Source organism: Pinus tabuliformis, chromosome 1_1 (genome assembly GCF_031772625.1).
Source record: "Pinus tabuliformis cultivar Carrire ecotype Pingquan chromosome 1_1, CPIR1, whole genome shotgun sequence".
Lineage (NCBI taxonomy): Eukaryota > Viridiplantae > Streptophyta > Pinopsida > Pinales > Pinaceae > Pinus > Pinus tabuliformis.
Window position 1 is genome coordinate 288,545,344 of NC_142297.1, and position 72,089 is coordinate 288,617,432.

General features: G+C 37.7%; 1 protein-coding gene across 1 annotated transcript; it reads right to left on the reverse strand.

The window, feature by feature from the left end:
• Window positions 1-4,643: 4,643 nt before the first annotated feature.
• FUT13 (fucosyltransferase 13) lies at window positions 4,644-55,433 on the reverse strand. Its single transcript, XM_089391886.1, has 3 exons — window positions 54,862-55,433; window positions 5,777-5,950; window positions 4,644-5,359 (listed from the first exon to the last, which is right to left on the reverse strand). Exons 1-3 carry the CDS (start codon window positions 55,336-55,338, stop codon window positions 4,805-4,807), a joined length of 1,206 nt encoding a protein of 401 aa, XP_089248012.1. The 5' UTR covers window positions 55,339-55,433; the 3' UTR covers window positions 4,644-4,804.
• Window positions 55,434-72,089: the final 16,656 nt, after the last annotated feature.

A 72,089-nucleotide genomic window follows, 5' to 3' on the forward strand; every position in this document is an offset into this window, starting at 1 on the left:
ATATTCCGCTGTAAATGGAAACATATACATAGGTATATGTAGACTAGAGAAATATACGCAGGTATATGTAGACACCTATTCCATTGTTCAATGAAACATACATACGCAGGTCAATGAGAAATAGATACGTTGTTCATATATACGCTGGTCAATGAGACAGTGATACGCTGTGTATACGCTGGTCAATGAGACATAGATACGCTCTTCATGGAAACATATATATGTTGGTCAATGAGACAGTAATACGTTGTTTATGAAGACACTTATACGCTGTTATATGCAGTCAATAGGAACAGCCCTTAACACAGTGATAAATGGAGGCATAATACACTATCCAAGCAGCCCTAAACTCTGTCAATGAAGGCACCTTATACGTAGCCCTGATTCGTTATACAAGGAGAACAGCAAACCCTATACGCAACAAATAATGGGACTGTGTGAAGGATTCTAGAACTATAGTCTAGCTGCTTTGCTAGGCTACAAGCCATAGCAAGCAGCTAAGGTTGATATGCATATGGCTATATAATGAAACAACAGAAGGACTATGTTGCAACATGATGAAGTAACAGAAGGACAACGGCATGATGGGCACATTAGCAAGGGCAGAATGATGATAAATGGGGCAGCATGATGTATGAAATCATGGGCAGCATGATATATGGGCAGCATAGTGATCATGAGCAGCATGATGATGCATGATGCAGCATGATGATGCATGATGGTGCTACTCGACAAGGTGTAGCAAATGGACGAGATGCAGCACTATGATAGTTGAAGAAGTCACCTTAGAGAATCAGATGAAGCAATATGTCTTGAACTGATCTCATGATATCAAAAGTCAAAGTGTTGACTTCTATTGTAAATGCACTATCTCTCTCTTTCTCTCTCTTTCTCTGCTGAACTTTGAAGAACATAAAAGAGGAATTGATCAAGGGTTTCCCCACATTATGGGGTTTGTCCGTCGCTGATGCCACATCTTGTGTCCTCTTGTCTTGGCTTGTCTTCTGCGATTTATATTTATGTTCTATCTGCAGTTTATTTTGCGTTGATGTGATTGCTAATGTGGAAAGAAATTGAAATAAATTGCTCTAGCATAGAACATACCTAAAATTAACACACTATGTTGCATCGTGTTGTACCCATCATCACTATGCTAGACCTCATTACCACATTGCACACATCATACTGTTGCACCTTCCGGTACTGCAACATCTTGTTGTACCTTATCGTCTTGCTACACATACCAGTGTTGCCTCATCCTGTACCTTACTGTGCCCATCATGTTGCATCTCATTGTAGCATTTAATATCACTGTACTATGCTAGCAAGTGTTGCACACAACATGCTACCCTTCACATTGTCATGATGTCCATCATTGTGTTGTAGCACTTCACATCATACTACTCATACTGCTGCACCATGATTGCTTGTTGTCCTTGTTGTCCTTGTTGTTGTTGTTGTTGTCCCATTGTGTCATCATAGCATTATGCCATTATACTACTAGCACTGTTGTCCCAATGTTAGTGATATTGCTATTCCATGTTTGCCATACTGTTGTCATACTATTTCGTGTATTCTGGACAGTCTTTATCATCAATAGTCTTCATACTTTGGCATGTTGCTCCAACCCTGTTTGTTACTGCACATTATTGTTGTCCCATCATTGTTGTTATCCCATCATACTGTTGTCCCATTGTTGTTGTTGTGACTGCACCCAACACATAGCAATACTAGCCCTCTAGCGGCCAGCGTTGAAGAGGCTCCTCCCATGCCACATTATCCTTTCAACACAGCCATGGAATAACTCCAACAGCATGTTATGGCCTGCAGCCTAGCTTGCTATAGCTTTCAGCCTCCTCAATGTGCCCAAACAGCCACAGAAATTCCAGCTTTTAGCTTCCCACTACATCTAGGTCTCATACTAGGGCTCCTTACCTTCTGCGTTTAGGGCTTCCTCTCTTAGATTTCTCTTCCACTAAAACCCAAAACAAGCGGAGAGAAATCAAGAGTTAAGTATGTGTAGAAATGACTATCAAGTCACCTCTTTTCATACTAAAACGTTGAGCACGTGTGGGTTATTTGGTTGCTGGCCGACCTTGATGAATTGTCTTATAACACAAATAAATTCATAACTCCATGAATACTTATCGGAATTGAATGATCTTTAGATTAATCCTACACCTCTCGATGAGAGGAGTCCAAGAAAAATATCAGTGACCATAAATAAGATGACCCACATGGAGTTTGGCCCTAGTTGCCAATTCTAACAGGTACCTTAACAGTTGCATGTCCTAATGATTAATTGAAGTAGAGAAGTGATCTCCTCATGGCACAACCAAGTGGATGGCATAATTGGATGTTACTCCACCTTGTTTCAAATCTCACAGTGGGTCATCTTTGGCCCATTGTGATAAGGCTCAAGGAGTAGGCTCCCCCACCCTCACCTAGTATATCCAGCATTGTTGGCTATACTCTTGGTGTTAGAGTGGCACTCACTAGATTTGATTTTGGTCCTCCCCCAAATTACTCCAAGGAGTAACTGATTCACTGTGGTCAAAAATAAATAAATAAATAAAATAAAAATTATAGAGAAAGGTAATATTATTTGAATTAATAACAATCCACCAATAGCACCGCTATATGATGTTGACTGCAGTGGGTTTTTGTATTCTTCAGCGGATATACTACTTGCAAGCAGTCTTAGCAGTGCATTCTGTGGCGATGAACAATGGTCTCCAGCAATGCCTCTTTGGGTGTTTTCCTCATCGTGATTTTGACACACAAGGAATTTCTAAGTCATTGAAACTCTGTTTTCTTCCCTCTTTCTTTCTTTATTGTTTATGCATAACAGAAAGGTTGATTCAGTGTCAAATAGAGGTGGATATGGTGCTTGTGTAGATGGTGGCAGAGGAGTGTTCATAAAATTGGAGTGAAAGTGACTGGCCTCCTGGCCTAAAGTTTTATTGCCAACCCACTAAATGGAATGAAACCCTACTCCAACATCACTTGATTGTTCCTTTTGCTTCAACATCCAGATCCTATAAAGACAAGAACAAAGCAATTGTCATAATGTTCAGAGCACTGAATGTACAAGATGTATGTTACACCACCCAGAACATTGGCATATTGACTTGTGCCAATAGACAACTATAATGAGAAGATGCGACCGAACCTAGTAATGATTACAAATAGTCCTACTCTTAACTGCGTAAATAGATAAACCTAGTACAGCTTCAATGGGCCATGAAGTATTTATTATTTTTATATAAACCCATTTCTCAATACGCATTGACTTGGACAGTTCCCTCAATTCAATTTTCGATACGGTTCATGATACATGCTATTTAGTGACAATATTACTAGTTCACATCTAACCAACCATTTAACAATATGTAGTAGCCAACTTCTTGTACCCAGTAAAACAATTCCTACTTGTGATTTATATGTCAGTATAAGTTGAGATCCATTGCTAGGTTTTCATAGAAGAAACAATAAACCCATAAAATGTGCACAGAACTTCTCATGTTTGTATATTTTAAAATCAGAGGGCCATGGTTCACATAAACACATTTCTCAACGTGCATTGAGTTGGACAGCTCACTAAATTCACTCTCCAGTATGGTTCATGATACATGACACTTTGGTGACAATATGGTTCTACTATTTCACGACTAACCAACAATTTAATGATATGCAAGCAAAGCAGCTAAGCCAACTTCTTCTAAATAAAATTGTAATTTAAACATCAATACACATCGAGACACATGGTAAATTTTCACGAAGGAAACAATAAACCCAAAAAGCATGCATGTGCCTTCTTAAGATTAAACTGCACGCTTTAAAGATCATACGACCATGGCTCTTTGCAAATGCATATTTCCCAATACAAAACAAAAAACCAATAAAGAGCAATATGAATGAGTAACCATTAACTGCTCATGACAAGCCAACTACAGTCCTCAAAATGCCCATTTCCCATCATCTCAGCCTCTGACCCAATTTTATACTATGTTTTCTTCAAAGATTTCACCTATGACGACAAACTGCAAACCAGATATAATCCTAGTGTTCATTTTAAAAACATTTTTTAAAGGTATTTCTAGGCTGATCCCACACTCATTCTATTTGATCTCACTAGTTCACCACCCTTTTCCCATCTTCACACAAATTATAGTTATAAACCACACAGGTCCCTAATCTCTATTTTGATAGTATCTTTGAACCCAAAGAGATCCTCCAAACCCATGTTGCCAAAGGGCAATGATATGCCTATCCAATAACGACACTGATTACATATGACAGTGCATTGCTTAAATTTATATATGATGGAGATTCCCATAAGCTTTTCAGAATAGAAGGTACATTTGTGGTGATTGAATTTTCATCTTACAAATTCTCATGCTGTGCCAATAAAATGCATTCCAAGTATCCAACCAGTTTTACGCATTCTCCAGAATGAAAGAATTTAGTACAAGAAGCTGTAATAAGATTAATAGTCAAAGAATTACGTTGTCACATGAAATAATGCATCTTGCACGGTTATAAAGGCTCACTTGCTGGTTCTTCCTGTGATTGCCTTGTTTGTTACCCACTAACCCCCTTGGTATGAAGTATAACCCACCGCAGACTACTTAGAAAATGCATTCATGAAAAGATGATTTTTATTTCAAGGCTCAAACCACATCCAAGCAGCCAAAATTTAATGCACTGTTCTCTGGAACACATTCCCAAATGAACACCAGTGCCATTTTAATAACACCACGTTAAAAAATGAAGCTACCATTCAGATTATGTTTCACTGAGTTCATGCATGTTTCCCTCCAAGTTTGCTTATCAACCCACAAAGGCGACAAGGTAAGGAATCAAGGCTGACTGCCCGAGTCCTGTGATAGTTCCCCATGACACCACAACGCCGCCAAGCATGATATTCACTGTAAGCTACAGGATCATTTGCAACTTGCTTTACATATGAAGCTAAATTTTCTAAGGAACTAAATTTGGACCCATCAATTATAGATTTTGGAGGCACAAAATCCAGAACATTTGGAGCACCAAAATAAATTGGTACTGCCCCAGCATCCAAAGCATAGAACAATTTCTCTGTAACATAGCTTTCAGTCATAGTGTTTTCAATAGCTAAGACAAATTTGTAATGTGACATTGCACAATGAAGATGATCAGACCAACTACCCACATGATTTGGTCGGCATTCTGGATACAGGCGTAATGCCATGTCTTTTCCATTAACATTGTTCAGGCACTTTCCAAATGAGTGGTGAGGAAGCATAGAAAGCAGCCTTCCAGCAAGTTCATTCCTGTCTTTCAGACATCTTGAGGAAGACCAATATACAAGTATATCCTGAACAAAATGAGGAAACATTCAGGAATAGGCATTTCAAAAATTATTAATTTTTATGGCTTAGCTGCTTCACATGAAGGGAAGCACTCCAGGGGTAAGTACAATGAAGTAGAATTTTAAGAAATACAAAGTTTTAATCCTTAGCATGCTCTGCACAAAAGGCAGTTTTTCCAAGGATAAAGACACCGAAGTAGACTAAAAAAAATTGAGACTTGCTACTATCAACCATACATTAAACAAATGAAGAAATCCAATGAATCCTAAATTATAGAAGTCCAGAAATTTTCAAATGCATTTAGTTCTATCCACAGGTGACAGGATTACCAACCACAAGGGAAGAAAGATATTCAAGGCACCGCATAACTTTGCTTTCATAAACAAAAGAAAATCATAGGAAGAGATGTAGAGTGTGCTTACATTGTTCTTATTAGGAGACACATAATAGTTACGATTATTATGAAATAGGGCTCCTGCATATGTTGCTTGCACATCATCTCCAGCATGGTAACTGACAAAAATATCTGCAAAAGAGCTAGATCTCCTTCCAGCCTCCAGATCCAAATACACTCTTAATGGTTCTCCTTTACGCCTCTGAAAACTCATCCATGCCATAATTTAGTCCGGATGCTTTTATGTCTTTGCATTCAAGAGTCACGTTTTTTGCATATTCAATTGACTAGTAAACTTTTTCATAGTTTAAACATTAAAACAGAAATAGTATTTTAAACTTTTTAATACGGAAATAGTTTAAACATTTTCTTAGTTCAGTGACCAGTGCAGGGAAAACAGTAAAAGGCAGAAATATAGCCAACAGATTTGCCTTAACATTCATTTAACTAGTCTGGATGCTTTTATGTCTTTGCGTTCAAGACTCACATTTTTGCATATTCAACTGACCTAGGAAGATTCAAGACTCACATTTTTGTATAATAACTCTGGGAATAAAGAAAAAATGCTTGCCTACTATTTCTCTCTAGCACATTCTTTCTCGTGTAATGTTTCATATTTTCTGAAGGGGATAAATTTACCTTTAGTCTCTGGAAGTGGTCAACGTTGTGGCAAGGGAAAAAAAATGCTCAAGCAATATGATTTTCTCTATTTCTTTGCATTTCCTAGCTTTCTTAAGATGAATTTGTGATTGTATTTAGGAGGAATATCATTTATATTTTGTCCTAGGAAAACCTTGCTAGACACTGGTTATTTACTTTAACTAGATGTAAACTCCTTTGGGAGCTAGTAGCTTTGATTTCAGGTTTGATCGTTTTCTCCCAACCCTACATCGAAGAGAACTTCAAAACATCAACAAAAACATCCTCAAGGAGAGAAAGGATTATGTGGACCAATAGTAGGTTGATTCTCTCTTCTTCAATCAGATCATTCCATTTCCTCAACTTATTTTTTTGAAGCAAGTTAGAGCTTTCGAGTCTTAATTCATCGATAACTTGGTTTCTCAAGTTAAGAGTTTTAAATAGCCCCCAAGGGGCAATGCAATTGGCGATTGCCGTGTTATAAAGTATTATGTAAACTATGTGACCCAAGGTTCAAAGCCCCCAGATTTAGCCCATGAGCCATGTGTTGGGGCGAATGTGGTTTCACCTAGAGGTTATAGTGGTAGAGGTCGATATCAGCCCCATGACACATGAGTACAAGACCAGACCAGCTGTTGATTCCTCTAGTCACAAAAAAAAAGAGTTAAGAGTTATAAATTATTGAAAATATTTAATTTAACTTGAGGTCTGAAGGGTCAATCTAGGGTTTTCAGCGGAGATACTGTGAAGAATGTCGATTTAATTTAATGTGCCTTGGGTTTCCTTTAAGGTTCAAAATTTTATTATTAGCACTTAAACGAACCCTAAGTCATTGCTAACTCAAGAATTCTTCTAAATCTGCTTATTCAATTTGAATGCCAGAAATGTATGATATTAGATATTCCTCCTACAAATTCACTTACTTAGGTTTTATGTCAAGGATTACATCTTTTACAATCTGCACATGTAATAGGGTGAATCGATGCCTAAATCTGATGAATGATTTGCATGTTGAGTGTCCATTTGTCTTTTTCAGCCCTCTCAATTTGACATCGAAGGTTTGGTGATCACTTTTTGTTTCAGTTGAGTATTTATGATATGATTGGCATAGTGAAATTGCAGTTTGGTCTTGCAGTTTCGTTTTTGGGCATATGTTTTGGGCACTTTTGTAATTTGTAAAAGCAATCGATGACATAAGAGAAGAACATCTTAATTTTAGAATGAATTGCATAACAATGCCTGAAGTATACTTAATTTCCTGTTTCTAATGGAATGGCATTCAAATCTTCAGAATTCTCTTCTAAAGAAGCATGGGTATAATAGTACTGTTGTAAAAAAACTGGAAGTCTGAAAAGCCGTGTTATGGATATGTGCCCTCATTTTCCTTGCAACGTTTGGATTTATAATATATATGTGGTTCAAAATGCTTTCTAAAGTAAATCAATGCCAAAGGAAACCAAACGACCTTAAATGATGATAATGACCAATAAATCCATCATCGTTTTCACTAGTTTATTTGATTAATCCACACAGTCAAGTATTCGGGATATTTCAGTTTCAAGAACAAATCTGTGTATGCTCCTTACTTTTGATCTTAGAGGCAACTTGATTGAACAATGGTACAGTTATCCAATTTGTGGACTAATGCTCATGAATTACCTAAGAGTATAGTGCAAACCGTGATTCATTATATCACAGTCTGCGCTGCACATATTATATCTATCCTTTGAAAGATATGTTCCTATGATGTATGATATAGGCTCAAATAATTTTTTATAAGAACGAGGTAAGATTGCCCACTATTTCACAACTTTGCGCTCATGGTTTTACTTCTTTGTTGACACTCTGTTCCGAGCATGTGTTGGAATTGTAACTAGGTTCGGTCTTCATAAATATCATTATGTACTTCATGTAAAATCAAGAAGAAGAAAAATTATTATTATTATTTTTATTGTAAAGCATGTTCTTCATGCTTTGTTTTGATCAAAAGAAAATGTAAAAGGGCATGTTCTTTGTGACCCTTGTGAAAAGAAGAAAAATTGAATTTCTGTAAGTGTCATTCGTCCCTCCAAGTTGCCAAGTCGGCCTGCTCAAAAGATGTCTCCTTTCAGATGAAGGAACAACTATATATTGGCACCTATCCTCCATTTGGCAGGCAAGTTTGGATATCATCTGTGGAAGACAATTTGGATCTGTGGCATGAAATCTGAGGATACATATACGAAGGATTTGAGGCTCCTAATGTCTGAAATATACTAAGGATCTAAGGCTACTTATCTCTGTGACAATACAAATTTCCTGAGGATAATTTTCTGTGATAATGTGAATTTCCTGAGGATGTAAGGGTCTTTGATGATGCGAGTTTTGCAGAAGTACATTCTCTTAAAATGATGCGAGTTTCAGAAGTATATTCTCTCATGAGAATGCGAGTTCCAGAGGTACATATTGATCTGAATTTCTGATGCACTTTCTACTGTGATGATGTGTATTTCAGAAGTACATGATGACGCAAGCTTCAGAGATATTTAAGGATGGACATATGGCTGATTGATGGACTATCGTATGAACTAAACATGGCAGAGTTTGGAGGACTGACTTGGCACTTGGATCACTGGCTAGTTTGGCTTGGATTTCTCTTGTTAACGAAGAATCTTTAAGGAAGGGATTGACGGGTTTTCCCCTTGTGGGTTTTGCCCTGGCATCTGGCCTAATCTCTGGTGTCTCTTGTCTCTTGTGCACTATGATCTCTATTTTCTTGTATTTGAATGGTAATTGCTTGATGAATAATAAAGAAAATCTAAGAACACTAAACATCTTCACAAGTAATTATCATGACTAGAAATTCAATCTTGCAACTGAATTTCAACAGTGTGCAGTGGTAGATATCTCTCCAAGTTAAGCTGGTACATGAATCAATTTTCATATAATTATGCACATAATCGCTATCATAATGATTAATTTCTACTATCAGTCTCTAATGAACAGACATGCCTCTGCATCCTTCGATCTATTGTTGCAAACAAATGATATGGAACAATGTTTTATTTTGGTATCTCTAAACAGTGAGCTTCAAACACATTACAATTGCTATATGACAACCTGTATTGCACAAGCGCATGGTCACTTAATACAGATTCATGTTTGACTCAAGCATCTTCACTACAACAGTTTCACATTCTAACCGTTGACATTGTCATATGAAAATAAATACCACTGTTAAAGGGCATTATCCTATCGTTCAATGTTTGCATGTTCATTTGCTGACACTAATTTTTTCCTGGCAAGATTCATACATCTTTGATAACGCAATCTGTTCATGGGCTATAATTTCAGTTGATACTTGTCTCACTGTATGCATCTATAATGGTTATCTCATGCATAATCTATTCCACTGAAATCACGTTTTCATTTCCAAGCATTACCTGAACAAGTTGTTACATTGAATATCTTAGGGTCATCTTCGATTATGTCTCTATTAAAGGCTTGACTTGGATTCCAGACAATTTGAATAACCTTTATTTCCCCAGATGTGAACTCTCTTGAATAACCTTAATTTCTACAGATGTGAACTCTCTTTATCGCCCCCCCCCCTGGATTGAGGGGAGGAATGTTGAAAGCCTCATCTGTAGGTGTTATGATAATTTGTCATATTCACTTTAGAGCGAAAATTAAGAGTCTCAAGGGAATAGGTATAGGCGTCCGGAGTCCAAGATAGCTCTTGGAAGATCAACCCAATGATCTCAACTCTCAAGATAATGCAATTATGTGTATACTAATGAGAAATGCATCATACACTTATCTTTATTCTTGCGTGTCCAACACAGGGAAGAAGAGTCTAGTGGCCGATTGCGCTCTGGGAAATCTTGGTATGGCAGTTTCTGGCATAGTTGAAAAAATCACTGAAGAATCAACAACATTTTGAAAAAATCATGATTCCAACTGTGAAACAACCACCTGAAATTGCCACTTTTAGCAAAAATGGGGAAATTATGATTTTATCTAATTGTCAAATGGTCAAGGTTGTGAAAAAAGGCCAATATAAGCTTGAAATTTGAATTTTTTGGGTCCTTGTTTTGACTTTCTTTTCTGTTGGAAGTCATAATGGGCAATATTGAATTCTCAAGAAAGGTCAATTAAAGGAGGACCATGATGGTTTTGGAAATGCCATTTGTGCAATTGATGTAGCCAACGATGCAATTGCGCAAAATCATGGCCTCCTTGAACTTTTCCACATTCCCATCAACTGCATGTTTAATCTTGTGGATCCATTGTGATCCAACCACCCTCTTTCCCTTTGGCCATGGCACTACCTCCCAAGCATTGTTCTTCACGATGGAGGAATATTCCTCCACCACGACAACCTGCCAAACTTGCTAATCAGCATCTTCCTGATAACTAGAAGACTTTACATCTATCAGCTCCGTCATGAGTGCCATGTAGCCAGTGTATCTCTGTGGTGGCCTGCTCTCCCTGGTAGGCCTCTTAAGAGGCCCCACATCCTTGGCATCTCTCAGTGTCTGCATGGCCCACCTTGGTTGCCCCCTGCCTGATGTGGAAGGCTCATCCTGTGGAATAGGATCTCCCTTTTCCTCCTCGTCCTCCTGAATAGCTTGAGTACCAGTCACTGTACCCAGTACCTATGGATCTGGATTCACTCCTTTCCTCCTTTTGTCCCTATGAGTCCTGACCTCCTGCATCTGCTGGATCACAATCTTGTGTGGACTTTCGGAAAGCCATGTCCTCCTTAAACTATACATCCTTGCACACCATTGTCTTCCTGAGTATTGGTATGTATACACAGTAGCCACTGGAAGTCTCGCTTTAGCCAATGAAGATCCCATTCACTACAGTCCGCTACAACTTCGTTCTCTTTTAGAAAGGAACATGACAGTAAACTAGATACCCAAATATACTGAAGTGTCCCACATCAGGCTTCTTGCCTATGTATGCTTCCTCAAGAGTCATCCTCCCCAAAACCTTAAGGAATCTTGTGCTGAATGTACGTTGCAGTATTGCATGCCTCAACCCACAAAAACATGGGCAACCTTGATCATGCAACATACCATGTGCAACTCCAACTATAGTACTATTCTTCCTCTTTGCTAGTTTGTTCTGCTGAAGATTATAAGGAACAATCAATTCCTATTTGATCCCCACACTCGCATACAACTCAATGAAGGCATTCAAGTGTACTCATCCCCAATGTCTAATTGAAACACCTGAATCTTACTCCCCGTTTGATTCTCCACGAGAGATTTGAACTCTTGGAATCTGCTAAAGACCTTGTCCTTGGTTTTGGGGAAATAAATCCAAGCCTTCCTGGAGTAGTCATCAATAAATGTGACATAATAACTACATCCACTAGGGGATACGGAAGACATAGGCCCACATATGTATGAATGTATAAGATCCAATATGCCCTTGGATCTGCTATCACTGGGTGGAAAACTATCTTGGCATATTTACCCATAGCACAACCTTTGCATGGGTCATGTCTGTCTGTGCTAAACTCTGGTAGTCCCATCATTGCATGCCTCTTTGCACTAAACTCTGGTAGCCTTGTCACTGTATGCTTGAGCACATTAAGCGCTCCATGATGAAGATGCACCATCCTCTTGTACCATAGCTCCTCCAAATCACAACTCCTACTCACCAATGCTCTTGCTAGCTCAAATTGCAACTTGTACAACTTACCCTTGCACTCACCAATCACCTTTGTGCACCTTCCCTTTGCGCCCTTGGGTCGGATGTAGACTTTCCCTTCATAGAAGGTCCCCACATACCCTATGTCCTCCAAGGTTGATACTGACAAGAGGTTCTTGGTTAGTCCAGGAACATAGAGCACCTCAGCCACTTTGAGGGGTTTGCCAGACTCCCTCTAAAATGTGACAGTGCCACAGTTTATTGCTTACTTAGCATCATTACCCAATTCAATGTGGAGATCAATGTCCTCTTCCCGCAACTTGCTAAAGAACTCACGCACCCCTGTCATATCACATGAGGCACCACTATCTATGTACCACACTCTTGTGGTCATCGAGCTTGATAGACATGTAATGAGGTTGAAGTCTTCCTCAAATCTACTCAAGAATTATTCAATCTTTGTCGAGGCCGCCATGTGTGACTTGGTCTTCTTCTTCTTCTTCTTGGGGCATTGACTTCCAAAATGCGTCATCTTGTGAGTTGTGACAGGAAAAGTCCACGTCATTCATTACCTTGGAGATTGCTCCGCTATTGTTGGATCTCTTCTTCTTAGGCTTGCTCTTGCCTTTGCCTGCAAGCGCTAATCTCTCCTCATCCTCATTCTTGTATGTATCACTTTGCTGAGGTCCCACTCTTGTTTCTTCTTGGATGAAGTCATCCCACAACCACTCCTAGTTAGGGAGACACCCTCTCACCACAATCCCCTTCACAAAAACATCTTACTGCTTTGTGAATCCATTTAGTGCTATTTGCACTAGTTCCGTATCTGGTACGGTCTCCCCCACGGCTACAAGCTCATCTCTAATTTGAGTAATGCAAGTGAGGTATGAAACCACTCCTTCTGTCTTGGCCATCTTGGTGCTCCACAATTTCTCTCAGAGAACCATCTTTCTATTTTGGTTGTCACTTTGATAGAGTTTTGTGAGACTCCCACATTTCTCTACAAACTTCTTCTCGAAAAGGTGAGGGTTTATGTGATCCTTCACCCCGTCCAAGATGATGGGCCTAGCCTTCACATCTTGCTTCTTATACATGACAAGCTATGTCAGATCAATCGGGGGATGTTGCACACGAGAGTAATGCGCTCTCTCTAGATTGTGCACTTTGATGCACCCTCTAGTCTATCCTCAAATCGTAACCCTATGGCCATGGCTGAATAATCCTTGTTTCACTCAGCCTCTCAGCTAACCCTAGATCACTGCGCCTGGAAACCACAAGCTAACCCCTGAACACTATGATAAATCTGTTCCCTGCAACTCAAGGACACTTTGATACTATGTAAAATTCCCTAAGCCTAACACAAGAATTAGTTCCCAAACAAATTTTATGCCCAGAAATCAATTGCAGCAACCAATAAATTTCAATTTGTAAACTAATCACTACTAGGCTCTTCACAAATAAATTACACTACAGAAAACACAAGAACTATCACACAATTGACACAATTTTACCTTGGAAACCCACAAAGGGGAAAACCAACACTAATTTTGTTCTTATTAGCTAAGGAAGATATGGATTTTTCTTACAAATACATAGGAGAAATTCCCATAGAAAATACATAGTCGTTATGGGCTCACCAAACCCATCAATAATCAAACCCTACGCGCGATGTGTGTCACACTGCGCGTGGGGCTTGCATCACCTTATGCAAACATGCTCGCGCGGCCTACATAACCCTGTGCCCATCGCCTGCATCACTACTCGTGCGACTTGTGTCACTCAGCTCGCATGGCCCTATTTCTCTTGGCTTGGTTGCTGATAATTCTCCTGGTAAATTCCTCCTCCTTCCATCAACAAGTCACTCTTTCTCTCTAACAAATCGCTCTGTCTCAATTCACTATTCAGTAGTGGGTGTTTACCTCATGGACATCACTTATATCAAACTCTCTTGAGCCTCCTAATCAAACCCTAGCGCTCCAAAGAGATGGAGGGCTGAGATCATCCCTCATCTCACCTCTTGAGATCAATGGCTCAGATTAGATCTTGGTCACTTAAATTATTTATCTCCATAACCTTAGACTTTGGCCCAATAAGTCAACAAAAGAATATAACACATCAAATGTACTTTTCCTAAGTTAAAACTTAGGAAGGAGTTTAATAATCACTTGCTCCACTTAAGTAAGCATCCACAAGGTTGATTAATGTTCTCCACAAGCTAAGGCACCAAGCTAGTGAAGAATACCTCTCGAGCTACCATAGCTCAACACACACACCCACACAAGATCAAATTTGATTTTTTGGGGTCCTCTTTTTCAATGTTCCACCAAGTTCTCGGGATGGGGAGACGCACAAGGGGGACATGTTGGAGCACCCCGAAATTTTAGGAAAATTCAGAGAGGCGGGGGATGTCGTGGTGTGTGTGTATATATATATATATATATATATATATATATATATATATATATATATATATATATAAACATGATTCAAATTCAATTCAATGATGAAATACATTGATTTATACATCATAAATACTTTAATGAAATAGAAATAGTAAAATGTTGTATATATTGATTTAAAGTTATCATTCATTATTCTAGAATTTGATTAGTACTGAGCAAAATAGTAGATATAGAAGTTTGAAGCCTAGAATAGTAAATTGGAGTTACTCAAACTCAAAAATAGTAAAAATTGACAGATTTAAAGGCTTGGTCTAAGGTCATTAGTGTCTAGAATCAAGACTCAAAACTTAAAACTAAAAATGAACAATGGGCAATGAAGCAATGTTATCAGAACCAGGGCAGTGATCAAACCAGTCAACCCCAAATCTGGGAACTAAAAAAGAAACTAGACCAAAAAACCAATTGACCAAAAAATACATAAATATTCAAATTTAGGAAAAAATATGTAACTCTTCATGCGCTTGCATATGAATCCAAATCAATGTTGTGAACATGGGCATCGGGATAAAATCGACAAGGGTTTGGAAAACCAAAAAATCGTAAAAATCGGGAAAATATCGGTAAAAATCGGCAAACATCGCCAAAATTAAGATACCATAAAAATACCTTTAAAAATCGGCAAACATCGGCTAGGCCAAAAGATTGTGATTTCAAGATAAAATTGGGATGTTATCGAGATGTTCGCAACACTGATCCAAACCATTATACACAAAATGCAAATTTTCTCATGTATATAGCAAGGGTGCATATAACCAAGATAGCACCAAGTGCAATCCATATTTGAACCAAAAATACATTAACACTCTAGATGGCCTCTATAGTCCAAAAAAAATTCATGCTACAACAGATGCCTACATATCATCAAAATCATTGTATATATTGGGATCCTCATCACCAATATTACCCTCTAAGCACTGAGCAGTAAAATAAGATAGAAAAAGCTTAACATGTCAAGTCAAGATTTTGTTTGAGTGATAGGTAGAATTTTACTAGGGTCATGATAGAGGAATTCAATAACCAATGCCACTGACATCAAGGTACATAGAGGGCTTGGTGCTCTTGATTAAATGCTAGTTCCATGCCGTCATACAAGATAGAATTCAATGGAAATGTCGCAATCCATTGAATCCTGAAATCCTAAAAATTGTTAAGTTTGTTGGGTTTTGAGTGGGATTTGAAAATTCTACTTTCTCCATATGAAATCCAATGAGGTCAGAACCACTCTCAAACATCTCAAGTCAATAAATAGTAATGTTAAAAATTTAAGTAAAATGATGAAAATGAAAGATAAAGGATAATATCACTTTTACTTTAAGAATTTAACCTTACCATTAATTACATAGCATTAGTAGGGCCCTAGTGTTGAATATTAGTGTTCCCCACTCATAATTTATTGTTTTCAAGCAAAATTCAAGGGGTATGCCAACATGAGGAGGTGCCCATAAGCACCCCTTTTGAGTAAATGTTTCCCCTTGCCTCTCCCCAAGTTTCCCCAAAAGTGGGATGTTGGGAAATCCTGATTTTGATTGCATGGTCCTACTCCCTCATCCACATATATTGCCCCCTTTCCACTCATTATAACCCCATTCATCATTTCTCCCATCTGGGTCCACATTCCTCCACTAGGTCCACATAGGGTTAGCTTTCCCCTTCCCCTTGCCCACACCTTGGGTCAAGCCTGGAATGATGCCCCAAAGATTGATGCAGCTAAAAAGAAAATCAAAAGCATAATTGGCCACATTCAACAGGAAAATGTACCACAAAATGCAAAAGATGGACAGGACAAACCAATGTGGAAAAAGTCGAAGTTGGAATTTATTCGGCAAGGGTCTAAAAGTTGAAAAACTCGTCAAAGTCGGGAGTTTTTTGAAAAAGTTGGCAAAATTAAAAAAACACAAAATTATTCTTTTTTTTTAACATCTAGAGTATCCACAACATCAAATAAATGCATTTCCACATAAACATGTAAAGAAAGCTAATATATAATATGTATATGAAGTCTAGTGCTACATCACATATCAAAATAGTGAATCAACTCCTGAATTTTGGGTCGTGTCTGAGTCTCAACTCTCAAGAGTCAAAATATCAACAAAAAATATAATAAATGTATATCATGAGTCATCTAAAAGTCATCAAGTAATCAGTCACTGAGATCCTCTTCCCCTTTTAATTTTTGCTTCCGCTAATTGTATTAAGAAATAAGTCATGCATTTATTCAATAGATTGTAATCTGCTTGGGTAATAAGGTGTCAGGTGGTAGGTCCAATGAAAATTAATAGTGAGTATCACAGTAGATGTGAAAATTAACGTTTGGTGACTCCAAGCTGCTTATTTTCTGAGAAAACAGTAGATGTCAGATTACTAACCTAGCCTTGGCATCTATTATTCAAAAACTCTTGGAGGTAAAATCCACTTCTGATACATAACCTTTCCCCACATTTACAGGGAGTTCACCACTAAAGAAGATTCCCTGTCAAAATGTGCTCTCATTGCAGGAAGGATCTTTGTTGTCACAAGATTTCACAGGTACTTTGTTCCTGTCTGAAAAATGGGTTCTCTTTTGAGGCACTGGTTTTGTTTTTTTTGGACAGGTTGTTGCTATTTGATCTTCATGACCTCCTCTTTGTTGTTTCTTCTAGAAGCATTCAACAACTGTAACAATGTTTTTGATGGTGTGGGGTTCTTTCTATGGAAGACTGTTGCATGCCTGTCCTTTTGGTACTTTTGTAATCTTTTGAAGGGGCAGTGGCTGTTAGAGTCTGGATCACTGAAAGCCTGGAGGCTTAGCCAATGTATACTTTGCTTTCTAACTAGAAATATGAAGTATAAAGATTTGTTTTTCCTTGGAAAACAAAAACATATCTTAACCTCAAAACTAACAGATTACAAATGAGACTGCTATGCTCGCAAGAAGTATGACAAACAATACAATGCAATAACTTGAAAATGCATGGATGGAAGCTTCAACTTACAATTTTTTCACCTTTGCGGCCTCTTTATCCGCGGCCTAGGAAGAGAGGCAGACTTTTTGGGTCAACTCCCGATTAAATCGGGAGTATAAGGAAAAAATCGGGATTTTTTCCTTTGTGAAAAAGTCGCCAAAAAGTCGGGGGATTAAATCGTCTAGTTCAAAAAATCGTGTTTTTAGGATTAAATCGGGATTTTTTGCAAACTTTTTCCACACTGGGACAAACACATTTAGCACATGGGAAAAAGCCAATACATGAGCTCTACCCCATAATTATGGCCATCACCCTGGTTCCTATAGACCCTAGATGAGCCTCCTTTATCGTTTAGGAACCCATGATTGCCCCAAACCCTGGTGGGCAATAAACCGCCCTAACTTAAAAGGGGTATCCACTATTATATCTAACACATCATGCTCTAACACCTTGAGCCCTGAGCAGTTAATTAAAGAAAAATCATAAAAGGCAAAAGGCATATAAAGAAGGGTGGAAAAATCAAGGTCGGGGCACCTCATGTACCACGATTGCTCCCTCCTATACATTATACTAAAGTGTGGGCTTCCCTTTTACTAGTTACCATTGTACCCTAGCATGTGACCCATGGCTGCCCTTTTTCATTCCCTACTCCATTCATCTCTTTATCACATGCCACCACTTTTAAAGGATGTACCTTGCACATATTATCCCCTTTAGAAGTAGAAACCACCTCATGGGATACTTGGTTAACCCCATTTGGAGCTTGGAGACATTAGCACATGCCAAAGCCCATTATGGAAGGGGATGCTATTATGAAGTCCCCACTTGTTGTCCATGGTTTCTAAGCTATTTTACTCAATTTCCTTCATGGCTTGTTGTACTGGAAGGTTAGGGGGCACATTAGATCTTATGTTGGATTCCAGATGGTCTCGATCTTGGGTTTGGTCTCCCTATACGAGGTCCTAACCTTCTAGAGGGCTACACTGGCACATGTAGGGTGTGTGTTGAGAGCCATGGACCTCCACAGGAGTAGACAACACTCCATGGATCCACAAAGATGTTCAGAGATTGCTCGAGATTCACCTATTGGACAAGGAAGATGCACCTGGTTCACCTTTTCCCAGCCATCCCCACAGTTGTACCATGCACTTGGCAGATGACTCAGGACTTGTATGCTAATGTGGCATCACTTACGACATCATCTGAGCCCTTACAGATAGACTACAGGCATCTTCGACTCACTTGGAGACCCATGAGGTCACTTGTGTGTCCTCACAGCCATTGGGAGCTCCATAGGTTTATTACGTGGAGAACATGGGGCGAACCCCTTGTCCATTACTATTGTAAGTCCAATTCATCATTTTGGCACTTATGGACTTCACCACGCCTCTTAGAGAGCCCAACGACACGCATTGTTGACTATTCGACCCCTTGGGAGGCTTATTATTTTGTTTATGAGCTAGTTTGGTGGGCTTGTCACCAAAAGATAGTTATTTGCACATTATTTTAGTTAATGGGCTAATGTAAGTTCAAATTAGGTAATTCGAACTCCTAATGAGTGTATAAATAGAAGAGACATGAATTCATTTTGTATCATCACTTGGATTGGATCATATCTTCTTGTGAGATTTTCGCTATCTTTTGAGGATGAGACTTTTTGGATGAATTTCAATGTTTGGTTATTCTTCTTTGTCTTGGAGCTTCTATGATTGGCATATCTTGGTGATTGGATATATTCTTCTTACATGTAAGTACTATGTTAATGCTATTTTGATTCTTTATTTTGTTGCATTCATGATATTGGGATTTTCACTATTCTAGGGTTAATTTGTTGCTTTTCTTGGAACGAAATTGTGGAAATTAAATCTCTAAATAGTGTTATATCATGATTGGGCCATGTTTGAATGAATGAATGTTCCTAGAGACATCCTTGTCTTAACAAGTCACCAAATATTGTTGAACGAAGTATAAATGACCTTGAAGCTACTTCCATTAAGCCATAATGCCCAACGAAGTTGTCTTTTAGGCCTCCTTAACAAGTGAAAATCAATCCAAACTCTAAATCTTCCATGACTCCATCTCTCCCAAAGGACAAAGCACTGGTCCTCCTTTGGTGATCACTTTAAAGCTTATTTATTTCACCTTCCCCTCTTTCTCTAGGCCTAACCTACATAGGTCACCTAGGGAATCAATTATCTCACAATCTAGCCATCCAAATACTTTGATTTTTGGTCCACAACTGCGCTGGTGTGTCCTCAAGAAGCCCTCCAAATTTCATGAGATTCTGACAGTGGGATCTTGAGATATCACAAGCCCTAGCTCGAAGACCAATTCTTGCCCTTGGTTTCCCTTAGGCTAGAAACCTCATTGGGATCCTTACATTGCCTTTCGTTGAAAATTCATTCATTGATCCCATTCCTCTCCCCATTTAGGTCAAGTACATCATTGGTTGCTAAATCCTATCATTGGTCGCATTTCTTATCGAAGACAACTCGGGAATCCAAGTTTTGTAAGGATTTAGGGATTGGGAAACTCCTTTACAAGTTATACTCCCTTAACCTAGCCCTTAAATCCTCACCTCCTTCTCCTAGAAGGCTTTGTACCTTGCTTGAAGAGAAAGTAAACTCCATTCTTAATCTTCTTATTAGGAAAGGATCATTAAGGTTACTTCACATCCATTTGTTGATTCATCCTTCATAAGTGACTTTCTATATACCGAGTCTCCTCCCATCGATGTAATTCCGTAAAGAGTAGGGAGTCTTAACTAAGGTGATAGTGGGCTAAGTCTCCACCATTACCCTTGATCTAGCAGTTGTCCCTTTTAGCCCCCATGCTAGTTTGAGCGGTAACAATCACCAAATTGTTATGATATCTTGTCATAGATGCTAATTTCATGGCATTTTCTAATGCCAAATATATGTAGTGATGGGTGTGTGGTGACTTCATGGTAGCAACACGGCATAGAATAAGATATACTTCATATTAAGAATATAGAATTTCATATCCCATTCAAAATTCAATGGATTTGACAATTTTCAAATTGTGTTTTAGGATTGGTGGGATTGCAACATTTCAAGATTGGATTATATGATAAAAGAGGGTATGAAATTGACATTTAATCAAGAGTACCAATCCCTCTATGTACTTTGTTGTTGGTGGTGTTCACCATTAAATTCATCTAACATAATCTTAGTAAAAATGTACCCTTCACTCAAGCTTAAGCCATCGATTTTGCATGTTAAGCTTTTAGCATCATTTTAATTCTTCAATTTGCTAATTTCATAAAAAATGGATGGTTATCACTTGAGTGACAATAGGGTGAATGCACTTGGATCCACAAGTAGCACCAAGCACTAGTATTAAACGCCCTAGAGGATCGAAGGAGAGCTTGGATGAAGAGGTAGAGGGTGTTATTTATGACGAGGATCCTGAGATATGCAATTATTTTGATGACATGTGGTTATTTGTTGTAGCATTAAGTTTTTTGTCTACAAATCATTTAAAACCTTGATATTAGTGCATTTTGTTTTAAATATGTATCACACGTAGTGCCATATTTCTATATTCACCATTACATGCTATATTTTTTTCCAAGGAAATATGCAGGTAAATCCACCCAAAGAGATCACATCTTGTCGACTTATTAGTAGAACCTAACCCCGAGGACGTTGAGGAGAATTGACCCCGTGACCTCCCATTAGCAAGGTGCTTTAGCGACGGGAACTCGACCAATTGAGCTAAGCCTTGGGGCTACCCTTACATGCTATATACATAAACAAACTTTTCATATTTGGTGTTGTTAGACTATGCACCAAGAATGAACATAAGCATGCATTACTTTATCAATAAAATGACACACATATAAATACATGTTTACAACCTTTGGATTCATATTCCAAAGTCTCTTGAACTCCCAATGACAATTTGTATTCCTCACCATAACTCTAATAGATTAGGTGTCTAACATTCCCCCCTAAGCCTCAGTCGCCTAGTTTGAGTTTGACAAACTTAAAATTCGATATAAGTTCAACATTCTAAATTTTGATCATAAAATTTGGCATTAGATTCGACAACTTTTAAATCTAAATTTTTTAAAATATATAGTAAAATTTATTCAATATAAATGAATAACAAAAATAAAATAAATATTGTATAGAAAATATATAAATATGGTAAATCAGTTCACTTATTTGCCTAATCAGTCCATTTTTGAGTCCACATTCAATTCCTTTTAAAATTTCGTGTATAAGAACAAATATGTTCAAATTATCTTGAAGTTCGGCAAACTTTGAACTTGAAGCTTCAAGTTCACTGAATTCAGTGACTTAGCCTTAATTTGAAGGAGTGTCTGTGATTCCAAGTAGAGAGATTAAGACAATTGTCGATCGTTGATTGTTCTCTCCAAATTTGGTGGTTTTGTGATGACCACAAACCTAATGGTTAGCAAAAGCTAAAGTCTTCTACTAAATGGTGGTTTACAGTTGACCACCAATTCTAGAACTTGGTTCTAACACTTAACAACTTTGGGAACCTTTCCAAATTTGGCTATTAGTTGATGTCTTATGTTGACTGAAAATGCTCACAAATGGCGATTTGAAGATGATTGCAAAGTGATGGTGGTCTGAAGGTCACTGTAAACTGTGGAACTTATCTCTAAGGCTCAACAATTCCTGATTTAGCTAGAAGGTGATATCTTCTACTAACTAGAAATGATCACAAATAGAGATTTGAAAATGACCATAAACTGTTGTCTAGTAGAAGTTGTAACTCTTGTACTAAACCATGAAACCACTAAACCATTAAGCTACAAAATCCTCACCAACTTTGAGAATTTACTAATATGGAGTTAGATTGAATGCTTTATTTCTAGTTGAAAATGCAACTGTTGGCGTAATCAATATTTCATCATAGTCAATAAATGAATCTCCATTAGGGCTTGGTAATTAATCATAAAGCTTATTTAAATAGGTCATAATTTGCTTGATAGTCAAGATTAAGCCTTAGCTTGTTTAGTGTCCCACCTTGGCAAGGTTCATTTTGTGGCACTTAGAGTGATTTTGATGTAATGATATAAGATTATGCATGACAGATTTATGTACATGTTTATATGCTATAGACCTAGTTCGGGTTACCTGGTTGCTATGTGCTTATGATAATATCTATGGTTGTGTATAAGAATTGATTTTGGTTAAGAGCGTATTATCGATGTTTTCTCTTTTGGTATCCTAGTTTGGACATAAGTGTATGCCATGGATGGTGATCCAGGATTGAAATACAAAGATCCATCGATGATCATGGTTATGTGGAACATACGGTTAATTATGGTTTATGGATAATATTTGATTTGTATGATTATATATGCATAATCCTGTACTAAGCAAGATGTGGCAGGGGACCTAGTTATTTGCAAACATGGATGCTCAAATTATCAATGTTGCAGGAAACGTCCCCCCCCCCGGATCTAACCCTCGAAGCACGGTCCGTACAAATGCATCCAGGAAGCGCCTCCCGAAACACGCTTCCGAAATTCCGAAACGCGTTTTGGACTGATAATGACGCTTCCTGGAAATTCCAGAAGCGTCCCTCCGAAACGCGTTTCGGAATCTCCAAAGCGCGTTTCGTACGACACTTCGGACGTACGAAGCACGGCACTTCGGAGGCCGAATCGTACGGTTCTTGTACAATTCTGTACGCACTTCCGAAAAGTGCGTCGCGCAGCCTAAGAAAATCGATTTTATTTTTTTTTTAGTGAGTTTGCTTGTTGGGGGTGGGTCCACCTTAGGTTAGGGTGAGGAATGAAGGCAAAAAAAAATATAAAATATATATATATATATATAAATATAGCAGATGCTCCCTCATGGTAATGTTAAATTCTTAAAATAAAAGTGACATTCTCCTTTATTTCTCATTTTCATCATTTTACTTAGATTTTCAACATTACCATGAAATGACTCAGGATGTTTGAGAGTGGTTCCAGCCTCATTGGACTTCATATGGAGAAAATAGAATTTCATATCCTATTCAAAATTCAGCGGACTTAACTGTTTTCAGGAATTCAGGATCAATGGGATTGTGGCATTTCATTAGATTATATCAAGTATGAAGGTATGTGATTAGCATTTAATCAAGAGCACCAAGCCTTATATGTATGTACCCTAGTGTTGGTGATGTTTTTGAACTCCTTTGTCACACCCTTAGCAAAAAATTACCTTTCAATCAAGTCAAAATCATCGATCAAGCATGTTAAGCTTTTTCTACCATATTTTAAGTCTTGAATTAGGTAGTTTGATCAAAATTGGGCAATGTTGACTAATATCCCTAGACAATCGAGGTAGAGGCAAAGGCTAGACAAGAGGAGAAGAATCTAGATTCTAGATGGTTGATACATCTAAATGGTTGATGCTCAAATGATTAATCATTAATGTACAATGGATGTTATATCTATTTTGATTTATGCAAAAATATGCATGTTTTCATGTCTTCTACAACTAATTTGGTATTTGGGATGTTTGTTTTGAGTATAAATGCAAAAAAATATAAATATATATATATTTATAGCAGACGCTTCGCTTCCTAGATTTTTGGAAAATGACGCTCTGCATCCCCGCTTCCAAAAAAACGTCCCCGTTTCGTCCCCGCTTCGTGCAACATTGCAAATTATAAATGACTGTGAAAGTCATGATACATGATTTTTATAATTATGTATGCGTAATCTTGTATTGAGCAGGATGTGACAGGGGATGTGGTTATTTTCAAACAAGAATATTCAAATTATAAATGGTTGCAAAAGTCATTTCTCAATAATCAAAATGACTATGGAAGTCGTGCACAATCTTTGGTAAAATGTGAATAAGTTAATTATGAAATTCATTTGATTCCTTTGATCTATGAGATTGTGATGTGTGCAGGACTTGGGACAAGGCCTTACCAATGAACCATCAAATGGGTATGAACTCACAATTATATCTTAAGGTGAAGTGCGGAGTTTCAACATAGCATAGATGATAAGCCATGGAAATTAGGGCGCGAAGTACTAAATCCATGAAAGATAGAGACGTGGAGTCTTTGATCTATAATAAAAGGATTAGAGCGTAGAGTCCTAAATCCATGAAAGATAAAGGCGTGAAGTCTTGGATCTATAATAAAGGATTGGGATGCAGAGTCCTAAATAATTAAAAGATCAAGGTGTGGAATGTTGGATCCTTGGAGTAGATTAGGGAGCAAAGTCCCCAATCTATTAAGGCACGAAGATGTATGTAATAGGGATGCGGAATCCCTATTCTCCGGAAGAAAAATACCACTCATGGGCAGCGCAAGAATGAATTTCCTTAATAAAATCTCATTTCTGACAATTCTGGAGTGACTTTCTAAAAATAAAAAGTCATGTTTAGCATCTCAAGTATGACTTTCCAAAAATTGTAAATCACCTTCAATCAATGGGTAATCAAGTATAGTTGAAGGAAAATCACTTAACTTATCATTAATTAATCATAATAGTTCAATCCCGACTTAATCTTCAATATTGTTAATATTATTATTATCTTTTATGAGACTATGATATTATTATTAAAAGAGAATTACAAGTCACCTTCATCTCCTCAATCACTTCACACCTCTCTCCTTGATGACTCTCATGGCTCTATGTAAATCTCTCTCTTTTAATAATACATTACACTCTCTTTTATGCACTCATCAAAGAATGGCATATTCCTCTTACACTCATTAAAGACATGTCATAAAAGATTCCTCTTACACTCATTAAAGACATGTCATAAAAGATTCCTCTTACGCTCTCTTTAATGCATAAGTTACACTCTCCTTAACTAAGGCATGCATACCTCTCCTTAATGGCATGAGTTACACTCTTCTAAATGGAATACAAGGCATGCATATTACTCCTTTATGACAAGAATTTGTTGCTCCTCCAATCTATGTGTCTCATGTATTCTTACTTAAAGAGGGGGGGAGTTGCATTGTAATACCAAGAGTTGGAGAGACTCGAAGAGGATTGTGAGAGGGAGAGTCTTGGAGAGTAGCTAAATGTTGTTGAAATGAATATGAAATTCCTAAATTAAATTACTAAGTTCTACCTAGTGGAGTTGTCCATGAGTGGTATTGAGAGGAAGTGAAACTTATCTTCCTTAGTTTGCCTTGTAGATCTCTACTGCTATATTTTGGTACTGCTTGGGAGCCCTTACAACTCAGGGGTTCCAAGGGGGAGAAGTTTTCCTTGGATATGGTTGGGTGGAAAACCGGATGGTTCACAATGAGTTGGTAAGAATATGCATTCTCTCATTGGAGCTAGAGCATATTCCCAACTTTTTGAAGTTGTATAAATACACAACCAGGTATGTTCATAAGCATTCTTGAAATTTCAGTTATTATTAGTTTAAAGTGTTGCAAAACATTCAATTTATTGGAACTTGCTATTTGTGAATGTTGATGAGATTTTCAAAGAGTTAATTCTGAGCTAACCAATAATGAATGGAAACTGTAATTGAGAATGTACATGTAGGAAGGTTAAAATAGGAATGTATTGTTAAAGTTTTTAAGTTCAGTTTATAATGAATTTTTGTCCATAGCAGGTTGTCATGAGCTGATGAAAATATCATATTAGCATAAATTTGGGTTTTCTTTCTCCATGTACAACTGTAGTTGAATTTTGCACACTAAGTGTTTGACAAAAGTGATAAATGACGTAGTGGGAATTTTTAACGTCTTAAGAAATCACATCCCTGAGCATTTTTGTTGCGATTCAGCTTAACATCAGGGGGTATCCATAACGTGTGGACCTGTAACCCCTGACTTGATTCCAAAAAAACACTTTTCAGAACCCAGATGGTAAATCTAGGTGATTTTGCATATTGTTGCTGCCAACTGTGTGCCCTTGTTATCAAGTTTTGGGTGAAAGAAAAAGATGATTTAGTCCCTGTTTTAATACTTGTTCATTTCAAGAATTAATTTATAAAATTTATGAGCTACATAGGTTGAGGAAGAAGCTTAGATTCATGTCAAATTGCTTTAAGAGATTGTGGCTTCCAAATTTTTGACAAAATGCTTCAATGGTTGTAGATTGCATGCTTGCAAAGTGTTTGTCAAAAAACATAAATAATTGTAGATTGCATGCTTGCAAAGTGTTTGTCAAAAAACATAAATAATTGTAGATTGCATGCTTGCAAAGTGTTTGTCAAAAGGCCTCAATAGTTATAGCTTGTAGATTGCATGCTTGCAAAGTGTTTGTCAAAAGGCCTCAATAGTTATAGCTTGTAGATTGCATGCTTGCAAAGTGTTTGTCAAAAGGTCTCAATGGATGTAGCTTTTGTGCATATAAATTGTTAGAGTAAATGTATTACTTACTGTAACTTTTATGTACTAGAAAATTTATGAATAGATTATTTAATGGATGTAGCTTCCTATGTCTGCAAGTTTTTGTATGAATGTGAAAATGAATTTAATAAGTTGCTGAAGTGTGAATAGAAAATAGGATAGTTGTTATTTTTATTATCTAAAGCTTTCATTTTTAAAAAGTTGTTGTTGGAAACAATTTTACAATGACTAATTCTGTAGGATTTTGTGCAAGTGAGCATAATAAGTTTCATCTGAGTTGCATGTATTCATGGGTGCAATCTTATGTTTTAATGGTTGTAGCAAACAACTAGTGTGCCTAATTTTGGCAAGTCCACTGTTTTATTTGGCACTTTTTGAAGAATAATATGCTTTTGAATTTGTAACAGTGGTTTCTCTTGCTACAACATTCATTATACGAGTCTCATGATTGAAGCAATGTTATTGGGAATTTTTAATTGATGAATCAATAAACATATCATATTTATTAGATTTTCTAATGAAGAGAGGCATATTCCTCCTTTAGTTATCTTGTTACAAGTAGGTTAATACTCATACCCTTATATGTAATTTTTGTGATAGAAGCATAATATTTTAGGTTTTTGTGGCATACTTTTGTGGTTATGATGTCAAGAGTCAATAAGTAGAAATTATTTAGCATAATCTAGGAGATCAAATAGGTTGATCTAGCTTAATGCTCGCACATGGCATTATGGTGGAATTTATTTCCAGTCTTACTTAGAGCTCACATATAAGTATGAAAAGAGCACATGCTTCTTTTAAACTTGAGGAGAAATGTGTTTTGGAATTGCTTTTAAGGGAAAGTTATCCCCAACTTCTTATGTGATATTCTTATATTGAAATAGATGAAGGAACATGATTACATGATAACTAAGTCAGTAATGTTACAAAAAAGAAATTGAGTATTAGTGATTAATGTGACCTCTATTTCTCTATATTATTGATGGTTGGTAAGGTGGGACCTTACAACTTGAGACAAATCTCGTGCTTGCGAGGGCCAGTAAGAGAGGAAGTCTCCCTATCTTGTCTCAATTCATAATCAGGTTTGCTAAATTGAGGATTGAGTACTATGGAGAGGTTGTTCATTTGAACGTGTGACAAAGTTCTTTCACTTTGATGGGCCTCCTCCATCTTAGGAATGCCATAACTGAGAACCTTCTAGAATGCCCATTCGTAGCCACTCAAATTTTTCACACCACTAAAAAAAATTCTTTAACATAGATGGAAGAAGTCGCTGCAACTTCCTCACACCATGCAACATTGATCTAGGCCATCAATTTGGTGTGAAATAAACTGTGTGGTGGACATGAGGCTTGGCTCTCATTCTAGGAAAATCAACATGTAGAAGGTAGAGAATAATGTAGATGCAAAGACAAGACGCAAAAAGCGCTGAGAATCTCTGCTAAGCAGAGTAAACACAGTTCGACAAGATGGTAGATAAATGCCCAGAATGATTGATTGGATAGGTTTGAGTGGGAAGGGAATTTCTACTTGACTTTGATACCACTGTAAGACTACGCACCATGAATGAAGACAAGTGTGAATTCCATTATTATTAAAATGATATACATATAAATAGATGTTTACGATTGTTGGATTCATATCCCAAGGTCTCTTGGATTCCCAATGACAATTTGTATTCCTGACCATAACCCTAACAAATTAGGTGTCTAATGGTTTGGATCTATCTATTGATCTATATTGCATTGAGAGAAACAAGATGCATTTTACAACTCTATATTGAAGAGATTGTAATGTTCATCCAAAGTTTATAACGTTGATGTCAGCATATGTTGAGATTGTATTGGTATCCCATGTCTATAACATTGATGTCAACATATGTTGGCCTAATATAAAAGATTATACAAAATAAACAACAATAATAATGACCACAAGTTTAAGATAACATGGAAATATGTGGGCGAATGGAGTTCGTGATCTAGGGCGGCGAACCTAGGGTTTGCTCGGCTCTGGCTGCCGCCTGAGCCCGTGGCGGCGGAGCTACCAGCGGGGGGGTTCTGGCCGACCTTCCTCTCACCTTCGCCTGATTTCTGTGCGGAGGCTCGCTTCTGGTGCCTTTCTGCGGAGGAACTCGTGCATCTGGAAGCTCTGTGACTAGTTTTGTCGGCGGCGTGTTCTGGACTTCGGCTCCCCTCCTACGCTCGCGCGGTTTTCTTCCTCTGCGCGACTCGGGCCTTGGGCTGTGCGGCGGCGGCGTCCTCGGGTGCATCGGAGGCTCTCTACTCACCGTCAGACCTTCTGTCTTGCGGTTCAACAAGGGTTTTTGGATCTGCGTCTTGTTCTGCGCCGCAGGAGGGGCCAAGGGTTTTTTGGGCTTCTGAGCTTCTTCATGGGGGCGAGGTGGCTGCCCTAGTCGCCTCTGCCCCCGGAACCGACTCGCCTCAGCTCGTTCCGGGTCCTATTGGGCTCCTGTGCTGATGGCTGGGTACATTTTTGGTCCTCTGCTTGTCACCACAACAGCTATGGAGAGTGTTGAGGGATCTGAGATGTAGAGTCTGTCTCTGCATCGATTCGTGCCGCTCGTCTATGGCTGTTGCTGGTTTGAATATTTTCTGGCTTCTCTGGGTATGGGTGGCTCTCTTTCACTGGCTTCTGCGGATTTTGGTGGAGAGTTGAGGGGATGGAGGAGGTGACCTCCAATTTCGTGCCTCTCCCCACTGTCTATGGGCTGTTTATTGAACTACTTCTGCTTACACAGGAGCTTTCGTTTATTTACTGTTTTATTAGCTTGTTTTAGCTTGTATGAGTAGGGTATCTCTCCTGTTGGGGTTTACATACTCTCTTTATGGCTGCCCTGTCTAAGGGCCTATCTGCTTATTCTTCTGGAGGCCCTGCTGAGGGCTGTATCTGCATACTTCCCAGAAGTATTGGTTATTGTAAGTGGGTTACACCACATTTCTGCATATGCTTCGGCATCTACAACATGTAATCTCTGTTATCTTCTTAATAGAAATTACGAACTCTATTTCCTCGGAAAAAAACAATAATAATAGATCTAATGTAGACTAAATGATACTCATTCAATCTATATATAGCTAAAAGTGACACTACAAACTAAAATCATATTAACTATGGGAAGAAAGAGGAATATGAGACAATTATGTTTGCCAACATTTGTGATTGCTTTTTATCAAACCCTAGTTTCTTTTCTGTCAACTGAGAGAGATAGGTCAAGTTGAGGTGCCCATACCTTTGATGCCATATGGTACTAATGTTAGATGCACTCTTAGTGGCTAGTGCATGCCCTTTGATCCATCCTATGCCACTAGCTTGAACAAACCATGGTCCTTCACACAAAAAGCATCAATCATCTTGTTCTCATTGTCAACTATGTAGCATTTGTGATTGCAAAAGTTGTCATCTAGATGGGGGCAAAGCCTCATAACTTGACTAATTGAAAGCAAATTAAGCTCGATGCTTTGTACATAGTAGACATTGAGGAACATCAACATAATCCCTTGGATCTCCAATGAAAATTTGGGCATTTCCTTTACCAACTATTGTATACTCTTCCAACCATCGAAGATCATTGAATTCTTGAATGTGTTGGAATCACAATTGTTGTTACACCAAAACCCACAGGTGTTATTAAACAGATGCATTGCCAAAGTTAATGAATCCACGAGAGGTGGTTAAACACATGTCGCTAAACACATGAGGAGCACTGGTTTATCCAGTGTCCAACAATCTCCGCCCCAGAGCGAGCCGAGTGCGATTCGAACTCAAGACCATTGGCTTTGATACCACTTGTTGGAATCACGATTGTCGTTACACCAAAACCCACAAGTGTTAGTGAACGAACACATCACCACAGTTAATGGATCCACGAGAGGTGGTTAAGCACATGTCACGAAACACACAGGGTGCTCTAGTTTATCCAATGTCCAACAATTGGTTTTTTTTGTTGTTTGTCAAGTTCTTTGTGATCCTCTAGGCTTGACCTGTGGCTAATGTGTTGTCCTTGATGGCAACCTACTTACTAAAGATGTCAACATTGTGATATCGTGATGATTATAAAACTATGCATAGTGGTACAGATGCTATAGATGTTATGGACTGAGAAATGGTAGTTCAAAGATAGATGGATGTTAAAGGTGCCATTTAAAAAAGTATACACAGATCCAATGAAGAAGGGTCACGTACATACGCAAGTATTGTTAGTGAAAGTCGCATACATAATTTGAACCATGGTAATTTGAATACCAGTGGTCTTTGCCATGCTATTGGCCCATAGTAATCAGAGCGACAACAATTATTTGATCCCGTCAAAGAATACCAACAACATTAACAAGCGATTTGCATAAGGTATTGGCTAACGCTAAAGCTATATAAGGAGATGGAGATCAAGGTGTTAAGTGTGCAAGTAATGGGTTATACATGTTTGATCTGATTTGGAACAGGTGTGCACCAAAAAGCATAGAGAACACTCAAATCTGAAGATATGTTGAGACATATTCTTGATTAATTTACTCATTGCAAATAACAATGATGTAACTATGATGATAGTAATATTGTAATCTAAATGTATTATTTGTGAAAATTCCTAGATCTAACAATCTCAAGAATCCTACTGCAACCAACTGAATCTACTTCACCTAGATCGTAAATTACATTACAAACTTATTTCAGATTTCTTCTTGAAACATTGAAGTAAATCACTGAAGGAGCCTACACCAAAGTACATATGATTCTAAAACATAGAAATTGAGGAAGGAAATACAAACACATAGGACATTGTTATTTTTGAACAAATGTCCCCGGCAAAACCCAACTTGGGAAAACCAGTGTATCAATGAGGGTTTTATTTTATTATGCAACAGTGAAATCTGAGTACATTTATGGATGCCCAACTGGTAATCCAAACAACAAGAAAATATGGCAGAGATATTCCCTAAGCAACCCCGGCACTCGTGTTGCCTGCACTCGCGTTCTTGCACTTGCGCGTTCCTGCACTCACATTCCTGCACTCGTGCATTCCTGCAGTGGGAATAACTCAACCTCTTGCTATAGCCTCTCTGGATCTGGAAATCTTCCTCCGGATCACTATCCCTGCCCCTCTACTGCAAAAGATCTCTTCGATGAAAATTTCCTCCCAAGAACTTCTCACTTCAGAAATTCGATCTCTTGATATCTCTGTGTATTTTCCAGATGACCCTCAAGCCCCTTCTTATATCTTCTTGTTGGACAACCAACGACCTAGATTAACTCCTAATCAAAGGCTCATATCATTTTTACTTTATCTTCGTCTTCGTCTAGAAGATTCACCCACAATTAAATCAATACCCATTACTATTTTAATTTTTCTAAGTTTAGACTTAAGAACTCCATTAAAAATATTAATTATTTTAATATAATCGTCTCTGGGTGGAATTTTCCAAAACGGTTTTTGGGTTCTTTGGAATGCATGTGCCCAAGTCTTCTTGCAAAATTTGAGGCTTAAAGCACATTCGATGCTACCCCAATCAACACTCCCTCTCAGCGAGGAATGTGCTTTAGCAATATACTGCTATTGCATACTGCTCTGACTCTGAAGTATCATCCTCTACGTTACCGATGTCTAACATGTTGTCCACCAACTACTACGTTGCTGCTGCTACTATACTGCTGCCTTTGACACTTGCGACTGCCAATACTACATATGTACTACAACTCCCTCTCAAATGTTACATATGCTATGCTACTAGCACTGCCACCAGTAACATTGCATCCGTACTACAACTCAGTCGCTGAGAGAAGTAACTAAAAACACCCAAAACTATATAAGTATCTCGTGGATACACCTCGGTGTTGAAAGCCTGACTACTGCTAGTCCCATGTTGTCTTCTGAAGCCATTGCATTGTTGAAGCTTTGCATTGTTGCCTCTCCGCTTTGCGCTGCACAAGTTTTGGCGCTGCTAACTACTGCATCTGTCGCTCCAACACTCCATGGCACCAACTGAAAAATTCTCCATCCCACTACCACTGATCATGGGCTCTTGTAGCAAGGTAATGATCCAAGAGGTGGGCTCCTCAAGGATCCTTCCCATCTGTAGCTCTATCGAACTATAGTTCTATATCAGCCCACCTCCCTCCTAGAGGTATCTTGGTTGTCATGGCGAACTCCTCCTCTTGTTCAATCTTTGCGGCTGCAACCTTAGGATCGTGCTTCTCAACCTTGTACTTTTTCTTCAAGGGACACTCGGATGCATAGTGGCCCATCTCGCCACATCTAAAACACTTCACCTTGGAGACATCCTTCTTTCGTCTTTGTTGCCCCTACTGCCCCTTCGATGCAAGGGTTGCATTATCCTCCTCTTCTACTTTGGGCTTCGACCACTGCTGTTGCTGCTTCCGTCAAGTTTGACCTTGACCAAGTCTCTCCTCAGCTCTTCTTGTTTTAGAGTTGCCCACATCTCATCCCAATTAGGCATTCTTGCTCTGCCTAGGATACTCTGGACAAAGACTTGCCACTCATTCGAGACAAAATTTAGGGCCAATCTCACTAACTCTGAATCCTAAGGTGTATGCCCCGCAGCCAATAACTCATCACAATCTCCTTCAGCGTTGCGAGGAATGGATCCACACGTTCTCCCTTTTGCATCTGCGCAAATCTCAACTTTTGTGCCAAGTACATCTTTCGTTGCTCAGAAGATCCCTAACACAATGTGGCCAAAGCATCCCACATCTCCTTAGCAATTGCTCTACTAGCAACGTGGCACACCACGTGATCCTTGACTCCATCCAGGATCATCCTCTTGGCCTTTGCCATTTCAACTCTGTACTTCTTCAGCGGATCTGCATCCGCAAGGATAGCTACCACACTATCAACATACGTCTTGAGGGCATGCTCATCTAGAAGGAAGGACATTCTAGCCTTCCAGATGACATAGTTGGAAGCTCCATCCAACCTATCCTGATCCCTCAAGCCACTGGTTTCCATATCCTCCGAAAACTGTCGAACAACTCCCTCTTTCTCCTTACTGCGTAGCTTCTAGGCTGGCTTACGCACTCCCTAATGGAGTTGGTAAGCCTGTTGCTCCTCTGCTGCTCAACAAATGAGAAATACTAATTTCCTCAGTAAGAAATCATTGAGGAAGTATTCCCTCACTATGCGATTTGCTTCCTTCTTCCGACGACATTTCTGCCCAGCACTCAACTTACAGAAAACTGCGTCTCTCTAGCTCTGCGTTGATGCTCTATGTGGTTCCCTCTGCCTTGGCAAATTCTTGATCTGGCAGTCTTACCTCTCTGTTAACTCACTCAGAGAGAGACACCCACAAAAATATAGCCCTCCTGGCTAGAACTACGCAATCCCTCAGGGGATTCAAACAGCTGCTTGCTGCAGCAAGTTGACCCTTGCTTCAGTGCTAGATATGCTCTTCCTGTTTCACATCAACAACTCTGATACCATGTGAAAATTCCTAAATCTAACAATCTCAAGAATCCTACTGCAACCAACTGAATTTACTTCACCTAGATCGTAAATTACATTACAAACTTATTTCAGATTTCTTCTTGAAACATTGAAGTAAATTACTGAAGCAACCTACACCACATTAAATATGATTCTGAAACATAGAAACCGAGCAAGGAAATACAAATGCATAGGACACCGTTATTTTTGGACAAATGTCCCCGGAAAAACCCAACTTGGGAAAATCAGTGCATCAGTGAGGGTTTTATTTTATTATGCAACAGTGAAATCTGAGTACATCTATGGATGCCCAACTGGCAATCCAAACAACAAGAAAATTTGGTAGAGATATTCCCTAAGCAACCCCGACACTCGTGTTGCCTGCACTCGCGTTCCTGCACTCGCGAGTTTCTGCACTCGCGCGTCCCTGCACTAGCGAGTTCTTGCACTGGGAATAACTCAGCCTCTTGCTACTGCCTCTCTGTATCTAGAAATATTCCTCTGGATCATTGTTCTTGCTCCTCTATTGCAAAAGATCTCTTCGATTAGAATTTCCTCCTAAGAACTTCTCACTTCAGAAATTCAATCTCTTGATCTCTCCGTGACCCTCAAGCCCCTTCTTATATCTTCATGTTGGACAACCAATGGCCTAAATTAACTCCGAATCAAAGGCTCAAATCATTTTGACTTGATCTTCGTCTTTATCTAGAAGATTCACCCACAATTAGATTAATAACCATTAATATTTTAATTTTCCTAAGTTTAGATTTAGTTACTCCATTAGAAATATTAATTATTTTAATATAATTGTCTCTGGGTGGAATTTCCCAAAACAGTTTCTAGGTTATTTGGAATGCATGTGGCCAAGCCTCCCTACAAAATTTGAGGCTTAGAGCACATCTGATGCTACCCCAAATCAACATTATTCAGAAGTTTGCAGTATTGATAGTAAAGGTTGCGCAATGTGACATTGTGTTTGCAAGAAAAAGTTTTCAAATATGTACACAGGTGTGTCTGGAAATAGTCGTGTACATACGCAGATTTGTCTCTGCATGGTCACGTATATATTCTGTGAAATGTTTTTCAGTATGTGAAGATCTGTACGCGGGTGTTCTGTATGGTAAGCGCATACATACATGGATATGCTTTGTGGAAGTAGCATATACAAACTAGGGTTTGAACTAATGCTTGATGTTTACAGTTGATGATGTCTTGATTTTTTGTTGTTGTCTATCAATGATGTCTCTATCATGATGATTTGTGTTTGACAGTGTTGATAGGGTTGAATTGATTGTGAAATGGAACATTGATTGATAATGATGCTACAGTGATCAATGATTAATTCAGTACATGATTCAGTGTTACAGTAATTCAGATTCAGTGCTAAGTAAACTGATATTTGTACGCGAGTTTGGTACAGAAGAAACGCATACATATGCGAGAATGCTTCATAGCAGTAGCGTATACATTCTAATGTGTGTCTAATCAAGATTTGCAAGAACAACATTGTGTTTCTGTGATGATGAACAACGTATGGTTTGGTATATTAATGAATGGTTGCACATTGGTATGATCTGATAGTATATATTTGTTATGGATTGATTTGATCTAGTTGCAATGATTGAGATTCAATGATTGGTTTGATGTTGTTACAATGATTCAGTTGGTTCAGTTATTGTATTTCAGTTTCATTATTCAATTTGGTATTGAGCTTAATGATGGGTGTGGCTTCAATTTGAAAATATGATGAAAGGTGGCCTACAGGTTTTGATATTTTGAGTCAAGTGGATCCATTATGAAATATTATGAAACGTGGTTCACAAAGATGTTGAGGGTTGGAGCCTTCAGTAAGGGAGTTAGAGCTTCCTTCTAGTGGTAGCTGGTAAATTTGTTTAGGGGTAGGTGCTCCCTTCCGGTAGGAGCTGATAAACGAGTTAAGGGGCTTGTAGCTCCCTTCCAATGTGTGCTAGAGAACGAGAGAAGGTTGCATCCTTCTACAGGTGGGTGCTAGCATGTTAGTAAGAGTTCGTGCCAGTACAAGATTGTAAGAAGATTTTCTTTATATAATAAAAAAGAAAATAGAGACGACAACAACGGTGGTTTTCTCCCACATTACGTTTCCACCTAAAAACCCTGGTGTTCTCATGTGTTGTTGTGTTGCTTATGTGTGATGGTTTATTCTACTCTTTACTGCATACTATGTGTCTGATGAAATTAATAATGCATTGGTTAAAGATAAAGATCTGATGAAAGTTATGAAGAATTGGTTAACTGGATATACGTTGTTAATGTTTGCTTTCACTGAAGTCGTGTACATACGCTAGTTGCATAAAGAACAATAGCGTACATAACTCAAAATAAGAAAATGAAAAGTTAAAGTGAGTTTAAAATACTGATTCATCGCCCCCCCCATCTTAGCATTTTTCCCAACAATTGGTATCAGAGCAGGTCCCTTGGAAGAAGCTTGATCTCTTAAGGGGAGATCCATCTAGATGAGTAGTCAAGAAGGAGCATTTTCGATTAAGCCACTCTTGTTTAATGGAACTAACTTTGTATTTTGGAAAGTCAGAATGAGAGCATTTTTGCAGGCACTTGGAGGAGATGTATGGGCAGTTGTTGAAGGTGGATATCAATACCCAACCTCCATCCCCACAGATGATGCAGGGAAAAAATGTTATGAGACCAATCTAAGGGCAGTCATTGCTATCTTGAGAAGCTTGGTTGAATCTGAATTGTGAAAGTCATGCAACTGAATACTGTAAAGGCTATATGGGACAAGATTGTCCAAAGCTATGAAGGTGACACTAAGGTAAAAAGTGCTAAACTTCAAACATATAGAATTCAGTATGAGACCCTTAAAATGCACAATGATGAAAGTATTGCAAGCTTTTTCCTTAGAGTAGACGAAATTGTTAACTCAATGAAAAATCTTGGTGATGAAATAAAAGATGCTATTGTTGTTGAAAATATTTTGAAATCTGAAGCATAAGAACTAATAGCTTGTAGACTTGAATGTAAAAATACACAAGATGTATTCTGTAATAATAATTTATTATATATAAAAATGTGTAAGTGATAATTGTTACAATGAGGACCCGCATATATATACCTAAGCAGGTGTCCTTTTCTAATTGACATGCCTTTTCACTTAACTTAATGACTATTTAACATAATCATTATTTGATTATTTAATATTTACATTTATTTTATTTATTTACTTGTTATGAATTATATTCATAACATAGCCCCTTCCTTCAGAAGCTTTGTCCTCAAAGTTGTATTGTTGACAGTTTCCTTCACCTTAACCTCGAATAATTGTCTTCATCTGGCTCACGTCATTTTTTATAATTGGTCGTTGGTACCTCCTTCTGTATAATTCGTTGGTATCATTGTTTTGAAATTTTATTTTTTAGATATAATTTTCTTTTTAATATATAAATTTGATTTTTTTTAAAATATTAATAAAAAAAATTATTATATAATTTTTTTAGATAATAATAATAATAATAATAATAATAATATTATTATAAAGTTATAATATATATTTATTATCATATAACTTCATATGTATATTACCTTACTACGTATTATCGCCTTACTACGTATTACCAAATCGACAACAGTCACGATGCTTCATCGACCATTTAACGGATTCGTGACAGTTATCCAAACAAGGGAGCACGCGCCTGCACAAACATTCACTGTGTAGCGTGCATGCGTTGTAGCAAGTTCTAAGGTGTCCGCCAAATAAATACCCTCTCCCTTAGTATTTCCACTTGACATTAACTTGGTGTCAGTTAAGCATCACAACCCGCTTCTTAGAATCAAATACCAACTTTCTTTGACACTTCTATGAAATCCAAATATGGAAACTTCATGCTTCTTGTTTATAGAGTTATAAGCAAGCTCCCTCTCAGGAGAATCCTGCACCACCGCGAATTGATAAAGCCCTGAACGCGAACTATCAAGTTTAACAAGTTTGTCATGGTCGTCAGATAAAAATACCAACGATAGTCTGTTGGTGCACAAGATGAATCTAAGAACGTTATAAGGAAACTGCCACGCTTCCTTCCCAAAATATTTGTCTCCCAATTTCTGCATCGATTGAGCCTCAGCAGTGGACAACCATGATTTCGCCAGCTTTGATTTCAACGCAGCTTCATCAACACACAATCTCATCTCTGAAACTGAAGGAAACGATTTTATAATACTGCTCAAAGCACCCATATTCTTATTTGTGTTCGTAGGGTTGATCATGCTTGTAGGGTTATCATTAGGGTTTTCAATGTCCTTATCATTTAAGACCTCTTAACGCTGACAGATCTCCCTTTGTTGCAAGAGAAAAGGAGGGAATGGTTCAAACACATCACGATAGCCATTTGTCATAGCCAAAGCGAGGGAAATTTCTAAATCGATCAATTACAGTGCCATTCGGACCAACTCCTGCAGTCCCTGAGCTCCTAGCCCTAAAACTTTGAAGCCGAACAGGCATAATTCGTTGGCACAACTACACAGCCTAGAGACAATGAATGGGAGCCCTTTGTGGCAAACAATACAACGCTTAAACAATGAGGCAAAACGACTTCCAGTGAAGAGCAAAAATCTCACAAATATATTGTCCTCACATGCCAATAAAACATTTGGATCCCTATCCCTTCCCCCTCTAGAGAAAAAAATCTTAAGCAATTCGAGGCAACAAAGATCAAAGACCATACAAATGCATTAGATTGGTTCTACAAAGTTGCTCATCTAAATTTTCTTGACCATCACATGCAGTACTAGATACAAAATTATTTTCAATGGGAGGGACTTTATATTCTAGGCCTATGTGCATTGCCCATAATCTCTCGAAGGCCCCGCTTAGTGACTCCCCTTGCGCTTCCAGGCTTGTACTTTTCAAGTCGCTTCCAAGGGGCTAAAACGTTACTTCAATTACCAGTGGCGTAGCAAATGAAAAGCCAAGTGCCTCATACACATGTTGGTGGGGATGCCGAGTGTTTTGGGACAAAATTCCAATGAGTTCAATCTCAAACCTAACACACCATTCACTGTGTGCAGAGGAATACACCTTACACCACCTGAGAATGTCATCTTTTATCTTCTCATCGTTGCCAGGTACTTCGATCACGTGGAATCGAGCTGCATCGCACTTTTTATTTGCGTCCTCTATAAGCTGATCTAAATAACCGTTTCTATGTTTTCCTTCTCCGACGACCATGGAATACCCATCATCATCATCTATGGATTCATTTCTTCCATTGGTACTATCTGCATCCACACCTTTTCCTTCATTATCAAATACAGCCAATCCCAATTCGCATTTACTATTAGAACTCACAGCATTTTCTGAAGATATGATATCTTTATTAGAGTTTTGTAACTTTGTTAGGTCAGTAAAATCTTGTTGTTTTCCTCTTTCAAATGAAAAGATTTCATTTTTGGACTGTACACTTCTTTGACTGTTCTGAGAACTAACCATTTTAGGTACCTTTTGTTTGTGATTCCCTAAAGTCTGAGCTTGCTTGGGATCTGGAAACCCCTCTTCATTCCAGCTCAAGTAATTTGCAAAGATTGTCAGATTTGAGGTGATTGTTTCTGGCGCCTCACTCTCTACGTTAGCCATGCTTAGCGACCTCATGACCCTGTGTTCCAGCAGACACAAGGGGCATTCTGATTTATTATTAGATTTAGTGCATGTAGATAAATGTTTTCTCTGCAAACAATAATTTGCCAATGGAGGAGTGTAAGTGAGACATTGCAAGACGTTGTTAACACAGCATTACATTGATGCATTGAATAGTCCTAGTGGTTGTTTATTTCCACGATTTCTCAGGAGTGCCCTTATTCCTCTGTTCCAACTCACTTCCATCTTTTTCGGAAGAGGAAACAATATCTCCACCAATCGAAAATTTTGAGATGCATCAACCAAATGTGGTACTCACCGAATATGGAATGCTTTCATAATTTCACTTCTAAATATATCTAAGAAGTCATTCTCTTCCTCCAAGGGTAGACCATCACTTTTTGAGACTGTGTCCTCAATGGGAGTATCATCTTCAATGTCTTGTTCTTCCCTCTCAACTTTTGCCATAGCCGCAACATCTTCGACCTTACCTTCTGAATTTTTGGCTCGAGAATCTTCTGCAACACTCTCATCCATATCAAGATTAGTTTCATCAGAATCATTATCTTGTTCTAGATCATCCTCATTCACATCAAGATCATCTTTATCTGAATCCTCGTCTTGATCTGTATAAGCTTCATTGGAATCATCATCTAGATCATTTTCCTTATTATCGATTTCCTTTTGGCATGCTTTAACTTCTGCATATGATTTTTCTAAACGTTGAAATGCTTCTTGAATTTCACTAAACTGCTCAACGCATTCAAGATGTGAACGTAATGGCACATTGTGTGGCGACCAACGTTCAAAGACCCGCATGATTATATTGTGCGCCATGGCTGTAATACCACTGAAGCATAAGAATCGATAGCTTGTTGACTTGAATGTAAAAATACACGAGGTATTTTGTAATAAAAAAATATTATATATAAAAATGTATAAGTGATGATTGTTACAATGAGGACCCGCATATATATACCTAAGCAGGTGTCCTTTCGTGATTGGGCGTCCCTTTTCACTTAACTTAATGACTATTTAACATAATCAATATTTGATTATTTAATATTTACATTTATTTTATTTATTTACTTATTATGAATTATATTCATAACAAGATCACTAACTCCAAAGTCTCTGCCATTGAAGAAATGCAGGATTTGAAGAGTCTCACTATTGAACAAATCCATGGGATCCTAACAACTTTTGAAATGAGAAAAGGGGGTCAATCAAATATGAGAGAAGCAACCTTCAAAGCCACATATAAAGGGAAAGAAAAGGAAACGCCTAAAGATACAAGCTACATTTTAGATGAAGATGAAGCAAATTTCGTGAGAAAATTGCAAGTGGGAATTGGTATATTCAAAGGTTAGCTTCTTTTTAAATGTTTTGATTGTGGGAGAGTAGGTCACTATGCATCCAAATGTCCATATAAAGAAAATCATGATAAGAAAGAGAGTGGAAAGGATGTCGGCAAATGCCAAAAAGAAGTTTCTTGACAAGAAAAGCCTTTATTCTAATGAAGATAGTCAAAGCACATCCGATGATCAAGAAAATTCAGATTTAGATTCTAACAGTTGTTATCAACTACTTATGGCATTCGATGAACAATTGTGTAGATGAATCTGATGTTGCCTTTATGGATGCTCTAGAAGAAAGTGATAATGAATATTCTTTCAATAATGAGGACGATGAATCAGATTAGAATTATCTATTACTTATGGCTCTTGAAGATCAAACAATTAGTAAATTAGATAGTTGTAAAGAAAATGATTTATTGGAAACATTAAATGAACATGATAGACTTAGGAATGCAAACAAAGAACTAGAAATAAAATAAAGTAGTGTGGTCAAGGAAATAAACATGTTAAGAATGCAATTGGAAGCAACCAATAGAACAACAAAAGACTTAGCAAAAAACTTCAAGGAAAGGAAAAACATTGTGAAAAAAATAGAATCCAAAGTTGTGACTGTAAGGGATGACTTTCAAAAAATCAACAAATGGGTAAAGGCATCTGCATCTCTAGAGAAGATTATTAATGAACAACGATCTCCTCTAATCAAGGCAAACATTGGATACAATAAAATGGCTTTAGATACACAATGTGACGACAACAACTAGCATGAAGTTTGTCAAAAGAAAACCGAATCAAGTCACACATCTAAGAGAAAACCCCCTAGATCAAAGTCTAGACCAAACCCTAGGCATAAAGGATGGTTTCATGGATATTGTTTTTCTTGTAACTCATTTGGGCATAAGACCACTGATTACAGGTCAAGTATTTGGAATGGAAGCAGAAGATGGGATAAGTTCCAACACATGATTAGAAATTGCAAGCAGATTTGGAGGAAGAAGGAACATCAGTCAAAGACGTAGGGAAGATTGTCACTACTACAGTCCATTGCTCTTGAAGCATACTTCTAAAGTGACTGCAGAAGTAAATGTGAGGTACATAACCTCATGAAAAGTAGGTGGTGATTATCAGGTCCACAAGATCAGTGATGTATGATCTCAGGGGGACCTATGCATGTGTATCTTGATGATGATTCTCGATATTGTTTTGATATTCTTTTGATGATGTATATTACTGACATTGCATCTGATGAAGTAATAGTGAAGAGAAACAAACAATACAGGTTCAGGGGGAGATGTGGGTATAAAGAATCAACAATTTACTTTATGTACGCAGATATCGTGAAGGACAATCGCGTATATACGTGAGTTTTGATCTAGACAATTGTGTATGCCTCTCAGAGATGAAAGAGGAATGGCACAGATTCAGGAGAAACTTCTCATATGATTCCATCAATTATTATTGGCATTTTGGTTTTGATATTAGCCTGTTGCAAACTGTTGGTGACGCCTATATGATGCTTAGGAATGATGAGGTTATGAGTTGCAAGTCTTATGCTATTGCTACTAATGAAATGGTTCTTTGATGCACTTGCTAATTGATGAGTTGGATATGATCAAATTTGATGGTGAATAGTTGGCACAAGTTCAGGGGAGCATCTGTTATGCTTCTAATAGTACATTACGGTTCCTTGTCGCATGATGGTGTTTATGATGAGTTCATGGTTACTACTGCTTCTATCAGACTTGTTTCATTTTCTCATTGCTGGAAGATACAAATTTTGTTGTCATTATGTTATGTCAATGATGCATGGATTGTATGTGATGAAGTTATGGATGATGCCTATATGTTGCTTGAGTTGCACTTGGTGAAGTTGTTAATGGTGTGTTAATCTTACTTGATACACTTGATGAGGAGGATGTGTATGATATGGTCGTTGTTGATGTTGATGATGGATTGTGATGTTGGAAGTACTCTTATGTTATTGATACATGTACATGTTGCATATAGTGTTTAGTATTGTTGCTTAAGGATTGTGACTATTTAAACATATGAAGAGAGTGTGCTAGCCTTGATAACATGATGTCAAGAGGATGAGTTGCTAACAGAGCTTGATTACACAAATCTTATGCTACAGTTAATTGATGATGATGCTGATCAGTGCTATGTAATGACTTGTGATGACTAGTACATTTTTCATATATGTTGTTAATGCATACTTATGGTGTTGTGGCTCTTCCCATGGAGAGAGTGTGTTGATGACAAAGCTCTATTGCACTATCTTATGATTCTACTACAATTGTTTGGTGATGCTTGGAGGCATTGCATATTTGGTCACATGTTGATAATGTTGGAAAGATAGATGATACATTTCCTTATCTTACATAGCTTCTTGATGATGAGGATGTTCATGTTGCTTCTATGTTGTTGTGATCAGATGTTCATGTTGCAGGTCCCTATATGGTGTATAGTGGTTGCTAATGACTATCGTGATCTTGAGGTCCTTGTTTTGGTTATTAATGTCATGTATGTCTCTTGATGTAAAGGTCATGGAAAGACCCATGTTGTAAATCATTGTAAAATACAGCCATGTATAGGCTATTGGGATCAAGTCACGTCATCCCATTATGTTGGGGTCATTGATGTAAAATTTTGGTTCAATATGTAAAACCCCATATGTTGGGTAATTGATGTAATCATGGGAGCATAGAGTCATTGGTCATAGGAAAGGTCATATTTGGTTAAGTCATAAAGTCTTGTACTCTATTGAATATCTTTAGAAGGTTCAACATATGCTCAGGGGGAGCATGGTCAATATGCATTTTTCATATTCAACAGAGCAAACCTACAACGATCCTCTCTACAAAGAGGGAGAGAAACCTTCATTGAGCCTAGTTCAACCCTTTTCCCTTGATGTCAAAGGGGAAGAGAAGCTTGGTGTTTGAAGAAGAATGCTTGGAGAGGCTTGGTGAGAAGTCTTCATAGTTGCAATTGTGTTTGTAGGTAGTGACCAAACACCAAAGTGGTTGCCATCAAGTCCAAAGGGGAGATTGTTGGCATTGTGGTTAATGTGTTGTCCTTGATGGAAGCCTACTTAATAAAGATGTCAACATTGTGATATCGTGATGATTATAGAACTAATATAGAGTGGTACAGATGTTACAGATGTTATGGACAGAGAAATGGAAGTTCAAAGACAGATTGATGTTAAAGGTGCAGTTTAAGAAAGTATACATAGATCCTATGAAGAAGGGTCACGTACATATGTAGGCATTGTTAGTGAAAGTCGCATACATAATCCAAACCATGGTAATTTGAATACGAGGGGTTTTTACCATAGAATTGGCCCATAATAATTGGAGCAACAACGATTATTTGATCCAGTCAAAGAATACTAATGGCATTACCAATGGATTTGCCTAAGGTATTGGCTAAGGCTAAAGCTATATAAGGAGATGGAGATCAAGGTGTTAAGTGAGTAAGTAATGGGTTATGTTACCCACCACTTCGTGGGTGATATCCCCAAGAGAATTTTTTCTCCATGATAAGCCTCAGCCGACATCCAGCAACTCTTGCAGCCTCCTACTAGCTCGTTGTGCCATTTCTCTGCCACTTGAGCCAACCATGTGGTCCCTCACCCACCTGTACTAATCGTATGTTTGATGGTGGACCTCCCAAATCTAAAGGTATGTCTTGTCATTTGGTAATTGAGTATTGGGTTTACTTATCATGGATACTTCTGGGTATGGATTGATGGGGGATTTAGCGGAAAGAGTGGGCTTAGTTCGTGCTCTTGTCCCCTTGATCTCTTTTGGTTGTTACCCTTGCATCATAGTCCTATGTGATCTCCTTTATTGACCATTTGGTTCTAGGGTGGTACTACTTGGGAAACCTTGATTTTGTGTGCATGGTCCCACTCCTGTATCTGCATATATTACTCCCTTTCCACTCACTATACCCCCATTCATCTTTTCTCCCACTTGGGTCCACATAGGGCTAGCCTCCCTATCCCCCTGCCCCCACCTTGGGTCAAGCCAAGAATGATGCGCCGAAGGTTGAAGCAATTAAAAGAAAAAGTGAAAAGCATAATTGGCCACATTTAACAGTAAATTGTACCACAAAATGCAAAAGATGATCGAGACAAAAATAATTAGCACGTGGGAAAAAGCCATTGCATGAGCTCTACCCCAATCCATGGCCATCACCCTGGTTCCATAGGCCCTAGATGAGCCTCCTCTATCATTCAAGAACCCATGATTGTCCCAACCCCTAGAGGGCAATGAACCGCCCTACCTAAAAGGGGGTAATCACTGCTATATCTTACACATCATGCTCTTGTCCTTTCAGCCCCGAGCAATTAATTAAAGAAAATTCATAAAAGGGAAAAGGTATATGGAGGGTGGAAAAATCAAGGTCGGGGCACCTCATGTACGATGATTGCTCCCTCCTATACATTACATACCCAGGTGTGGGCTTCCCCTTATCTAGCTACCCCTATGCCCTCACTATGTGGCCCAGGAATGCCCCTCTCATTCCCTATTCCATTCCACTTATTTGTCACTTGCCACCCCATTAGAGGGATGTACCTTGAATATACTATCCCCTTTAAGGGCTTAAATCACCTCACAGGTTACTTAGCTAACCCCCTTTAGTGCTTGGAGACACTAGCGCATGCTAAAGCCCACTACGGAAGGGCATGCCAATATGAAGTGCCCACGTTGTTATCCATGATTTGTAAGTTCTTTTACCCGATTATTTTAATGATTGGTTGTACTAGAAGCCTAGGGGACGCATTGGATCTTATGCAGGATTACAGGTGGTTTCCATTTGGGGTTTGGTTTCCCTATATCGAATCCTAACCCCCAGAGGTCTACATTCGCACATGTAGGGTGTGCACACTGCATAGAGAGTTATGGGCCTCCACAACAGCAGAAAACACTCTATGGATCTTCATGGATGCTCAGAGATTACTAGTGATCCACTTTTGGGATGATGGTGATATGCTTAGTACATTATGCCTGACAGGCCCCCACAAGAGCCCCACACTCTTGGCAGGTGTCCCAAGACTTGTACGATGTCATGACAACATTCATTCCACCACTTGGACCCTTGTAGAGGATCTACAGGCATCTCTAATTCAAATGGAGACCCATGGGGTCATTTATGTGCCCTCAGACCCACTAGGAGCACCACAGGTCTACTACTTGGAGAACAGGGGGCCACCACCTTGTCCATCATATTTCGAGGAATTTATTCCTCAATATGGCACTTATGGATATTAGTATGCCTTTGGAGGGCCCTAAGATATGTACATATTATTATTTGGCCCCTTATAAAGCTTATTTTTACACTTGTGAGCAAGTTTGGTGGGCTTGTCACCAATAAGGGTTTTATTTGCACATTATTTTATCATTACGGGCTAATGTAGGCCCATAGGCTAATTCAAACTCCTTAGGAGGCTATATATTGATGTTAAATACATTCATTTGTATCATCACTTGACTTGGGATCTCTCTAATATAGAGAACTTCGCATTTTTCCTTGGAAGATATTTTTTGGAGATTGATGAATTTTGATGTATTGATTTGGGCTATTTATCTCGTCTTGGAGATTTGTCTTGTAAACAAAATGCTGGTTGGATATACTCTATGACGTTGTAAGTAAATTTTGATGTTATTATTCTTGTTGTTGCATACTGCTAAAATTAAAGCTAGTTGTCGCATAATTGAGCATGTTTTAACTAATTTAATGTATGAGCCAATGTTATATGAATGAAATGTCCTAGAGATTATTTATCTTGATAAGATTGCATCGTTTGCTTTGAAGTATAAATGCTTGAAGGTCACTTTTCTTTTATTTTTCTCAACATTGGATGAAAATGACTTTGTGGACCTCCTTGATCAAGAAACCAAGTTCTTACTCATCATCATCCTTGATTCCATATCCCTAAGTGAATTAGGCACTGATCCCTAAAAAAGTGTGGTCATCCCCTTCACCATTTTTCCCTTTATCACTTTTTCCCAGGTCTATCCCTCAAAGGTCACCTAGGGCATCAGTTTCCCAGCAATTGACCCAAGAAAAAACTTTGATCTCCTACAAGCTACTGTGCTGATGGGTGCCCTCCCTCTCCTCCAAATTTGAGGCAATTCTGATGGTGGAATCTCCCCGAATCCCAAGCCCTAGCTCTAGGATCGAATTTTTCCTAGGCATCCCCAAGGCTAGACCTCAACAGGATCAATTCAACCTTTTGAAGTAACTATTCTTGTTTGGTCCTTTCCCGTCACCTTGTCCAGGATAGGAAAATCATTGGTTGTTGCATTCCATCCTTGAACCTGCGTTGGATCCACTTGGCCTTATGTGGCCCCACTTCTCAATAAAGATTATTTGTCAAGGACCATTTGGGAATCCAAGTTTCCCAAGGATTATAGGGATTGAGAACCTCGTCCATAAGTCTATTCCTTCTCCCTCAACCGTCCAATCCTCACCCCTTACGCTTGGAAGATCAAGTCCCTTTGCTTAAAGAGCAAGCAAATTCCATTCTTCACTCCATCCTCGAGAAAGGGTTTCTAGGGTCACCTTCCACCTATTCATTGACATATACTTTACAAGTGATCCCCACACTACCGGGACTCCTCCCATTAGTGGAAGTCCGTAAAGAGCAGAAAGACTTAGTTGTGGTGACAGTGGGCTAAGCCTCCACCGTTGCCCTGAACCTAGCAGTTGAACCCTTAGGAACCCCTTTAGGTCCCCTGCTGATTTGAGTGGTAATAGGTTATACATGTTTGATCTGATTTGGAACAGGTGTGCACCAAGGAGCATGGAGAGGACTCAAATTTGAAGATATGTTGACACATATGCTTGATTAATTTACTCATTGCAAATAACAATGATGAAACTAGGATGATAGTAACACTGTAATCTAAATGTATTTTTCAGAAGTTTGCAGTATTGAGAGTAAAGGTTGCACAATGTGAAATTGTGTTTGCAGTGAAAGTTTTCAGATTTGTACGCAGGTGTGTTTGGAAATAGTCGTGTACTTATGCGGATTTGTTCTTGTAGGGTCGTGTATATATTTTGCAAAATGTTTTTCAGTATGTGAAGATCTGTATGTGGGTGTTGTGTATGGTAAGCGCGTACATACACAAATATGCCTTGTGGAAGTAGCGTATACAAACTAGGGTTTGCACTGATGCTTGATGTTTATAGTTGATGGTGTCTCATTTATTTCTTGTTGTCTGTCAATGATGTCTCTATCATGATGATCTGTGTTTGATAGTGTTGATAAGGTTGAATTGATTGTGGAATGGAACATTGATTGATAATGATGCTACAATGATGGATTCAGTGATCAATGATTAATTCAATACATGATTCAATGTTACAGTAATTCAGATTTAGTACTCAGTGAACTAAGATCTATATGCGAGTTTGGTACAGAGAAAGCGCGTATATACGCGGGAATGCTTCAGAGCAATAGTGTATACATTCTAATGTTTGTTTGATTAGGGTTTGCAAGAACTGTGCTTCTGTGATGATGAACAATATATGGTTTGGTATATTGATGAATGGTTGCGCATTGGTATGATCTGATGGTATATATCTATTATGGATTGATTTGATCTAGTTGCAATGATTTAGATTCAGTGATTGGTTTGATACTCTTGTCTTTCTTCATGGCCCCTTTTCCTTTGCCTTTAAAATTGCTTGCAAAGGCTTGCTCGCAACCCTTTGTCTCATTGCAACTATTGAATTGTACCTTCCAGAATTAATCTGTCCTGATGTAAGAGCTTATTGCAAAGCGCTCCAAACTTCAGGTCAACATCCATAGTGGTGGTGTCAAAGGTCTCAATGAAGTGCTCATAAGCACGTGGCAAGCTTTTTGACATGATTACCACCATGTCCTCCTTCCATCTTTTGCCTAATGGCCTCCAATTGTTCTTGGATGTCCTTGATTTTGAGTATGTGTTCCTATAAGGATGCACCCTCACTTATTGTAATCGAAAACACCATGTTCTTCAAAAAGAAGGCTCTCCCTTGTCTGAAGTCTCATGCAAATCTTTCAAGTACTTCCAAATTGCTGCTAAAGTCTTCCCTCCCTGAGCCTCAGGAAGCATTTCATCTATCACAGACAATTTGATCAGCATTATGACTTCTTTGTCTTAGCCATCAAACTTGTCTGGTTCTTTACTTGCAACAGTGGGTCTTGTGTCCTTGCTAAGAATGATGTTTGACAAACACCTGTGTTCAAAATTGGCCAATGGCCCAACGTATGTTGTTTCTACGTGTTGCAGTTCTTCCTAGAAAACATTTGGTTGCATTCTCCCATGATTTTGGACAATGAAGCCATATACAAGTCAAGAGTGCAGAAAAAATAGATGTCTCTAAATAGCTATAGCAGCCATGTACTGTTGAGAAACACACAGATATGTGAGAAATCTGCCCCAAATCAGCCCAAAATTATTGAGAGCTGCGTAACAATAGCTGAAACTTGAAAGATCTAGATAGATCTGCCCCCAAATGGCTAAAAACTAATCAGATCTACTAATAACCAGCATCAAAAGAACCGATTTCTCCTTCGATCTGCAGAAAATTAATAAATCAATAGCCAAAACTTACAGATCTGCAAATTTGGGCAACCAATATAGTACAAAAACAGTGTCAATCTGCTTCCAATTTGTCTATATTGTCAAGGAAATTGAGAAATAAGATATTTTGGGTTGTAAATAAAAATTATCTGCACTTTTTAAAGCAATTCCATATGATTGCGCTGCTATGCCATATGATTTTTCCATACAATCTTTGGAAATGATGGCTTGAAACAATGGTAAAAAACACTGTATGGTGGATGGAATTTTAAAAAGATGACATTGCTTCGAAAAAAATGAAGGAATACATATTTTCAGTGAAACCCTTTTGGCTTTTTAATGTGCTACGTTGGCGATCCTGTGATTTGTCTCTGCCAGCAGCAGTCCCTAGGTCTTCACACTCTCATGCATTCATTAACCTAATCCTTCTTTTCTGATTCTACAGATCATCATATGATGCAAGAGAAGAGCATACTTGGTGAAATAAATGGTTCTGATACCATATTACAGAAACATAGCACCAAAGAAACCAGGAAAACTTGAAAGAGTTCTTTGGATTGAGTGAATAGTGAGAAAACAAAAGCATTCTTATATTGGTTACAATGGATTCGAGTCAATCCACTTTATGAATGTTAGATTAGGCCGAAATACAGACTAAATGAAATAAGACGTAAAAACCATAAAATAAACTAAAGTCCAATTGACTCTATTAATGCCCAAGTCTAGTACCTAATTGACCATTATTAAACTAATATTTATAGTAATAGGGTGCTTTTACTTGGGCACTAAGTTTGGAGTGAAATAATGTCCCAACAACGAAATTATGCATGTAAATAAGAAGCTACAACAATTTGGAATCGAACTTGCATAGACAAGAGGGCTAATCCCCCTAAGGTCAAGCTCCAGAAATCTCCCTGTCAAAGTAAGACAGTTTTCAACACTTTGCGAGGTACAAATCACTTCCAAATATGAATAATATGAAATCAAAACAATTCAGAAATGAAACTAGGGTTAAATTGGGTTAGAGACAACCTTTCTCCATCAAACCCTAGGTTTAAGGTTTCACCAATCCTTGAAAGAGCATTTCTGTAATTACTGTTAGACTAATCTTTTAAGCAAAAATAAAGAGATTACTCCAACAGATGATTGACACCTCAGAGCACCCCTAGATGTTAAAACGTTGATGCTTGGTGTTGGAGATTTTGGATGATGTACCTAGCGGACTCAACATGCCCCCATGCTGGCCTTGACACTATTTGATGGGCATGTCTTGTTCCAAAGTCCAAATGATGGTGGTCATCCCTAGGATGACAAGGGAAGGCCTATACAACCACTTGGAACCCAACACTAGAGAGATATGATGCCACATCACACTTCTAACGCCTTAGAAGGTGACGTAGGGAACCCAGAGCATGGTTTTGACACTTGGAGGCACTTCTTGAGGGCATCCCCTTAAGGATGGAGTTGATTATGATGATGGCACATTCTCGTAGCCCATTTCATGCACTTTCACAACATTTTATTGCCCAAAAAGGACATGACGTCACACTTATGGAGAGTTTTGAACCACACGTGCGAGATTTTGAGGTATATTTCTTTTATTATTGTGAGCTATTGGGTTGTCTTGTAACCCATTACCTTGATTCATATTCAAAAGTAAATTTTCTATAGGGCTTCTAGGCTAATATTAGTGAGTGATAGACCTCATATATATTGAGGATCACTCCCTTAACTCTATTCATCATCACACTTGTATTTTGACCTCTTCTTGAGAGCTCGACTTAGCCTTTGTGCAACTCACTACTTGTGGAGATGTGATTTTTATGGTGCCTTTGCTATTGGAGATTGGCTTATGTCTTGAAGATGTCTTTTTGGGATTGAAAGAAGGTTTTTTCATGGAAGAATTGTAAGTTTATTGCAGATTTTTCATTGTTTTACATGTAATTAATTATTGCTAGGGTTTTTCTATTCTCCATGTCTAAATGCAAATTATTTATGGAAAATCTTGGATTATTTTTGCATGTTTAATATCTCTTCCTTGAAATCCATAGGAGACTCCTAGTGTGTTTCTCCTATTTAATTCCTCCCCTCACAAAAAAGATAGTTAGGGTTTACTTAAGTGAAAAAAAAATTATCTACCCCTCTCCTCCCCCACTCTTATCTATGCATTTGTCCTTCATCTCTTGAAATCACCCTAAAGACTCCATTATCCAGGTAGGTTTAGGCATTGGCAAGCTTTGTGTTGATCGAAAAGTTTGAAAAACTAAACATTTTCCTTCGTTTCTATTTTTCTAAGCCTTTTAAGGCAAACCACTAGGGCATTTAGCTAGGGCCAAATTAATTGAGGGCACTTGTGGATGAGTGTTTGTGGTAATAAAACCTATGTTTTATCTTAGTGATCCTTTACACTAGAAATCTAGCAATATGCATGGTAAAACTTCCCCTTGGAGGTCTGATGTCATCCTTCTTTAGATCTTTTTGTTCCCTAGATACACTAACCGTAGTAGGGCTTCAAGTTAATTCAGCTTCAATGAATTGCAGAAAACCCCATTCGGATCTTCCAAACTGGAATTATTTGTTGTTATTTCTTTGTAATTGTCTCTGAATTCTTGCAGGCTACTTTGGCATCCCATTCTCTGCAGGAAGTAACAAATTCTATAAATGTCTCTACAATGAATGAAATGTCTGAGGTTATGTCTGCTGGTCTTGGGACTCAGGAATATGAAGTAACTGTAGATACCCAGATAAAGTAAGAATAATAAGTGACTGAGTTAGCATGGCAAAACAGTAAGACAGGGACTTGATCAGAGCCTAGAGGCTTTAAAGAAGCAAGCATGGCTGGCAAGATCTAAACAAAACTTGGAGAAACCAAGGTGTCTCAAACAGCTACATCACTAGTTGTTATGGGCTTATAAGTAATGTCTCTTTCAGAGATTTATTTTTTGGTATTGACCTGGTGAAGCTCACAGCTCAAAGTTCAAACATTACTCCATGCTTATTAGTAAACCATATTCGCATTGTGGCTTGGGAGGCCTGCAAAGGCTAGTTGTTGAAGGAGGGCACACATTTCGTCTACCTTTCTAATCAGCCTTCTTGTTTGATTATTCAATATGAATGGTAGGACTTCTAAAAAAAATTAAAGAACAATGCATTTGTCTTCCTCAGCCAGCCTTTCTATAGGTGGCTATTATGCCTAAACCTTCTGGATTTGGATTCCCAACCAAAAGACCGAATTGGGATCCTTCTTAAACTATCAAGTTAATGATTTTACTATGAAAGAAAGAATGTAATGAGGGCAGCCCCAAGGTATAGTTCAATAGGTCAAAGTTTGAACCATCTGCCCAAGGCATGTTGCCAAAGAGGAGGCCTTAGGTGACAGGTTCAATCTCAGTCATGTCCTTTGGGATTACCAGCTGCCATGTCACTGGCATGAGCCACCCTCAACCTAGATATTTTGGAGAAGAGTGGGGATCCCACAAGGTTTTCCTTTAGAAAAAAGAGAATCCAATGAGGACTGAAAATCACAAGGCAGAACAAGTATGATATCTATGAAATGTCTGGCCTTAGGGATTCCTAGGAAGGTGTGGTCATAACTTATAAGACCAGCAGGTTACTGTATCATTGGACAGTAAGCCTTTTATTACCTAGATGTATAAGAACAGAACATGATAAAAAATAAAAATAAAACCCACCTTACATAACTTCACCATGGTACTAATTAATGAGGGTAAGGTAGGTGTTGATATAGCCTTGCATCCAACCTTTTCAACACTTTAATTACAAATTTGGAAACAAGGAAAGGAATATGAACCCTCAACCCCTAACCCCATGAGATGAAAGGATTGTGAAGGTTTGTGATTAAAATATGGCTGGCAATGACAAACAAGTACTCCTGCATTTCACCCGGTGGGCTAGCTCAAATGGTTGAGAGCTCTGAGCTTAATGCAGGAGGTCTCAGGGTCAATCCTCCAAGCTCACTGTCTCTTTTGTGTGCCTCACTTGATATCCCTGCTGGGTCAGGCACTGAAATCACTTCAGATGGGTTTACATTGCGAACCATCCCGAAATACGGGGAAATGCCCCGGGGTTTTCCATGAGGTTTACTGAATAAAAAATATATTCCTACATTTTCCACCTTAAAACAATATCTAAAGCAACTATTTCATCAAATTAAGGAATCCAATAACAGATATCATAGGTCATAAAGGTGCACAAATACAGACATCAATTAGGGAATCCAATAGCAGTGATCCTCGGTCAAACAGGAAAATTGTTTTTGAATAATGCCATGGTTTGAACGGAGGAATTAAAGAAAATAGGTAAAAACAAAAATAAAATCAGGATTCCCGTCTGTGATGGACAAATATCAGCCAAATCAACTCAATGTTAAGGTGAATCTGGCAACTTTATCTGGAACCATAGTTCCCAGGTTCAGAAAGTTTTGTAAGTTTGGGTGGGGGAAGACTTGGAAAAGTTCAAGATTTGAAAAAAAAGGTTCAAAAGGTTGAGGTTTGGAAAAGTTTAGGATTTGAGAAAAAAGTTCAAAAGTTTCGGAAAAGGATTTAAAATTAGTTCGGAGGTTGGATCCAGAGCAGTTCAGCCAGTATAAAAGGTCTGGGTTCAGCCAAACCAGGTAACTATGTTTACAACTGAGGTATCTTTCATTTAAGTTCCCTTAGACCCTTTTTTCTGTATTTTGCTAAGTGTTTCAAGAAACATGCCCTGAGTAGCTGCACCGCAAAGAGCAGAGCTCTTTCGGCTGAGGTACGAGGTCTCAGGGATATCGCCTAGGACTTGGGCCGACCTCATCCTTTCAAACTCATGCGACAAGGGTAAGGCAGACCCACTGGAGAGCGTGACCAGGTAGATGGCTTAATACACCATCTTTCTCACTAGTTAATGAATACCCGATTGGCCCTTGGGCGTAATTTGGCCTGGAGAGACATCGAATTTTTCGACAGGCATAGTATAATCATCAAACGCATTGTGATTTCTTGTGATATTCAATTGGTAAATTTAAAAAATAAATAAATAACGGAAATAAAAATAAATACACTAATTGTAACAATTTCAGATTTCTTTCATACCTTGAATGGGGGAGTGGTGGTCTCAAAGAAAACTGCCTCTGGTTCGTCCACAAGAACTTCAGATTTAGTCCATAGACAAGAGAGCCCACATCTACAGGAATACAAGTTATTCAAATTGTCCGGAATCCAAGTCCACCCCTTAACCAAAATAGAGACATGATTCAGATTCAATGAATTGCAGGCAATTCCATCCGGATCTTGCAAGCTTGAAACATTTGTTGGTAATTCTCGGTACTCTTCTCTGAACTTTTTGCAACCCACTTTGGCATCCCATTTTCTGAAGGCAGTGAGTACTTCTGTAAATGGCTCTTCTATGAATGAAGTGTGTGAGGTTGGGTCTGATGGTTTTGGGATCCCTGATGAATATGAAGGCGGTAACTCCAGATAGCCAACTAAAGTGAGAATGATAAGAAGTAGCGTAAACATTGCAGAACAGTAATACAGGCTCTTGATCAGAGGCTTCGAAGAAGCGAGCATGGCGGACGGAATCGATAATGAAAATTGGAGACCTCGTCAAACATATCTAATTTGTTAGGAAGGGGAAAACCCCTCGAGGGAAAAGGCCTTTATATTGGTTTATATGTAATGGGGTTAGCGTAGAAATGTGTACATTTGAATATTGACCTTCGGAACCTTTGTATCGAAAGTAGTGGACCGAGGCACCTTTTTTCGCAAGTAGTCTCGTGTTCAATTAGTTGAGCCCACCAACCCACTCGGCCGGCACGAAAAAGGTTTTAAGTTTGCGTTTCTCCAATTCAACGGGTTTTGGTTTTTGTATAATATAATTGCCCATGATTGCGTTTGCTTGGGATTTTCTATTTTATCTTATTCTAATAATATTATTTACATGCGGAAATTTTTTTATTTGTAATATAAAATTTATAATCAGAAGAATTTTTTACTTTCTATTTTTTTTTCAATTTTGTTATTCACTTTTATAGGTATACTTTTTATCATATATATATATATATTTTATTGGTAAATTTTTTATCATATATATATATTTTTTTTAAATTGTGTAGTTATATTTTGTTATTGATATTTTTTAAATGATATTATTATTATATCTATAGTAGGTCTAGGTATGGTATTAGGGATTTAGTTTTGCCTTGATTTTAACCAAAAATTTATGCCATTTATTCATAGTTTAATATTGAGAATTTATTTTTATTATTATTTAAATTTATTTATTTGTAAGGTGATTGGTTGATGTTTTATCATGGATTTTTTAATAACTTCCACTTAGTTATTATAATTTTTTTGTCCATATTTTCAATTTAAAAAAAAAAAAAAAAATTAAAAACTTTTTTAATTTTTTTAGTTCTTTTTAAAAATTAAAAACTTTTTTAATTTTTTTAGTTTTTTTTTTTAAGATTTTAAGAGGAAAAAATAATTTAAAAAAAAAATTCAATAATTTTTTTTTTTTCTTACTTTTTAATTAGGCTTGTATTTTTTTTTTGTCTTTTTTCTTTTTTTCTCTATTACCAATTACATTAATCATAATTTTTTTTCTTGTTTACACATAGCTTTTCTAATTAATAACTATCATGATAATTATTTATGAATTTCAAGTTTTATTGATGTATAGTTACTAGTTTTTATGATCTGGTAAGCATTTTTTTTTCCTAACTTTGTTGATTTGTTTTATTTAAGCATAGTTTTTATCATTTTTGCCTCCAAGTATATCAAAAATTCAAGAAATTGATCTTATAACAAGAATTGAATTCAAGAATTCAAAAAGTTTTGTTTTTGGCTTTTTTTAATTACTTTTGTGTGTTTGTGATTAATGTCTATTATTATAGCAGGTCAAAGGATTGGAGTAGGATTTGAAACTCCAGAAGTTGTTTTATCTTCTTTCCTCGAATCAAACACGAAAGAATGGTCTCATTTACCATGCAAAAAGTTAATTTATGAATTTTGTTAAAGCATTTTAATCTACTAATATTTAGAAAAAAAATTGAAAAGCGCTAATGATATATTTTATTTATTTTAATATTTAAATTTTTTATTTTTTATTTTCAGGAATACTTTAGGGACTAAGTATTTTGATTAGAAACTAAGTGTTATCATATCCATCTATAATTACTAGTGATTTTATTGATATCGCTATGCTAGTTATGATTTCATTTGTTATTACGAAATATTCATAAATATTAATTAACATGTGTTCATTTGAGTGATAACAATAAAAAATTTGTTTCATATTCTCATGTTTTCACTGCCACAAACACAATTGCATTAAACTCTATATCAATCATGTTCAATTCCCATGAACTTTGCATAAGACAATTGGTTGTGCAAACCAAGTTTCTTGGAGTTGACATCTCATTGAGTTGCAACCAAGTTTCTCCATATCAATTTGAACCAAACAGTGCCAAAAAAACAAAGTTATAAAGCTTCGCTCACCAAAAAACATCATTTTCACTTTCATTTCTATTTTTTTTATGAAGCCTCTAATTGATCGTCTCACACCTTGACAACAATTCATTCTCCAATTAGCTATATTTAAACTAAGCGGCAAGTACTAGCTACTAAGTAGCACTTTTTGGCCCGAATATTTAACATCATTTTCACTTTCATTTCTATTTTTTTATGAAGCCTCTAATTGATCATCTCACACCTTGATAACAATTCATACTCCAATTAGCTATATTTAAACTAAGCGGCAAGTACTAGCTACTAAGTAGCACTTTTTGGCCCGAATATTTGTGGTCAAAGATCGGAAAATAAATTGGAAAACTTTCCAAAAAGTTGCACTTAAAGACTACTCATGTGCGTGTGTTTATTCTTACAGAAGAATATCATTGGAAAAATCATGGGTTGTCAAAACCTAGAGCCTTAAATTTACCTCAATGACCTGTATGTTAACATTTTGACCAAGTCCATAAAAATAAAATAAATGCAACTAAGTGAAAATAAAACTAAAACTAAAAATAAAATAACCTTATGTGAAAACATTTTTAATTGGTAAAAAAAGGTTAATATAAAAATAATTTTATGGTATCAGAACTCATGGTATTGAACCATGGTATTCAAGCTGAATATAACTTATTTAAGATGGTTTTATTTTAATTGATTTTTTTTAAATGATATTATTATTACAATATGAATTTTTACAATTGAGAAAGAATATTAATAAAATAAGAATTTTTTTATATTAAACTCACTTTTATATATATATGATATCATTTTTTAAATAATATTTAATTTATAATTTACATTAAAAAAAAATTATTAATATTTTTTAAATATTATATATGTATTTACATTAAGAATGGAATAAATTATATATGAATGTATAATAATAATAATAATAATTTAAATTAATTTTTTCCCTATATAATGTTGCTATAAAATTATGTTAGTGTGAGAGATCCTTTCTCGCTAGTATTGAAGAGATGGTGTAATGTTATGTCATGTTATATAATTGGCTAGTATGCAAGAGATGTTGTAATATTATGTCATGTTATATAATTGGCTAGTATGCAAGAGATGTTGTAATGTTATGTCATGTTATATTATATAAACATTTTGACTTGGTTAAAAATTCTTTAAAAATAAGGTAAAAAATTTACCCTTTGTAATTTTTTGGCATGTATATATAAGAAGCAAAATATATATATATATATATATATATATATATATATATATATATATATAACCAAGATCTATCTTAACTATCTACCAAGCTCCAAATTGCCTAGATTCATCTTAACTCCATATCTACCAAACATTGAGAGGAATCTAATATCTTGAGATGAAAATGTTTTTAAAGTGAAAAGAGATTTGATCCTATAAAAGATTTGTAGATTTTATCAAGAATATATATATATTAAAAAAAAATATTGTTATTAATATATTTTTGTTTTAAACGTTACATTTGAAGGAATTACATACAGAAAAATAAATTATTTTTTTTTACTTTCAATTATTTTATATCTCTATATAAAATTTGATGTAAAATTAAGATGAAAAATGAAGTATTAAGTGATGTTGAACCAGCTGATGGAGAGTCTTTGTGCCGAGCATGTGTTTGATCGTTGCTAGATTGGGTTCCCTGCCCCTTTGGTTTGTAGACCTCTCCTCCAATCTGTTTCCCTTTCCTTCTGATCTGTTGTGACTTCCCTTTCCTAGACAGATAACCTCTCATGGCTGAGTCGGCCCATGATTCACCCATTTCAAGGGAGATTGTCGCCTTTAACTCTTTGGTGGCCTCTGGCCCTAAATTTCAAAAATTTGGTCCCTCTTGATTTGTGAAAAAGATAGATGACATTCTGAAGATTGACATCAAGGCTCCTCAAGCTCAGATCTGAGCTTTGCATTTATCAAATCGTGGTCTCATCAGAAGTTCATGGGCCTTTGGCCCTCCCCGTGCTATATTCGGACATAGATCAAGAAGAATTGGAGCCCCTCATTAAGGGCGAAGTGATTTCTTCCTTTTGTGGTAAGGGTTTATATACCTTTTAATTTGAGAATAAACTTGATCAAGATCTTATCTTTAAGAGCATTCCTTACTTTATGAGATCTCGACGTCTTTATCTAGATCGATGGAACCCTAACTTCAACCCAGATTGTGATGTTCCGTTGGTTGTCCCAGTCTTGGTGAAATTACCATATTTCCCCTTGCAATGTTGGAACAATGCAACCTTTAGGTTGATCAAGAACTCCCTAGGAAAATATATCGATAATGCTGAACCGAAGGACGAACTTTTTCCCTATGCTAGAAATTGTGTGGAGGTAGATCTGGAAAAAGGACTTTCGGTTGCGGTCAATCTATGCATGGATAGTTGGTCACATGTTCAGGAGGTGGACTATGATCAACTTCCTTTCAAGTGCAAAATTTGTCACAAATATGGACATTTTGCTAATGGATGTCCCAAATCGCATGCAGCCCAGGAGCATTAGCAAGGAGATCAGAACTTGGATAGCAAGGAGATCAGAACGAGCAATGGCAACAAGCGAAGAGATGAAGAGGAAACAACCGCCAACAAAACCAAGCCCTCCAAACGTAGTCGCTACTCCATAGAAAGAAGGGCATAGTTCGAAAAATTCAGATCCACCTTATGGCACCTCCAGCCAGGGAGGAAGCTCTAAGAATGTTGGCAACTGTTATGTCGCTCTCTCAGGGGTTCCAGAGGGAGGGGACCCATCTCAGCGTGTTTCAAAGGAGGCCTTTCCAACTCAAGGGCCAAATCCCCAAGTGTCTCCACTATCATAGAAAACAGTGGATCCCCTAGGTAAAGGTTCGAGCATCAATTCCGAAGACCCCTCAGAAGAGGAAGAGGAAGATTTCCTATCCTCCAAAGAAATCGCAAGTCCAGCCATAAATGCAAACTCAGCGGATCAAAAGTCATAGAAAGAGAGAGCAAAAGAGAAGAGATCAAGTTGTAAGTCAAACAAGGAGATCAAACTTGAACAGACAGAAAAAGGCAAGGAGCTTGGGTTTCAACACACCATCCCTCACTAGTTAGCGGATCATGGAAACAAAGGAGGAAAGAAAGAAAATGCAACAGGTCCCGGGAAAGGTACATCTTCTTCCAAGAGTAAATAATGAATCTTATCTCCTAGAATTGTCGCAGTCTTGGCTCAGGAAAAAGAATAATGGAAGTGAAGTCATTAATCCAAAAAGAGAGACCCTCGGTCGCCCTCTTCCAGGAGACAAAAATGGGAGAGACAAAAATCTCCTCTAAACAGAATAAACTATGGAACAGCAGTTATATGGTATATGTCAACTCTCATGGAGCTTCGGCAGGTCTATGCACGATGTGGAATCCAAGCGCATATGCAACTACTAAGCTCTACTAAGACCACTCATTGGATCGTGACCACCTTCAAAATATTAAAGATTCACTGTGTATGCACCATCGTCAATTTATATAAGTCAGTTCATTTTCAAGAAAAGCAAGAGAGTTGGAAATCCCTCATGGAGTTAAGAAACACTGAGTTTGGCCATAATTGTATCCTTGGGGGGATTTCAATACAACCATAAGCCAAAAAGAGAAAAGAGGGGGTTCAATGGTTTGGGACCCCTTCTAAGAAACTATGGAAGATCTAATTCAATCCCTTGGCCTTTTTTATGCTAAACCCTCCAGATTTCAATACACCTGGAACAATAAGCGCTCAGGTATAAGCCACATAGCAGCTCGACCAAACCATTTTCTAGCTCTGGACAATCTGCTCTCATTGAACCTTAATCTACAATCATTTATCCTCCCCTGGAATGGCTCTAACCACCGTCCTATCTGCCTCCTCTCGCCCTCCCAGAATTATGGCCCTGTTCCCTTAAGTTTCTCCCCCCTCTCGTTCTCCTCATGGGGATTCAAAGATCTGGTAGAAGAATCTTTGACCCAATGGGTTGAAGGAAGCTTTGCTTCCATCTGGGAGACCAAGATTAAGAGACTGAAGGTTAGCATCAAAAATGACTTAAAGAGGACAAATCTGAAAGACAACATTCAATAAGGGAGATGGAACAGTTGTTGGCTTCTATCCAGGGGCATATAGAATCAGCTCCAATCTCATCAGAAGACCTCCAAAGGGAAGTAGAGACCTTTAAGTCCTATCGTTCACTCCTAAGGAAAGAGGAAGACTATTGGAAGATTAGTCCCACAGCACATGGCTTTAGGTTGGTGATTGAAATATCAAATTCTTCCACAAGCAAGAAAAATATAGAGAAAGCAAAAATAATATTCTGCGGATCCAATTTCGGGGACAAACCATCTTGGAGTTCAAAGGCATAAAAGATGCAGCAGTCCAACACTTCGAAACCCTTTATCAAGATAATTCTCTAAGAGACCATGAGAGTGAAGCATATATGATGGAGCATGTGCCCACCTAATCACAGAGGAAATGAACACTCAACTCACCACTCCCCCGACCACTGAAGAAATAAAGAATATAGTGTTCTCATTTATTTCAAACAAGGCTCCTAGACTAAATGGTTTTTCACCTCGCTTTTATTAGCATTTTTGGATCTTATATGCAAAGATCTGTGTAGAATGATTGGCTACTCTCTCAAGCGCCTATGTATGGGAGGAGGTATAAATTCCTCATTGTTGGCTTTGATCACCGAATAATCAAACCCCTCCTCCAGATTTCACCTCATCTCTCTCTGCAATGTATCATACAAGATTATTTCAACATTGTTGGCTTCTAGGCTCAAGAAAACTCTCCCCCTTTTGACCTTGGGCAACCAAGGTGGCTTTGTTCTAGGGAGACAAATCCTAGACAACACAATCTTGATTTAGGAAATAGTGGAATCAAGTTGGAAGCGAGGAGACCAAGGTATGATCATCAAGCTTGACATGGAAAATGTTTTTGACAAGGTGAGGCATGAATTTTTGTTTAAAGTAATGCAGAAAATGGGATTTGATGCAATCTTTATTCAGTGGATAGCATTGTGCATTTCGTCGCCTTGGATATCTCCTCTTGTTAATGGGAGGGTAGTGAGCTTCTTTAAGGCCTCTAGGGGGTTGAGATAGGGTTGCTCTCTTTCCCCCTTCCTTTACTTTATTATGGCAGACTCGTTGAGGAAGTGGCTTGAATATGAAAGAGAATCCTCTAACTTTCGAGACATCAGGTACAAAGTTGGAATAAGGAGCATAAACCATGTGCAATTTTCACATGACACCATCTTGCTAGGAGGAGCTTCAGTGTTAATAGAAAAAATAATCAAATTCAATTTGGAGAAATTCTTGATAGCCTCTGGGTGTCAACAAATGGCAATAAAAGCCAAATCTTCGCCCGGAACACATCTGCTTAGAAAGCCAAGAAGATCGAAGACACTCTGGGGTTCAAGGTTGTACAGGACTTGAAAGAATCCAAATATTTAGGTATTCCAATTTATTTAAGGAAAACATATCCCAATTCATGGCATAGCACCCTAGAGAAGATAAAAACAAAATTAGTGAAATGGGGAGCGACCTGGCTCAATGTTCCGGTCAAAACTATATAGGTGAAACTTGTCTTATCAGCGATCCCCTTATATTAATTATATGCCTTACTAGCCCCAAAGTATGTTATGTAGCAGCTAGGAGCTTACATTAGAGAATTTATGTGGGAACGAGGGAAGATGGAAACCAAAAAATACCACCTAGTGAATTGGAATATTGTTAGAGCGGCAAAGCAACATGGGGCACTTTGGTATCCCGAATCCCCCTCTGGTAAATACAACTATGGATGCTAATTTATATTGGAAGATCAAGCCCCAACCAAATCAATGGTGGGTGCAAGTTCTAAGGGCCAAATATATGCAAGGAAGCAATGGTAGAGAAAGCGAGAGTGTTCCCATCTGATGTTCTCCTATACGGAGGTTGATTCAAGCCTTATCTCCTCTCATCACTTACAACCTCTAAAGAATCCCAGGGAATGATCAAACTATCAACATGTGGTCGAACTCGATTTTGGTTCGCCCACCTCTAGGGTTGGACCCCTCCATCATTTCTCCATTACATGTTGGAGTAGTTTCCCTAGATCATATTTCAAGTTGGGATGAACAAGGCAACTAGATCGATTGGAAGTTTGAAGGTATCCACGCCCACTTAGCTCTGGCCTTGGAGTCTCTAAAACATAAGTTGAGTGGGTGTGCCCCTCTCAAGAAATTTGCATTATATCGATGGGGCTAGAAGAGTTCCCCCTTTTCAATCAAAGAAGGGTATAACCTCCTCCTTTTTCAATCCTAGATACCAATGAAATCCTCTGTCTGGAACAAACTGTGGAAACCTAATGTAATCCCCAAGGTAAATCTATTATGTTGGTTACTGCATCATAAATTATTCCTCACATCTAAGAATCTTAAAAAGTGGGGTATATCAGGCCCTTCTAAGTGTCCCCTCTGCGAGAAGTTTGAAGAAACTATTTCTCACCTCTTTCTTTCCTGCCCTTTCTCTCATGCAATCTGGTTTGCTTCTTTGGGTTCACTCTTCTACAAAACTTGATGGCCTACTAATATTCAATCTTTCTTTTCCTCTTGGAAAAAGCATTATATGGGCTCTCTTCAAACCAAAAGCTCCTTAAAGGAATCTTGGATAGCTCTCCCAAAGTATGTTTGTTGGCAAATATGGTTGTCAAGGAACAGATCTATTTTCAAATCCATCTCAACTCCTATCAGGAACGTTGCCCTTAAATCACTGTCTTTTTGCTTTGAGTATAATTCCCCCGCCTTGGACCCATCTCTAGACCTCGTTGAATACGATGGCTTGAACCATGGACTTCGCCTTAATTAAACCCATCGCCCACAAGTCACCCAAATCCTTGTCCTGAATGGCTTTGTCGCCTGCCTCTTGACATCTTTGCTAAATGGAAACAAAGATCTTAGTCCTGGATTCTCCAATTCGACGGGGCATCCAAACAAAACCCACGGGTGGCAAGAGAGGGAGGGATTCTCTACAATCCCAAAGGAATAATAGTCGACAAGTATGCTTGGGGATTAGGAAGGAAATCCAACAATCAAGCTAAGGTTTATGGTCTCTACTTGGGACTTCTTTTAGCCTGGCATTGGGGAGTTAGAGACATTTTAATCTTGGGAGACTCCTTTCTTGTCATTAGACACCTAAGAACAAGCTCAGTTTCTAAGGACAACACACTAACTTTGATGCTTCAATGAGTCAAAAGTATCCTCCTCTCCTTTGTTAGCACTCATTCCTTCCATATCCTAAGGAACCATAATATGGAGGCTAATCTAATGGCCAACAAGGCTTGCCAGATGAACGAAGGCAAAACTGAAATTAATGGAGCTAAAGGCTATTATGTTATCCTCTGATGGTAACTATGAGTATGGTCATTATTTACACTCCCTATCCAAGTCCCAATACTAAATGGAAGCCAAAGACCGCTCCCCCTAATCCCCTTTTAAGCCCCTAATGCCCCATCATCTCTCTACATCTTAATCCCCTGGATATGCATCGTACCACATTCCTTCAGTACATGATCAACCCCTCTCTTAGCATGATGACGTTGAGAATCATCCACCGACTCAACGTGGCATTCAGCTAGCCCGAAATGCATGAAAGTGTGTTGAACTTATTGTCTTCCTCCCAGACCAAGGATCATATCAGGTGACATCAAATGTTTCTGCTACAAATTCCCTTAACCAACAAGTTGCATTTACTCTGATCGGTAAGGATTAGGCTGCTAAATCATTTGATGACCAAGTCGAACACGAAAGGAGTCCTTTCAATCAACAGGTTGATGATGGAGGCGTCTTGGGATCTTGGTGGCTCGGGTACCATAATTCAGCTTCACATGTGGCATCTGAGAGGTAAAATGCATAATTAGCTCGGGCCAATTAATTTTCTTCAATCTGTTGGTTAAAGAAAAGCGTAGCCTTGGGTTGGCAAGGGCATGTGTTCTATAATTCTTCTTGTGGACAATGTTGGAGTGCCTCAGCCTAGGAAGACCCTCTAGCCTATTCTTTGTTGTGCCTCCTTTTCCAATGTGATCGGCTTAGGGGATGGTCAGAAGATTACCCTTTGCTCTGTGAGGAGAATCAAGGTTGATGAAATCTTATTTGGAGAACTAGAGAACACTTCGAGATTTGTTAAAGCTCTCAGTCTCTCCCCTCGCATTTCTAATTCGTCTCCCCAACCTGCATCCTCCATCATGGCATTTGGTCTCTGGGATTGACGTCAAGCGCGTTCGATTCGAGTGGTGAGAAGCAACTTCAAGAATTTCGCCATTGTTGGAGCTCTCCAGATTTTGTATCCTTGACCCCTCTTTCTGCAAGAAATGCAACAAGGAGCACATCGAATTGAAAGCAGAGATAGATGACTTGCATGTAATGTTACACCAACAAAATGGATCAGAATGTGAATTTTTGGATATTATGGAAAAACAAAGTCAGTGAATCGCGCACTTAGAGAACAAGGTCGAGGCTCTAAGAAGCATAATAGCGGACCTCCAACTGCAGATGGCCACACTGACCAGCCAACCAGAAGAAATGAGCCTGAGCTTTGACCTAAACCGCCCAATTGATCTTGTTAACTAATATGATATTCTCATCGCTGGTATTTACTGCGTATTTCTCTTGTCACAATTTTGTCATGTATACACTAGTAGAAAAATAAGAGTATTGTTATTCCCTATAGTTAGTGATGAAAATTGGGCATGGTTAGATAGTGTGGAAGTGTCAAATTTGATGCCCAAATCTACATTTGCAATGTAAATTCTCTGGGTATTTGTCACAACAGGGTGTGAATTTAAAGAAAAAAGTACTCATTTTTGTTTAAAAAAAAATTGAGGTATTAAGTATTTTATTTATAGTTCATATTGATTTTTCTTGTTATTAGTTTTTTATTAATGTAAGTATTGTCTTATTATTTTTAAATACTTCTTCTAATAGCAATCAATTATCCAATATATTTTCAATCTTCAGTAACAATAAGCAATTGTAGATAGAACAGTGAACCAAATACATAATAGAAAACAATCAAGAACAATAGAGACACAATAGTTTGATCAAAGACAAGGGAAAAACCCCACAAGGGGGGAAACCCTTTCCAAATTCTTCTTCTATTACATTGTCGTCAAATGTTCAGCAGAGAGACACATAGTCCAAGTATATCAACAAGAAGTTAAAGGTCAAGTCGTGGACTAACCAAATCAGTCAACCAATATCCAATCCAATATTACCATCAAAGTCAAATCTGGTCAAAAGTCAAATTTGCAATTTCTGGTCAAAGTCAACAACAATCAACGCATCCCTAACCAATCCTTGGTCAACAATGAAATCTGTTAGGTTTTAATCATTGCATCTCTTTTGTATTTATTTGGTCGCTTGGATCAGACTACATCTTTGTCCTGATGATGAACCACAATAAGTGGTTCGAAATGCGTATACATAAAAATTCTATGCAATTTATCCAGAAGAGTCTTTGTATAAATCATGAATCACAGAAGTCTCAGAGAACAATATTTTTTTAATGAAACATTTTTAAAAAACTTGAAGACAATTTTAGCTCTTTTTAACTAAATTTTATAGAGGTATGTCATTTGGATTTATCTAAGGAAATCGGGAAAAATGATTATTATTCTCCCCGCCTAGATTCAAATCCCGCAAGTGACATAATGAACTTTAATATAATAGCTTCTAACTTTATTGTTAAGCGACTAGAATTTATATATCCCTCATATAAAATATAAAAATATTAAACATATTTTCCATTTGAAAAATAATAATAATTAAAATCATAAAAATAATTATAAAATGTGAAAATATATATTCCTTATAATTAAAAAATAAATAAAAAAGATTTTGAAGAATTGATAAAAGGCTTTTTATTCTCTCTAATAAACTTTTATACCAAAATTATTATCCTTGATGTAAATTTCTAAATTATGATCTTGGTAAAATAGATACTCACTCCTCAAAATTATTAAATAATTCAATGAAAATCTATAATCTGCAATGCAACCTTCGAAAACCAATAAACTAAAATAACTATGAATATTTAATTGAGCATATGAAGAACACTCGAGCATAGTTTTTGTCGTCCTTAACCAATCTTTGTTTAGGTAATTGTTATGCTTTAACCAAGTGGATATAAATTTGAAAAATGATAAAATTAGGTATATGCAATTTTGGTGGAATGGGTATCCCTCGTGCTTCACACCTATGTTCAAAAAAGTTTCCATTGTGAAATGCAATATATTTTTTTAGAATTTTAATTAATGTTTTTCAATTTAATTTCTAAAAAATTAGAAAATTTAAAGAATTTTGGAATTATAGTTAATTAAAATTATTTTTGTTTGGCTAAGAGTTCATCTTCCTCATACTTAAGGAAACAGGGTAATCGCTTAAGACCGAGAGACATCTAGTAGGAGGAAAGCCTACCCCATAAGAACTAAAAATGGATCATTTCAAATGGCCTGGTTTTTCTTAATAACATTTATGAGTCAACTTGCATTAGCAAAACCATAAATAGATGTCCTCATTGTTAGTTTGACAACTAAATTATGATAAATTTCTTCACTGTAGAAAAAAATTATATTATTTTCATTAACTAAAACCTTAAAAGCCTAAAAACATATTCTCAAAGCCATTTTTGAAAAATAAAATAAGCATTTTACAATTCTAGTGTATGAATCGGCTTTCTATTAAGTATAACTACACTTTATCAAGCATAACTACAGTGTATGAGTAAGGCTTATAAACTATATGTATAGGTTTTACATGGTGTAACAAGTAATTTGATAAGGTTTATAAACAATATGTATAGGTTTTACATGGTATAACAAACTTTTGAGTTTTGATTTGCAATGTATTTAAAAAAACCATAGTATAAAAATATTAATTATTGTCAAACCAGATAGTAACTCCTCAAATCAATTCATTCTATTCATTTAGGTTGGTCTTTATTATATACATGAGGGAGAGACTGTTCATTTCATCTCCCAATGACTCTTCATATTTTCCATTATTCATTTACCTCAGTTACACTTATTCACCCAATCCTGATAACTAGGTGTCAACATTCCCCCCCTTAATCTGAAGGGATGTTGGTGAGTCCAAGCATCGTTCTGAATCTTTCAAGCTTTTCTCTTCCAAGCGCTTTAGTGAAGATGTCTGCAATTTGCTCATTAGTGGAACAATGGCAGAGATGGATTGTTTTGGCCTCAACATGATGTTGAATCAAATGATATTTAGTATTGATGTGCTTCGTTCAATCATGGAACTTTGGGTTCTTGGCCAACTTTATTGCTGAGGTATTGTCAATCATGAGTGGAGTCGATTGTACTTGTTTTACCTGCAAATCTTCAAGAATTTTCCTAAGCCACACAATTTCTTTTGTTGCCTCAGTTGCTGCCACATATTCTGCTTCTGTTGTGGAATCTGCTGGAACTGATTGTTTGCGTGATCTCCAGGAGACAGCTCTTGATCCAAGACTCATAGCATAACCTGAAGTAGATACCCCAGTTTCTTTGTCTCCATCGAAGTATGAATCAAAGTATCTAATCAAGCTCAAGTCGTCCACCTGTGTATACTTGATTCCAAAGTCTTGAGTTCCCTTCAAATACCTTAGAACTCTTTTTGCAGCAGACCAATGTCCCTCACAGGGCTTTTGCATAAACCTGGAGAGGATTCCAACAGCAAACGAAATGTTTGGTCTGGTAGTAGTTAGGTAGTTGAGACTTCCTACCAATTGTCTATACTTTGTTGCATCCTCAAGTTCTTTTCCTTCAATGGATGTGAGCTTTAAGTTTTGTTCCATTGGAGTAGTAAGAGGATTGCATTCTGTCATGCCAAACCTGTTCAACAGATCTCCAATGTACTTTTGAGAAAGAAATATGGACTTCGGATGTTGAGTTACTTCAATACCAAGATAGTAATGAACATAGCCCAAATCAGTCATTTCGAAACCTTTGCTCAATTCCTTCTTTATGGATGCAATGTAGCTTTCATTGTTCCCTGTCATCAAAAGATCATCTACATATACCACAAGATATACAATTGTTTTGCCAACTTTCTTGACAAATAAAGTTGCATCATCAAGATCATAATGTTTGAAATTGAGTTTCAGAAGATGCTCAGTTAGTTTTTCATACCAGGCTCACGGTGCTTGTTTGAGGCCATACAAGGATTTCACAAGTTTGCATGTTTTATGTTCATGTCCTTTCACATCAAATCCTTCAGGCTAGGACATAAAAACATTCTCTTTTAGATCTCGATTCAAGAAAGCAGTTTTTACATCCATTTGATGGACTTTCCAACCGTTCTGAGTTGCTAGGGCAAAGAGTGTCCGAATGGTAACCCATTTTGCTGTGGGGGCAAATTTCTCCTCATAATCGACCCCTTCCTTTTGTGCAAAACCTTTTACCACAAGCCTGGATTTGCACTTGTCAAGTGAGCCATCTGCTTTATTCTTGTTCTTGTAGACCCACTTGCAGCCAATTGGATTGGTTCCTAATGGAGGATCAACCAGCTTCCAAGTGCCATTCTTTATCAGGGCATCATACTCCTTTTGCATCGCTTCTTTCCATTCATCATGAGAAGCATCTTCTTTGAAGGAAGTTGGTTCGAAATCTGTAGACAAATTCAATTCACAATCATAAGAAACATCCATATCAACAGGTGAATCAGAGTCATCTACATCACTTCCATTTTGCCGGTTTGAATTTCTAGTTGTTGTCTTTCCAACCTCATCAGGATGAACTCTTTCAAGTGTCTTTGTCAGCCACTTTGGAGGACCTTTCTCAAATGGTCCAAGCTGCTCCATTGATTGAGTTGAGACTGAATCAAGGTTGAGTCTCCCAATTCTATCAATCACATCACTTAAAGTATCATCTGTTGTTAGAGTGTCATGCGGGGAGAGAGTGCTTCAGAAGAAGATTCCACAGGTTGATCTAGTATAGGAATCCCCCCTTCAAGATGTGGAATTTGATTATTAAATTCTTGAAATGACTTTGCATTTGCGAATCTATCCAAGCGATCAAGTTGCTGCTCAACAACATTGTCAGCTTTGGATGTTTCAAGAAATATTACATCTCTAGATATAACAAACTTTTTATTAACTTCATCATAGAGACGGTATGCTTTGGAGGTGTTTGAATACCCTAGGAAGATACGCTTACGACTTCTTGCACCAAGTTTGTTTCTATGTACCTTTGGTATCAAGGCATAACAGGTGGAACCAAACACCCTAAGATGCTTTACCGAAGGAATGTGCCCATACCACATTTCATATGGAGTCTTGTTTCTGATAGCATTAGATGGACATCTATTCTTTATATATACAACACATAGAACTGCATCAGCCCAAAACATCAATTTTACATTTTTGAAAAACATCATGGAGTGCACCATATTTAAGATTGTCCTATTCATTCTTTCAGCTACACGTTCTATTGGGGATTATCAGGCACAGTTGTTTGATGTTTGATCCCATGTTGGCGAAGATAGTTTTCAAATTCATTTAAAGTGTACCTTTTTCCATTATCAATGCAAATAGAACCAATATGAGATTGTGCATCATTTTCAATCCATGTATGAAAGTTCTTTAATGTTTGAAAAGCATCAAATTTGTTCTTCAATAAATAAACCCAACACATTCTGGTGTAGTCATCAATAAATGTCATCATATATTTATTTCCATTTGCAGAAGGAACATGCATTGGACCACATAAATCTGTATCAAATTTGTTATCAGTGCGGTGACTTCGCCCGAGATTGCCCTAACCATGAAGGTTAGGCATATCGGAAACCTGCCATTCCTCTCTTCTCGATCTATTTCAGCGTTTTGAATGTTGTGCCCACTGCGGCTACTCATGCCTTCCCCAAGATTTCGTGGTTTGTGGCTTTCGCTGTTGTAAGCTTGCTCTGGTTGTTACGTGGAGGTGAACGCATACGGCCTACAGTGTTGAATCTGGAATGAGAGGTGCGAAATGGTGCGTCTCACACCATTGGTCTGAGCTTGCATACCTTCCCACTACGTTTCTTTGAGCTGACATACTCTTGGCGACCACAGTGGGAATCTCACCTCTAAACTCTGTGCACTGACGTGAAGCAACGAAATTTTTGAAGGGATTCATTTTTTAAATTGAAAGTTGTTTTCATAACATAGTTAATGCTCCTGCGTTTGACTGTGTTTAATACATGTTGTTTGTAAATATCGCCTTGGGGCACGAACACACTTTGATATCCGCTCTAATACATCTATCAGAATCGTTTTTTAGCAGCAGAATTTTTTTTTCACCACAAAAGCACATTTTTTGCCAGCAGAAGTATTTTTACAGCACTCAGATTTTACAATGCATTCAGTCATTCTTCTGAAGAGGTTGTGTGCCTTGCTCATAAAGAAAAAAATCTTGCCCAAGATTCTTCCAGAGGAAAAGATGGTCGAAGAGGAAGAGGAAGATATTTGAAAGGCAGGAGGGGCAGACACTCTCAAGGAGAAAAGTCAGATTTGCACAACGAAGGGGAGGTATGAGAGTATGTGGTGTATTCAACCGCACATAGACTGGAGACAGCGTTATATGAAAACAGTGTTATAAGAAAGCAATGTTATATATATGAAAACCGCAGTGTTATATATGAAAACAATCGTTATACCAACGTTATATATATATATGGAACAACGTGGTATACGATGGTGTGCTATCAACGTAATGGACCAGCAATAATGAGCAATGGTATAGGTTTGTAGTGGAGTAATGGTATGCGTTTACAATCGACTGTGGAGAGGGTGGTCTGGAGCATTGTATGGACAGATAATATATTATGCAGGCGGTGGAGGTGA

What these genes read in the sequence shown, in the direction of transcription:
- FUT13 (XM_089391886.1), bottom strand. Translation starts at nt 55,338, where the DNA reads ATGCTCGCTTCTTCGAAGCCTCTGATCAAGAGCCTGTATTACTGTTCT. An exon ending in CCACCACTCCCCCATTCAAG is followed by an intron (nt 5,951 to 54,861) that starts GTATGAAAGAAA and finishes ATGAGTTTTCAG; the next exon opens with AGGCGTAAAGGAGAACCATT. An exon ending in TGTCTCCTAATAAGAACAAT is followed by an intron (nt 5,360 to 5,776) that starts GTAAGCACACTC and finishes CATTTTGTTCAG; the next exon opens with GATATACTTGTATATTGGTC.